The 72089-nt window shown below is 32.9% G+C and overlaps 2 protein-coding genes and 1 long non-coding RNA gene across 3 annotated transcripts; 1 reads left to right on the top strand and 2 right to left on the bottom strand.

Moving 5' to 3' along the window:
• Positions 1-29342: 29342 nt before the first annotated feature.
• On the bottom strand, positions 29343-30314 carry LOC131656271 (uncharacterized). Its single transcript, XR_009300046.1, has 3 exons — positions 30201-30314; positions 30052-30120; positions 29343-29952 (listed from the first exon to the last, which is right to left on the bottom strand). It is a non-coding gene; the product is annotated as an uncharacterized LOC131656271 (long non-coding RNA).
• Positions 30315-49216: 18902 nt separating this feature from the next.
• LOC131658471 (uncharacterized) lies at positions 49217-50244 on the bottom strand. Its single transcript, XM_058927760.1, has 3 exons — positions 49922-50244; positions 49420-49759; positions 49217-49336 (listed from the first exon to the last, which is right to left on the bottom strand). The coding sequence occupies exons 1-3, from the start codon at positions 50242-50244 to the stop codon at positions 49217-49219; spliced, it is 783 nt and encodes a 260-aa protein (XP_058783743.1).
• A 4614-nt stretch (positions 50245-54858) lies between these two features.
• Positions 54859-58406, top strand: LOC131662130 (cinnamoyl-CoA reductase 2-like). The gene is made up of 6 exons (XM_058931826.1): positions 54859-55038; positions 55181-55353; positions 55453-55638; positions 57473-57635; positions 57742-57928; positions 58017-58406. The coding sequence occupies exons 1-6, from the start codon at positions 54930-54932 to the stop codon at positions 58156-58158; spliced, it is 960 nt and encodes a 319-aa protein (XP_058787809.1). The 5' UTR covers positions 54859-54929; the 3' UTR covers positions 58159-58406.
• Positions 58407-72089: the final 13683 nt, after the last annotated feature.

Below are 72089 nucleotides of genomic sequence, written 5' to 3'. Positions count from 1 at the left end.
AGTTGAAGGATTTTCAACATTTGAGATAGTTTCAGTTTGAAGAGAGACTGGAGCTTGAGAGATGACAACCGTTTGTGGTGAGGATTCTACTGGGATTGGTGAGGTTGAAGTTAGGTCAATGCATTGTGTGGTTTCAGAAGATGGTTTAGCTATTTCCTTTGAGTTTGGAGACATGGATTCAGAGTTATGAGGAGAAACTGGTGATGACTTTTGTGGAGATTCTAGGTCAGCAGTGTTTGGAAGAGCCACAGATAGTGGAATGGGAGAGTTTGTCGTCAGGCTATTTGGAGAGTTAGAAGATTCGATACCTGTTGTTAATGGTTCAGTTGGAGCATATTGCTTAACAAGGCGTCTGCGTTTTGATTTGGTTTCAGGTTTAGGTGATGGTGCACGCTTGAGAGAAGGAGTTTTCATGCGCTTTAGCTTGGAGACATCCAGTATTTTGTTGATTTCGAAAGAGTCTTCATCATCCAGAGGAACATTAAAGTGCTTGAATATTTTGGTAAGAAGCATACCATAAGGGGCGCTTCTTGCTCTAAGACCAGTGTGTTTGATATAGTTGAGCACCAAATACCCTATATTAAGAGGAGTTTTCTTTGAGAAAAGATAGATGACAAGTAGGTCTTTATCAGTAACTCGTTCCATACTGCCTTTTCTTGGAAGGATAGTGTGAATACAGAAGTTATGAATGATATGGCTGAGGGGTTCAAGGTTGGCAGACACAAAACGTTCAGTTTGATGTTTGGTGATGGAAAGTCTGTAGGATTCAATATCAAAGTCATAAGATAAGGGCCAGTCATCATTGAAGAGATGAAGCCCATTGTTTGGAACATGCAGAATGTCGCAAAGGAGCTCTGGGGTTAGGGTTATTTGACGACCCTTAACAGACGAGATTAGCTGCGTATCACTGTTAGAGGTTTCAATAGCAGCAAAAAAACTTCTAACTAATCTAGGGTAGAAGACATCAGAGAGTTGGAGAAAGTTTGTCCAACCTGTGGCTATTGCGAGCTCGTTTATGTCGTAACCCCAGATTGAGTAACTATCCAAGTTAATGGTTTTGCCGACAACAATAGGGAGTGAACGCCATTTGTCGTTATAGAGAGAACGAACATCATCATCAGAGATGAATTCTTTGGTTGAGACTTCAGAGGGATGATCATAGGCTTGGAATGACGAAGAAACAAGGGAGGTTCCTTCGCTTGATTGAGTTGAAACGTGTGACGAGGATGGCTTCGTGGTTTGAGGAGCAGAGACGATCTGGGTTGAGGGAAGAGGAAGGTTAGGGTTTTGAGATTTTTCTGTAGGCTGTTCAGACGGAGTGGAATCATGAGAGGTGTTTGCATGTCGTGCTGAGCGACTGGTGGGAGTGGTGGGTGTTGGGCGAGAGTCAGTGGATTTCATGGTTGATCTTTGTCGAGTGGTGGTGGTGCGGCGCTTGGTGGGTGGTTTTTCCATGGAGATGTTTTTCTGTGTTTTGGAAGGAGACGTGAATATAGTATCAGCAAATGGAACAATAGTTGTGGTGACTTTGAATACCATTTGAAGGGTTTAAGAGAGATGAAGTTGAATAATTTGAAAACTTTGGGAAGATCACTGATTTGATGGGAAGTTGGTAGAAAGTGTGCTGATTTGATTGGTAAGGGAAGAGGCAGGATTTTTGTGTAATGATGAAGAAATATAGAGAAACGAGAAAGGCAAAGTGGAGACACGCGACTTTTATTTGGCAAACCCTTAATATAAGCATATTTTGATTAATTAAAATTCTAATATATATATATATTATTAATAGCAAAATTATTTATTTATAAATTTTTTTTTTGTTTAATTTATTATAGGTAAAGGAAAAATAAGAGAGTGCTATATTTACTTAGGTATTTTGATAATAGATAATTTTGACTTTAGAAAATTAAATCTATCTTCCACTAGAGGTTTGGTGAAAATATCTGCTAATTGATTGTTTGAATCTACAAAAATGAGTTCTATGTTTTCCTTCTGAACGTGATCTCTTATAAAATGATGTTTTATTTCAATGTGTTTAGATCTCGAGTGTTGAATAGGATTTTTTGACAAGTTTATAGCACTGGTATTATCACAAAAAATTGATACCTTGGAGTATTGAAGTGAGTAGTCTTCCAGTTGATTTTTTATCCATAAAATTTGTGAGCAGCAATTTTCTGCAGACACGTATTCTGCTTCAGTGGTTGATAGAGCAATTGTATTTTGCTTTCTCCAAGACCATGTAATAAGAGCTTGTCCTAGAAATTGACAGGCTCCACATGTACTTTTTCTTTCTATTTTGTCTCCAGCATAATCAGCATCACAGTAAGCTATTAAGTTGATGTGATTTCCTTTTTCATACCATAGACCAATGTCAGTGGTACCAACGAGATATCGAAAAATGCGTTTGACAGCAGTCAAATGTGATTCCTTAGGGTCAGTTTGAAAACGTGCACATAGACCTACTGAAAAGACAATGTCAAGCCTACTGGCAGTTAAATATAATAATGAACCAATCATACCTCGATATTCCTTTTCTGATACGGATAGTCCTTGTTCATCTTTATCAAGGTTTGAAGAGGGATGCATAGGTGTTACCATAATTTTTGCTTCATTCATTCCAAATTTTTTTAATAAATCTTTAATGTATTTTTCTTGACATATGAAAATTCCATTTTTGAGTTGTTTTATTTGTAAACCCAGAAAGAAGTTGAGTTCACCCATCATACTCATTTCAAATTCACTTTGCATCAGTTTTGAAAAATCATCACACATTTTTTCATTTGTTGAACCAAATATGATGTCATCAACATATACTTGAACTATTAGTAAGTCATTTTTGTGTGATTTTTTGAAAAGAGTTGTATCAATTTTTCCTCTGAGAAAATCATTTTTAATGAGAAAAATACTAAGTCTGTCATACCAAGCTCTAGGAGCTTGTTTAAGACCATATAATGCTTTTGTTAGTTTAAAGACATGATTGGGATGAGAATGTTTTTCAAAACCAGGTGGTTGATGAACATATACTTCCTCGTTTAGGAACCCATTTAAAAAAGCACTTTTTACATCCATTTGAAAAAGTTTAATATTCTTATGAGCAGCATATGCTAAGAGAATTCGAATAGCTTCTAACCTTCCACGGGTGCATATGTTTCATCATAGTCTATACCTTCTTGTTGATTGTAGCCTTGAGCTACAAGTCTAGCTTTGTTTCTGATTACTTTTCCATTTTCATCAAGTTTATTTCTGAACACCCATCTTGTACCAATAATAGTTTTATCTTGAGGGAAAGGAACCAGTTTCCAAACTTGGCTTTTCTCAAACTGAGATAATTCTTCTGTCATGGCTTCCATCCAAGATTCATCTTTTAATGCTTCATTGATATTCTTTGGTTCTACCTGAGATATCATTGCCATGTTATTAGAGTTATCTTTAAAGAAATTTCTAGTTCTTACCTGATCAGAGGTGTCTCCTATTATTTGTTCATGAGGATGATCAGTTACACTTTTCCATCCTTTTGGAGGATTTGCAGTAGGTTGTTCAGAGTTATTTTTGGCTTCTTGGGTGATGTTCATAGTGTTGCTTGTATCTGTCGATTGAGTGTTGGGAATTGCTTCTAGATCGGTTACTTCATCCTCGTGAGATTTTTCTAAAGCTGCAACATTCAGTTCATCAAACATAACATGCATGCTTTCTTCTACACATTTATTTTTCAAATTGTAAATTCGATAACCTTTTGAGGTTGAAGAATAACCAAGAAAGATGCCTTTGTCAGATTTTGAATCAAATTTTCCTAGAGAATCTTTGTTGTTAAGAATATAACAATAGCATCCAAAGATATGAAAATATGAAATATTTGGAGTTCTATTTTTCCATAGTTCATAAGGAGTTTTCTTCAAGATTTTCCTTATGGTTACTCTATTTAAAACATAGCAAGAAGTGTTGATAGCTTCAGCCCATACATATTTTTCAACATTTGATTCATTAATCATAGTTCTAGCCATTTCTTGCAGAGTTCTATTTTTTCTCTCTACAACACCATTTTGTTGAGGTGTTCTTGGACAGGAGAAATTGTGAGATATACCATTTTCATCAAAGAAAGTTTTAAAGGAAATATTTTCAAATTCTCCTCCATGATCACTTCTTACAGCAACAATATTTGAATCTCTTTCATTTTGAACTTTTTTGCAAAAGATTTTGAATGCTTCAAAAGATTCATCTTTATTTTTTAAGAAAAGTACCCATGTGTACCTTGAGAAATCATCTACAATAGAAAACCTATATCTTTTTCCACTCAGACTTGAAGTTTTTACAGGACCAAACAAATCAATATGAAGAAGTTCTAAAGGTTTGTGTGTTGACACAATATTTTTTGAATGAAAACTACTTTTGACTTGTTTGCCTTTTATGCAAGCTTCATAGATTGAGTCTTTTTCAAAATTTAGTTTGGGAAGACCTCTAACAAGATCTAATTTTGAAAGTGTTGAAATATTTTTCATACTTGTATGACCACATCTTCTATGCCATAGCCATTTATCCTTTTCCTTGGATAAAAAACAAGATTCAGATGAAAGATCATCTAAATAAAATGTATAAAGATTTTTGTGCCTTTTTCCTAGAAAAAGAATTTTGTCAGAAGATGGGATTTTTACAATACATGAATTTTGATTAAAATTAACTTCATAGCCATCATCACATAGTTGACTAATGCTAAGAAGGTTGTGTTTTAATCCTTCCACGTATTGCACATTGTTTATAAATATAGTACCCTTTTTACCTATGGAACCAATACCTTTGATTTTTGCTTTATCATTGTTTCCAAAGGTTACAGTTCCACCTTCTTTATTTTTGAAAGAGACAAAGCTTTCTCTATCTCCAGTCATATGTCTTGAGCAGCCACTGTCCAAGTACCAAGGCTTTTTCTGGAGGGTTAGAAGACATTCCTGCATGATGTGTTAGTAGCTTTTTAGGTACCCATATTTATTTGGGTCCTTTATTGTTAGAGACATGATTTGTTGATACATTGGTTTTCTTTTTGAAATAACAATGTTTTTCAAGATGATTTGTTTTTTTACAATAACAACATTTTGGTTTGGTAATGTCTTTTAAAGGAATTTTTTCTTTTATTTGGGTCTTAGTTCTATTTTTGTTTGGAAGAAAAAAATTCTCATAAATCATTTGATTTTCAGATTGCTTAAAACCTAAGCCAGCTTTATCAAAAACCCCTGATTGAGATCCCATGATTTTTTGAAAGGTTTCAATAGATTTTACAAATGAAGTCATGTCTTTAGTGAGAGTTTCTACTTGACTTTCAAGATTTTTAATTTTATCTTGATTGCTATAAGGTTTGAATTTTTCATTAATAACTTTCTGATGTAATGATAAACAAGAGTATGCCTTTTGTAACTCCTTAATGGTTTCTAAATGTTTTGAGTTCGATTTTATTAGATCTTCTTTTTCAGTTTTAAGAGTATGAATTTGTTCTCTTTGGAATAAGCATTTCTGAGTTAAGATATTTGAATCTTCTAACAGATTATCAGACATAATTCCTATCTCTTTGCAAGTATAACAGAAGTTTGGTGTACTTACCTCTTCAGAGTCAGAGTTGGTCATCAAGCATAGGTTAGCTTCCTCATCTTCAGCTTCAGAGTTAAAGTTTTCTGAATCATCCCATTGTGCGAGCATAGATTTCTTTTTAGAGGAGAAATTTCTTTGAGTTTTGTGTGGACATTCTGTTTTGAAGTGTCCAAGTTTGTTGCATCCATAGCATGTAATCTTGCTTTCGTCAATCTCTGGTTTCTGGTAATCTTTTTTGGGTTGAAATGCTCTTCTGTTCTGATTTCTTTTTAATATCATCTGTTGAATCCTTCTTGAGATTAAAGCCAAATCATTCTCATCTTTAGATAGGAATCCCGTTTCTTCTTCATTTGTTCCTTGTGAGGTGGAGATTTGAGATGCAGAATTTTGAGAAGTTTTAAGAGCTATCATTTTTCCTTTTCTTTGTGGTTTATCTTCATTGAGGATACCTTCATGAGCGCGAAGAGATCCTATAAGTTCTTCAACTTGTATAATCTTTAGATCTTTTGCTTGTGAGATAGCTGTTACCATAGGTCTCCAGAATTTTGGAAGACATCTCAAGATTTTTCTAATTCTTTCATGAGCAGTATAAGCCTTACCCAGTGATCTTAGTTCATTGACGATTACCGTGAATCTAGAGAACATTTCATCTATGGTTTCTTCTTCCTTCATTTTGAAGGTTTTAAATTTTCTAACTCCTAGATCAATCCGTTCTTCTTTAACATGACTTGTTCCTTCATGATGTATTTTGAGAGAATCCCAGATTTCTTTAGCAGTTGTGCATTCTTCTATCCAGTCGTATTCTTCCCTGCTAAGAGCACATGATAAAATAAATTGAGCTTTAGAGTTTAGTAGTACCTTGTCGTTTTCTTCTTTTGTCCATTATGACTGAATTTTTGGAACTGACGCAACTGTGTCTGTTGCAGTAGTCATTGGTGTGTAGTTTCCATTTTCAACCACAGACCACATGTTGTTATCTTGAGATAGTAGAAACAATCTCATATTACCTTTCCAGTAGTAGTAGTCAGAACCATTAAAGTAAGGAGGCCTATGTGATGATCCTCCTTCAGCTATAAACTTTGTATCAGCCATTTCCTGTTTGATCGATTAACTCTAACACGGTTAAGTGTTTTTGTATATTCAGAGCCCGGAGCTCTGATACCAATTGATGGAATAAGGTACGACACAACAAGGGGGGGTTGGATTGTGTCCCTTTTAAAATTTATATAAGTATTTAAAAAGGTTGTCTTTGATAAGAAGAAAGTGATTAGTAATAACTTTAGAAGTTTAAGTAATTAGTGTTATTGTGTGTGATAAAATATAGTTGTGAATAGTGTAAGAAAAAGACAGTAAATAAAGAACACAAGAAAACTTATCCTGGTTCACCAACTTGGTTAGTCCAGTCCCCACACCCTGTGAGATTATCCTTTATTGATACTTCTTACAATAGCTTTTTTTCTATGTATTCTTAGCCTCACCAGGCTTACACTTCTGAATGGTATAGCTTACAGATAGCTTACAAAATGATTGGTTTGTATATCTATGATATACTTTGTGATCTTATGAGGTTTACAATAAATTCCTAAATACTCTCCATATGGCAGTGAGTATTTTAAATATAGAATGTGTATGATGACTCTAATATATTTTGATCACTCTATGGTAGTGAGAGCTAAAGATAATATATATAGAGAGTATGATTGCTTTGTGAATAAAGACTTTGGCTTTCTTTGTATGCTTGTGGATATTTTCGGTACATGAGAATAAAGCATAAGTCTTGTATTTATAGAGCAAAGCAAAGTGAGAAGGAAGTGCCGAGAGTTTCATTTGAGAAGTGATGGCAGCTTTGTCTTTGTAGGACTTGGTCTTGACTTGACTTGGTCTTGGTTCAGAATAGTACTGACAAGCTGTAAATTCTGATATTTTGACTAATTCAACAAAGACTTATTCTTGGCAAAGTAATTCTGGAAGAGTAACTCTGGGACGAGTAACTCTGGGACAATACTTCTGGAGAGTAACTCTGGGACAGTACTTCTGGAGAGTAACTCTGGGGCCATAATTCTAGAGAGTAACTCTGGGGTCATACTTCTGAAGAGTAACTCTGGGACCATAATTCTGGAGAGTAACTCTGGGATGCAAAATCTGAAGGAGTAATTCTGGGACCATAATTCTGAGAATCCATATGTTCTTAAAGCTTTGTTCTTTGTTAGTACAGTCTTGAATCATCATTTTAAATCTTTGTTTGATATAGGCCATGAAGATAAATTGATGAAATCACTTTGGAGTTTCTTAGATAAAATAGTTTGTAATATTCAAAACATTAACAGAATATGTTTCAACAGCTTGTTCTTGAAGCTTTTTTGAATGGCACTAGGGTTCTTAAGGCAGAGAATTCGTGTGCTAGCGATCTGCAATGCTTATGTTTATATAGTGAAAGGATTTAGGTTAACTAATTTGAACAGAATCCAATCAAATCCTTGATTTGCAATCTTGGAAAATATGGTTCATGGATGTTTCTAATTTTATCCAAATTTCAATCCAATCTTCACAAATTTCATTTTCACGAATTTTTATTGATTGAGAGGTATAATTGAAGATTAGATATGATTCTTTTATGCCTTTGAATCAAATATTTGATTTTCTTTTGATTTACTTGATTTTAATTCTTTTTTAATTGAATAAAAAATCATAATAAATTAAATAAACCAAATAACTGTGTGAAAATAATATTTGTGGTCTTGGATATCATAAGGATGAGGATTGGATCATAAAGAATTAGGCCTTTTTGCAAAAAGATCTCATTTGAACCATTTTATTTCACATTTTTCTCCTTAAAATAGTCCAACTTTGACAAGGCATATCTCCCTCAATTTTAAAGATATGGAGGAGTTTTAGGACTTTTTGGAAACCTCAAGATGTCCTCTACAAGCCACTCTGGAAGCTTTTTTTCCATTTGAGGATTTAATCTTGATGATATGGGCTTTGACAAAAAACTGCTTTTGGTTGACTTTCAAAAAGGACCTATAATATTTTGATTCATATCTCTCAAATGAAGCATTTTTAGACTTGGCATGTGAGATACAAAGTTGTAGAGAATTCAATTTCCTTCAAAATGAGCTTTTGATGGGAAATTTATGATGTTCCATGTGAAAGTTATGGCTGGTCAAAGTTCAGTTGACTTTAGTTCAAATAAAACCCTAATTTAGAAACTTTAGGTTTTGTTGATTTCTGAACTTTCCTTGATGAATCATGATCAATCCTTGATCAAATGATGAATTATACTTCAAAATAAGGATGTTGACAAAAAATCAGGACTTTTGACTGTACTTTGACCACAGTTGACTTTTAGGTCAAACTAGTCGACTGTTGACTTTATGAGCAATTGACTAGGCAATCCTTGGAATTGGAGCCTGAAGTTTGTCATGGAGATAGTTTGAAACATCATAAGTCCTCTAAAATCCATTGGGGACCTTGATTTATTAATTTTCTTCAGAGAAATCAAAACCTAGTTTAGGAGGTCATTGTTTAGGAGAGTATGTCCTTAAATCTTGAACTTTGGTATGAGCTTTGAAAGATGAAGTGAGATGGACAAATTTTGGGGTATGACAACAACGTCTAGCGTTGCAGTGAAAGGTATGCCTAAGATGTAGATATATATGTTCTTGCACAGGCGAGTAATCATGTCATTAAAGGTTTCTAGGTTGGATCCCTCATACGGAGACAACCTTTTTCTCTTCATCTCGAGTTTCACGAAAAACTCTCCATACATGATGTCACATGAATTTCCTTCTTAGAAGAGGATCCTTGACATATCAAAATTGACCATAGTTTTTGTTATCAACAAAGGGAAGATTTCATTCAGATTCACATTCACCTTTTCACTATTGCAAAACTTGAGGATATGCCTTTTCAATCTTTCATCAAAGATCGTGCTCCCCCTCTTTACAGTCATCATCTCGTTAATTCTTCTCTTAAGTGTTCCCTTAGACAAGTTATTTGGTCTTAGAATACCTCCTATGATGGATGTGAGGTATTAGGGTTTTCCCCCTTCAGTATTCCTTCCCTTTGTCGTTGCTATCTTTCCTCCCTTTAACTTCGTTCACAGCCTCGATGGCCTTCTTGAGGGATTTTTTCCTCTGGAAGGGGATCACTTTTTCATTGGTGATTCATCCTGCCTTTTATATTCTTTCATCAGTCACCTTTCTAGCTATCCACCACAATGTATCGAGTAAGCCTCCCTTTCTTGATAAATTCTTCGATTGTATTCTTCAAGTATACACATTTGTTAGTGTTGTGACCATGGCTCTTGTTGAAACGACATAAATTTATTTTATCCGTCCTAGCTAATTGCTTCACTGGTTAATGGTTTATTATCTAACTTCCTTGAAGTTGGTACTCACATATTCTAGCAGGATCTTCTCTCTTGATATGTTCAAGGGAGTGTAGGAAAAAAGTCTGGACTCAGGACTTCAGTCTCCATCTTCCTGATGGAGATTATGGTCTATCTTTATTTCTTGACCATTTAAAGTGTTCCCCGACCCTTAGCCTTTCTGTATCTCTCTGCCCAGGAGTTCTTCTTCGTAATTGATGTAGGTTTGGGCCCTAGTTAGGAGATCATTTAGGTTTATGCTCCTCTCAGACCTAGCTTCTCGCAAAACATGCAATCCACCATCATCACTCTCTTGAACATCCAACACGTCATCCCATCATTCGTCCATTTGACTTCTACATTACTACAAAAAACACATTTTGAAATTCTGGAACTTGCAATACAAATGTCAAGACTGATGTCTCAACACAAACCACAATGTCAGGACAGATGTTATAACATCATCTGCTGACATAAAACACCATCTAAAACACGAGATTGTGCAGAAAGTAAACTGCAGGAAACTTAAACAACACAATCATTTGTTTATCTAGTTCGGTGCAACATCATCTATTCTATTCTGGGGGCTACCAATCAAGGAAGGGAGTCCACTACAATAGTATTAGTTTAAAGCCTAAATAGTCCCATTTTATAACTTATAACCTAATCACTACTTCCATAAAATTTCTACCTAGGAACCTCTTATATATGAGACTCCCCTTCTCGTTTCCCACAATCACCCCAGTGGTAAAACTAGTCACAGTCCCAGTAACTAGTACTAAAGAACCAAACAGAAGATTACATTTCCAATAAACAATACTTGATTTTTCTTATAGGATCCAACCAAGAACAATACTTAACTCTTTTGCTTAAAAGCTTCAAGAGTGAGAATAATCAGTCTACCTCAATGTATCAGAAGATACATGAGTGACATATAAACAAAAACCAGGAAAACCTTAAAAGACTCCCGAAACCTAAATCCTTATTTTGCACCCACTAGTTATTGTTGTGAATGCTTGCTATTTTAGGTTTAGCAAGTCCTTATTTATAGACTCTTGCAGTATGGGTTTGAACTCTTGAATCAAATTCTATCATCCCCTTTTTAATCAGTTGCATGATCTTCACACAAAATATGAACAAATCAACTCAAATCCAAGTTTCCTAAAAAAGTCTCAAATATCCTTTTTGTAAAACCAAATCAAATCTGCATTGTCCCTAAAATATTCTTAATTGGCAGCGCATGTATGAGCACTAGAATATTCCAGAATCTCATATTTCTTAATAAAATCTTCAAGGATTAAAACCAACAGTACTGTCAAGATGTTTTATTGTAACATGTCACAACATCTGGTAGAACATTTGTCAAAACACATGATAGCAGAACATATCACGACAGGTGGTCAAGATGTTACAACATTTTGCTCAACATCAGATAAGAACCATCTTTTAGAAAAATTTATGCCAACCATAAAACCATAGATCTAACACATTTCTCCTCGGATAAGAAGTGCATTTAGAAAAGCGAGGTAACGAAGGGCGACATTGAAAGCTGCCACTTTACCCCTTGGTTAACAAAAAACCTACGAGTTAAGTTATCTGCACATGATTTTGAACCCCAACATCTACATTTTTATTATTTTCAAAACTAGCGCATTATACCTCTCGATTTATCAATAAAACCGAGGGGTAAGATAGATTTTTTTTTTTTTAAAAATTGTTACAACGTTTACACAAAATATTAATAAATTAATTTGTTTACAAACTATATTATTTACCCAGAATATTACATTATTTACAAAAAATATTAAAGTAAAAATTAATTTGTCAGTGAAGATAAAATGTTGGATCTTCAAATTATTGAATTTTGGGGAAGATCAAATGTTGGGTGCTAGGATACTTTCAATTGCCTTTGTTTGCATTTGTTTCTGATATAAAACAAAAAGGGTTGGATATATAAATGATTTTTTGCTCAAATAAATACTTAATAACACAAAATTAAACCTAAATAATTTTCTGCTATTGCAATCTGTCATACCCCAAAATTTGCCCATCATATTTCAATATATCTTGACTCATATGATCTTCAGTTAATCAAGCATATGCAAGAATCGGGCACACTTACTTATCTCCTAAGTAATCAACCTACAACTAGGGTTTTGATTCTCTCGAGATCAAATCAAGTTCTAAGACCTCAAATGGATCCCATGGCCTATCATATGCTTCAAAGGGTCCTCATGCCAAGTTTCAAGCTCTGATTCATAGGATTGCTCAGTCAACTGCTCAAATGATCAATAGTCGACTTGTTTGACCTAAAAGTCAATTGTGGTCCAATTGCAGTCAAAATTCCCGATTCTTGGTCAACATCAACATTCTAATGTTATATTCATCATTTGATCAAAGGTTGATCATGATTCATCAAGAAAAGATCAAAAATCCACAAAAGTATAAAGTTGCTAAATTAGGGTTTCTAGGTAAAAGTCAACTGAACTTTGACCAGCCATATCTCTCTCATACTTTCTCAGAAATTCCTCAACCAAAGCTCATTCTCAAGGAAATTTGATTCTCTACAACTTTGATGTTGGGCCCAAGGTCAAGAAATTCTTCCGCATAAGAGATATGAGCCAATACATTATAGGTCCTTCTAGAAGATCGCAAAAAGCTGTTTTTTGTCAGGAGACATATCATTAAGATAAAATATCCAAATGCCAAAAAGGTTCCAAAGTGTCTTGTAGATGACATCTTGGGCTTTCTAAAAAGTCTTAGAACACTTCCATACAATAAAAAATGAGAGAGATATGCTTGGTACAAGTTGGTCGATTTTTGAGAAATGCTTGAAGCCATAATTGACAATTTGCATACTTTTGAGTATTGGGCTTATAAATTTGAATTTCCCACGTGGATACAAGATTATAAGAGGCCCATAAATCAATTTTATTTTATTTAATGATTTTGTTTCTTTTATTTTGATTTTATTCATTTAAAATCAAATTAAATCCAAATGAAATTATAATTAAATGAAAAAATATGCTATGAATCTTTCCCTTTCATTTTATTCAGATCAAACCATCATCTAAGGGTCAAGGAATCGTGGGAAATATGCACAAAATATGAGAGATCTCAAATTAGAAATATTTGATACAAAGACCATATCAAATTTTTTTACAATCATTGATTGAGTTTCTTTCAAAGATTTAACCCTAATTCCACACCATATATATATATATATATATATATATATATATATATATATATATATATATATATATATATATATATATATATATATATATATATATATATATATATATATATCATGCTGCAGCCTCCAAGGGGGTACGAAAACTCTGGCCTCAAGAGCATTCTCCAAGCTTCCAAAATTTCAAAGAAACTAGGGTTCACGAAATTTCCAATTGCAGCCGTGTTTAATCCAAACCAACACCATAGTTATATTCCTGAGGTAAATTAGAGTGAGCATGGATTAGTACATGACCCCATATCACGTAAAAAATCGTATCATATTTCGTCCATATTTTTTTTCAAAGTTGTGATTTTCGTTTGTTGCTATCTAATATGTTTAAATATGATTTGATTCTTCTAATGTGCTTACAAAGATGTTTAGAACAGGTTTGGTGGATGCCATGAGAGCTTCGAGCCCTAAATAAAGATACACCATTATGCTTTTGTATGTTTGTGGATAACCAAAATACCAAAAATATTGCCTTGTGCTTTTGTATGTTTGTGTTTTATAGGTACCAAGTCAAAGTATCCTTCAAAAAGGGCATTTTTCAACAATTTCACTGTGCAATAAGGTGTAAATCGATTTACACAACTGATTCTGCACCAGATTTTGCTTCTGCCATCAATGCAAATCGATTTGCATAAGACAACAATCGATTTACATAACTGTTTTTGCCCCAGATTTTGCCTTTTTCAGCAATGTAAATAGATTTGCATAAAGTGTAAATCGATTGCACCAGTGCGGATTTGGAAAAATGAAGGCAAATTTCAGCTTTTTGAAGTGTTGACATCATTTGCAAGCATGGGAAGCATGACTTAGCTCTTGTATTTGAATACCTACATCATTTAATCATAAACCCTCATGTGATTGCATCAAGACCATTGGATCTCTTTTTTGGCTCCAAATCCACCTCCCAAGCCTAATTCTATTTTCCAATCCTAACTCCAAACCACAAAAATTCCCAAGCCTAAGTGCTATAAATTGAGGCATTCCCCTCTTCATTTTTCAAGCTTTGATAGCCAAGAAAACTCTTGCTCTTTCTCTCCTCATCTCTTCCAAACCCCTCACTCAAAGCTCTCTTCTTCTTCCATAAAAATTAGTGAGTCACATCTTGAACCTCACTAATTTAGAGCTAAACCTCCATCTAAACATCACTTTCTTCATCAATTGTGAGAGATCAAGGCTTGTGGTTGTGTGTTCTTGAAGAAGATTCAAAGTTTGTGAAAGATTTGGTAAAATTCTAGATCCTTTCCATAATCCTAGATGTGATCCATTGTTGTTTATGTTTGATGCACCTTTGGTGCTACATTGTTGAGTTTTGCTTGCTTACTTGATACATTTTCATGCACAAATTGATCCAAGATCACAAGGTGTTTGGTTTTATGTTTAAACAAATTTTCTTCTCTTTATTTGCTGTTTTTTTGAAAACTGTATTGTGCAAATCGATTTACATCTGGTGCAAATCGATTTACATAACTAGAAAACTGCGCAAATTTGAAAACAGAGTTATGCAAATCGATTTACACTCTGTGCAAATCGATTTACATCTGAGCAGAATGTGTTTTTTGCCTTTTTTTAACTTGTTTTTGGTTCTAACTCATCTTCTACTCCATTCTTTTGATATTTTCTTTGAATCACAAGTTAGAGACCTAATTTCTCTCTAATTTCAATGGACTTAGGGCGTCGATAGGATGAGAATCCAAATACGCAAAATTAAGTGATTGAAATTATGGATGAAAGGAGCTTTTGAATGTGGTTCCATCTTTTACTTCTTTTTTATTTTGATCGATGAAAGTCTTAATGCCTTGAGAATTCTTATGGATTCTTGGTAAAGACTAGATCGCTCCCTATTTTTCTTTTCGTGCGGTATTGCTTTCGGAGAGTGATCTACATATCACTTCTCTCGCATGCATTAGCACATAAAGTTTTGACCGGCCTCGTTGTAGGGTGATTCCTACATAAATCACTTGGCGATCTTCTTAACATAGCGCAATATTTCGTGTCCCGAATAAAAAAAAGATCAAATATGGAAGAGAATTGTATGCGGTTGATTTAAGACTTATGGAAATTTATCGTGTAGTCGCTATGATTTTGTCAAGCTTATGATAAAGTTCCATTGAATTTAAATCCGAGAACATCCTTCACTCACCATCGATCTTTATTACTAACTTTGGTAACATACTTGACAAGTTTCAAGATGGTTATCTTTAACATCTAACAATTGACTTTAATTTCCGTACTTTATTATATTGCTCTTTATATTTTGCTTTATGCTTTATTTTTATCATTTCATCACGTTTATATTCCGCTATTTTTTCTTTGTTCATTTGGACGTATTGTTTATGCTTCCGCTATTTTCTTTTTGTCCACTTGGACCATACTTTATTTTTACGCTAAAACACTAATAATCAACAAAAATCTAAAAAACACACAAAGCTCTCTTTCGGACTATTGGTTACTATCCCGAGCATTTTGGAGATTCGGACTTATGGACTTAGTGCCTCTGGACCCTTATTCTGTTATTACTCTGTGGTTATTCTGTCTGTCTGGCATTGGATTGTTGTCTGTTCGTGTATGCAGGTACTTCCTTGAAAGTCCTTGATGGTTAATTCCAAGGCATTGAGATAAGGATTTTACTCGAAAACAGCCGTTACTCTGTCCGATTTTCGTCAGAATTTTAATGTGCTTAATACAAAGTGGTGCTAAGACAATAAGTTCATCTGGATCCCCAAGTTATAATGTGTTGGTTTGGTATTGATAAGTCCAAAGGATGGGAAATCTACCTTGACTCTTAATGTCAAGTGTTGGCTTCTTATTCGGTTAGACCGTTCTTTTCCCTAGCTTTTATTTTATGCACTAGGTTAGCCTCTTCATCTCCTCCCCTTCTTAGATTTTCAAAATCTTCTCCCTTTTTACAAAACCTTCTTATGTTTGCAACCTTTTCAAAACTTTTCTTTAAAATATCTTTTGCCCTTAGTGGCCTTTTTCTTCAAAAAGTTTAGACATGATTAATTGTTGAAACGAGTGGCGATACCCCACGATTTTGAAATTGATTGATATAATGAGATCTTTTCCGCGTGAGAGAGCTAGTGGCATACTCGTTGATTTCTATCCGAGTTGGAGCCCTTCTTTCATTTGCGATGCAAAGAACTCGTTTGTTCTCATGCTCAAGATCAATGGCTGAGTATTTCTCTCCGACGGCGATAAAGTGTTTATTCGTTTTTAAAATGTTTTCCCTTTTAGCGGAACTACATTAGCTCTGACTTCTCCATTGCACCGAGGAGGTATGTAGGCACAAGGCTTAACGTCTTGCCGAGCTTATTTTAAAAATAAAACAAACTCTTTTTTTAGCACACACGACACAGATTTTCAAAAAGGTTCCTGTGGAATACCACAGATATGAGGGGTGCTTAAAACCTTCCCCTTGTATAATCAACAACCGTACCTAAGATCTCTTTCTTTTTGTTTTTAAAAACAAACTTTGGGTTTTCTTCGTTCTTTTCCCTTTTCCTTTGGAAACAATAAAGCGCGGTGGCGACTTTCACTGAAATATTGAGTCGAGTCAATCCTATGGCTTCGTTCTCAGATTTTCCCCGCTACAACTGACACGATCGACCTTCAAAGATCTAATTCTATCATCACGAACGGTGTAGACACGATCATCTTTCCAAGGTCTAATTCAGTTACTACGAACGGTACTGACACGATAAACCTTCAAAGATCTAATTCCATCATCACGAACGGTGTGGACACGATCAACCTTCCGAGATTTAATTCAGTTACTACGAACGGTGCTGACACAATCGACCTTCAAAGATCTAATTCTATCATCACGAACGGTGTAGACACGATCAACCTTTCCAAAGTCTAATTCGGCTACTACGAACGATGCCGACACGACAAAGATCTAATTCAGTTACTATGAGCGGTGCTGACACGATCAACATTCAAAGATCTAATTCTATCATCACGAACGGTGTAGACACGATCCTTTTTCCAAGGTCTAATTCAGTTACTACGAACGGTACTGACACGATCAACATTCAAAGATCTAATTCTATCATCACGAACGGTGCTGACACGATCAATCTCCAAAAAATACTTCTCAATACATCGAGCTCAGATACAGCCTAACGTATGGCTCATTCTAGTACTTCTCAATACAAAGGATCCAGCCTAACGTACGACTCATCCTAGGATACAACTTGACGTATGGTGTATTCTGACAACTATCAACACAAGGAACCTGGTCTAACGTACGACCTATGTTACAGCCTAACGTACGGCTTTTCCAGACCCAGTCTAACATATGACTCGTCCTAAAGTTCAGCCTAGCGCACGGCTCTCCAGACATCTATCAATGCAATCGGACCCGGTCTAACGTATGACTCGTCCTAAAAAGTATAGTCTAACGTACGACTTACTTTGACATTTATCAATACGGTGGACTCAGCCTAACGCACGACTCATCCTAGGTATATCCTTCAGATACAGTCTAACGTACGACGTATTCTGATTCCCAAGTCTATCAAGCTGGATGGCATCTTTAAGCCTATCTCAATCAAGTCTCAATATCCTGGTGGCATCTTTAAGCCAATCCCTGACAACTTTCATCAAATTTCTAGATGGCATCTTCAAGCCCATCTCCGGCAAAAGTCCCTACTTCAGATAGGGCAATTTCCTGGGTATTCTAGTGTTCAATCCTCTTCTACCCTCAGATTCCGACTGGCATACAAACCAATCTACATCCTTAGGTATAAGAAGATTGAACAGGGGCAGTTGTCATACCCCAAAATTTTCCCATCATATTTCAATATATCTTGACTCATATGATCTTCATTTAATCAAGCATATGCAAGAATCGGGCACACTTACTTATCTCCTAAGTAATCAACCTACAACTAGGGTTTTGTTTCTCTCGAGATCAAATCAAGTTCTAAGACCTCAAATGGATCCCATGGCCTCTCATATGCTTCAAAGGGTCCTCATGCCAAGTTTCAAGTTCTGATTCATAGGATTGCTCGGTCAACTGCTCAAATGATCAATAGTCGACTTGTTTGACCTAAAAGTAAATTGTGGTCCAATTGTAGTCAAAATTCCCGATTCTTGGTCAACATCAACATTCTAATGTTATATTCATCATTTGATCAAAGGTTGATCTTGATTCATCAAGAAAAGATCAAAAATCCACAAAAGTACAAAGTTGCTAAATTAGGGTTTCTAGGTAAAAGTCAACTGAACTTTGACCAGCCATATCTCTCTCATACTTTCTCAGAAATTCCTCAACCAAAGCTCATTCTCAAGGAAATTTGATTATATACAACTTTGATGTTGGGCCCAAGGTCAAGAAATGCTTCCGCATAAGAGATATGAGCCAATACATTATAGGTCCTTCTAGAAGATCGCAAAAAGTTGTTTTTTGTCAGGAGCCATATCATTAAGATAAAATATCCAAATGCAAAAAAGGTTCCAAAGTGGCTTGTAGATGACATCTTAGGCTTTCCAAAAATTCTTAGAACACTTCCATACAATAAAAAATGAGAGAGATATGCTTGGTACAAGTTGGTCGATTTTTGAGAAATGGTTGAAGCCATAATTGACAATTTGCATACTTTTGAGTATTGGGCTTATAAATTTGAATTTCCCACGTGGATACAAGATTATAAGAGGCCCATAAATCAATTTTCTTTTATTTAATGATTTTTTTCTTTTATTTTGATTTTATTCATTTAAAATCAAATTAAATCCAAATGAAATTATAATTAAATGAAAAAATATGCTATAAATCTTTCCCTTTCATTTTATTCAGATCAAACCATCATCTAAGGGTCAAGGAATCGTGGGAAATATGCACAAAATATGAGAGATCTCAAATTAGAAATATTTGATACAAAGACCATATCAATTTTTTTTACAATCATTGATTGAGTTTCTTTCAAAGATTTAACCCTAATTCCACACCATATATATATCTCATGCTGCAGCCTCCAAGGGGGTACGAAAACTCTGGCCTCAAGAGCATTCTCCAAGCTTCCAAAATTTCATAGAAACTAGGGTTCACGAAATTTCCAATTGCAGTCGTGTTTAATCCAAACCAACACCATAGTTATATTCCTGAGGTAAATTAGAGTGAGCATGGATTAGTACATGACCCCATATCACGTAAAATCGTATCATATTTCGTCCATATTTTTTTCAAAGTTGTGATTTTCGTTTGTTGCTATCTAATATGTTTAAATATGATTTGATTATTCTAATGTGCTTACAAAGATGTTTAGAACAGGTTTGGTGGATGTCATGAGAGCTTCGAGCCCTAACCATTGTTAGGGCACTAAGTTTGAATGCTTTCGTATCTCATGTTCCAAGCCACCTTTGATCAAAAGGACTCCATATTTGAACTCAGGGCGGGATTTTATGTAGATCTGGGTTGGTTTTAGTTTCGTTCATCACGTTGTAGCAACCTGCCCTAAAATTAACTTTTTAGAGTCGCCACCTATTTTACCAAGGCGAATAGGTAACCTTACGCAGCTATAAAAATTCAGGGTAGGATACTATATTCAGATCGAGGGAAGGTATTAGGCACCCTCAACCCTTTCCTAAGGGTTGCATTATAAAGCAAAGATTTATGGTTAAACATAAAGAAAAGTGACAGAAAGTTAATAGGGTTAAAAGACTAATTATTGGAACATGATTAGATTTTGGAGGAAGGGGACTCGCCTTGTTGCCAAGTGCCTACGTATCTCCTTAGGGAGAATCAGAGTCAACGTAGTTCGGGATAAGGGTTGTACGCCTTTTGAATTTGATCTGATATGGTTTGAAGGCTTTTTGAGTTGCCTTATCGTAGTTATGATAAATCGCAGTTTTGAAAAGGTTTGGGAAGTGTTTTAAGGTTGGGTGTACAACCCTGATTTAATATGTTTTCGTTAGGTGCGATGATCAATAGATTTGATCATTATAATTAACGAATTCAATTGGGTATCACTGGTTACTCTGACCAATAGATTTGACCGTCGCGGACAGCAAATGGAATGTGTTTTAATAAGTTTATTTTTTACCATCAACTCTCATAACCAATACATTCAGTTATTACACGATGACGGATTCCGTTAATTTATATTTTTATTATCTCTTGCCTAATGCGACCAATAAATTCAGTCGGGTCGAGAAGAGAATTTAAACAAGGGTAAATATCAATTAATATTAATAAATTAAATTAATTAAATTAAATCAATTAAGTTCATCTCTCGTCAATGCGACTAATGATTATAATCAGATCGAGGAGAAAATAATATAAATAAACAATTAACAATTATTATTAATTCTTTTTATTATTTTTTCTATTTGACAAGGGGGTGTATATTACTTTTAACCAAAAAAACAAAGGGGTGCTAATAGCAAAAGTCTGGCCCATTTAGGGAGGCCAAGTGATTCAACGTGGCAGCCTTGAGGGCTCATGGTATGGGGATTAGGCCTAGGTGCGTTGGATCTATGTGACTGGTAATTGAATGGCTGGATCTTAGGGTACATGGTAGAACTTGGGGTTGTGTGTGCGTAGGATCAGGGATTGAAATTTCAGAAAAAATATGTGTTAGAGGGGAGGCTCGAACCTATGACCTCCCCCTCACCACCGCATGAACCAACCACCACACCAAACACAATTATTCATTCAGCATGCGCACTCAATACAACATATACAAAGTCAAGGAACACATATGAAAACGTGCGCGAATTTTCAAACTGACGAATCAGATGATGACAACTCATCATCTTCCCCAAAACACCTACAAAACCTCTATGATTTTAGCTACGATTTAGCTGCAAATACGCTCTTTTGATCTTCTTGTAATACTCTAATTCTCTCAAACCGAATTGGAGTTTTGGATGACTTTTTGTGTTCTTGCATATACTTTTTTGCCCAGAATTTTCGTCCCCTAGTCCGTTGCCTGGTGTTCAATACTTATAGGGAACGAATTAGGTCAATGAAAACAATCAAAAACCTTTTTGAATCCAATATTGCCAAGCTTGAAGATTTGATTTGAAACTTGAATGGAGACTTTCTATTTTGGCCAAATCTTCTATTAATCCTTTCCCAATCAATACACCACGAAAATATATTGTAATTTTGTCATAAATGAGATTGGAATATGTCAATATAATTTTTTTACACAATATTTGATCTTTCCTTTAATTATATTACTTTAAATCATGTTTAAATGAAATAAAATTATATAAAAGTAAATAAAATGATATAATTCGTGGCACATGGTTTGGATAACTTGTGGACCAAGATTGAGTCATGAAAAGCTAAGCCCATTTGCAAAAAATTCCAATCTGAACCTCTTTTATTTCACCTTTTGCCTCCAAAATTATCCAACTTTGACAAGGCGTATCTCTCTCAATTTTTAAGCTATGAAGGAGTTCTAGGACTTTTTGGAAACTTCAAGAGGTCCTTTATAATCCAATTTGGAACATATTTTTCATTTGGAGATTTTATCTTGATGATACGCCCTTTGACAAAAAACTGTCTTTGGTTGACTTTTGAAAAGGACCTATAATATTTTGTACTATATCTTCCAAATGAAGCATTTCTGGCCTTGGCTTGTGAGCGACAAAGTTGTAGAGGATCCAATTTCCTTCAGAATAGGCTTTGAGTGAGGAATTTTTGATGTTCCATGTGAAAGTTATGGCCAGTCAAAGTTGAGTTGACTTTCTCCTATAAAAACCCTAATTTGAACCTTTTTGCATTTGTTCATTTCTGAGTTTCTATTGATGAATCATGATCAACTTTTGATCAAATGATGGATATATTCTTCCATACTTGATGTTGACCAAGAGTCAGGAGCTTTGATTGTACTTTGACCATGGTTGACTTTTAGGCCAAACCAGTTGACTATGGATCATCTGAGCTTTTGAATGAGTAATCTTTGGAATTGGGCTTTGACTTTTGACATGGAGGTGTCTTGAGACATAATGGACCATGGAGAACTTCATTGGAGGCCTTATTTTGTTAATTTCTTCAGGGAGATACCAAACCCTAGTTTTAGGAGATTCTTGCTTAGGAGAATGTATTGATGAGACTCTTGAGCTTTGAATCATTGTGAATAAGATGTGGAAGGAAACTTTTGGGGTATGACACACGTATTTTTACAGGTACCATATTCGCAGAAATAGGCATGAGGAATTCACAGCAAAATCCGCAGCAATTCTCATGAGTAAATCCGCAGGTATCAAGGTTGAAGGAGATGAACAGTACCATGGACAAGTTGTCCCACGCGTACTCTCTCTCATTGGCCAGTCAGCACACCGAGTTCTCTCTCCATGCATCATTGGTTGGTCAAAAGGTCAGACATTCTTATTTGTTTCTGATTGGCTGCAGCGTAAAGCAGTGGGGCCCAGGTTTGATTCTTTCCATTTGATACTTGTTTTAACATATATTTATTCTCACTTATTGTATTATCAGCGAGTAAAATTGACACTGATGGTAAAAAGTACAGGCTGGGAACATTGAAGACCGGGGTTCGAACCAGGTGATTCACAATTATTTTTTTTTAGTTTTTCCCTTGCAGATCCCACGTTGCGCTCCCATACGTGGACTATGGTGCACCCTCGATTCCAGGCCCCTGGATGTCCAATATCACTATATCAGAAGGCTAGATGAACGCACACCCATGATAATCCCTCAGAAGCGCATCACACAAGATCATAGCCAGGTTCTGTTTATGTTTTTTTTTAAAATTATTTCTTTCATTTCTTTTTTCTCTTATTTCTCTTGTTTCTTTTATGATTTTCTTTTTTAATTGAATTAGTATATTTTCCCACAAGACTTATTTTATTATTATTTCACAAAATATTAAGAATGTTTTTTTAATTAATAATTAGTCTTTTATTAATTAGGTTAGTTTAATTAAATAATTAACATAAAAGGTTTAAAATTAACATTATCATTTAATTTTCTTAACTAATTTATTTTTTTTTAAAAGTTAAATAATTAAAATTATTTTTAATTTTAATTATAGGCTTACAAATTAGGTTTAGCCTTTAATTTCAACAACCATAGATAACCCTAGAAATCTTTAGGTAGGTGTTGTCCATTAACTTAGTGTGTCGAGTTTTCTCATAAAACCTTCATTCCCTAAAAATCAGGGTTCACCCTGGATATTTTCAAAACCTTTGCCTTTTTCAGAACCTCTTTTATTTCTTATCAATGCCTTTTATTTGCCACAAAAAGTTTTCTACCTTTCTTTTCTTCATTTTTCAGGGTTGGCCAAGATCCTTCAGCCACGCGCCACACCCAACCAAAAAGCTAAGTTTTCTAATTTCTTTGTTTAACATCATTTTATTTTTATTTCGCCTCTTGATTAAAATAGGGTTTACGTTAATAGTCAATGAATCTGTAACACACTCACCCTATTATTTTTCTTTTAATTTTCAGAGTCAATCGAGGGTTCAAGGAAGATCAAAGCGTTCAAAGATGTTTAAAACTAATTATTGATCCCTCTTATTTTTCCGCCTTTTAATTTCCGCATTCCCCTACAGGTTTTTATTGTAATCCCCATCCCCGCAGGTGTTTATTGTAATAGCGTAGGACTTTATATTTTTCTGCCTTTAATTTCTGCCATTTTAAACTGCGTGGATAGTAACCCTAGGGAGTGATAAACCATGAATTGAACATAGATGGCTAATTTACAAGATAAATATCATCGAAGTTAACCATGTGATTGTGCACCCACACACCTTTAGGGTAATCCCTTTGGTTGCCTTGTTGCCTGTTGCCTCTAATTGTACTAGATAGTTAAGTCCCTCGATTCCAAGGATACCTCAAGCAAGGTTGCCTTAAAGAATAAAAAATCATCTAGTCCCTCGATGCTGCCTCGGAAAAATAAGATGATTGTCCCAATTGCTAAGGTATCCTCGCATGATGCCTAAATAGAATGACTATTATATCCTTCCCTTAGACTACCTGCCCTCTTTATGGCAAGGGACAGTCTTATGGCGAAAGATTATTCTCGATGACCCTTAAACATCCAATTGAAAGACTTCCTGCCATCTCATGGTATGGATAGACCCTTTCGCCCGAAAAGCTAAAAGAACGATCTTTCAAAACTTAGGGTAGGTAACTTTTAATTGCTTGCTCAATTCAAATTCAAAACTCTTTCCACTCTTCTTCGAAATATTTTCTTATTCAAAATCTTTTCAAACATTTTCAAACAAAACAAGTGAGCTAAGCAATTAAGAGCCCATGGATAACCATGGATGCAAAGGGTGTTTACACCTTCCCTTTGTATAACTTACCCCCCGAACTCAAAATCTTTTTAAAAGGTTTTTTTCTATTCTTTTAGCCTTTCCAATTGGATAAAATAAAAGTCGGTGGCGACTCATGCTATCCGCAACATTTCAATAAAAGTCAGTTCACCGTATTACACAATCCCTCATAGAGAATTTTTCATGGCAAATTCCCTTGCAAATCTTAAAGTGGTGGATGTAGATAGTTTCAAGCGCTTCATGATGTTTCATTATCAGTTTTTGATATTCATCATACTTTTATAATGAAAGTTTTTTATGTTTCATGCGAATCACTAATTGTAGTATCTTGTATGTTGATACTCAACAAATGAACGTCGAAGATTTGTTTAAGGACGATGATCAATATCCTCAATAATCACGTTAAATTATCCATTAGGTTTTGACAAAACTGAGGTAAAGTATGTTTACCCCTCAGTTTCAATAGAAAACCGAGGTGAATAAGCTTTTTTTTTAAAAATAAATAAATATTATATTGTTTACACAAAATATTAAAATACAACATCTCAAGTTATTCTTGGAGAACAACAAATCTTTGTTGTAATCCAGACTTTGTTGCATACCTTTTGTGCGCATTATTTTTAAGTTCAATCATTTGAATGCATCCAACTTCTAATAAGTTATTCAAATGTTGATATCCCTTCTTTATTTAACTTGAATCAAGAATAATTTTCTGCACTTACAATCCATCATAGATAACTTTTCCAGCCTTCTTTAAGTTCCAAGATTTCATTATCTTGAGCAAATGTTTTTATGGAAAATGTTTTGCCAAGAAAGAGAACAAGATATATAGTGGTGGATGTAGATAGTTTGTTGTGAATTGATGTCTTGGCAATATCTTGAGCGTTGTTCCTTTACGGATGTAGGATAGTGATTCGTTGTTGTAGCCAAGTAACACAACCCCTCAGTTTTGTTAACCGAGGGAAGAATATTTTCTTTTTTAAATAGAAAAGTAAAATAAAATAAGTAAACCCCTCATTTTTAGAAAAAAACAGAGGTAATAAGTTTCAATAAAAAATGGTAAATAATAAAGAATTAAAAGTAACATGTCATGTTTCCATTTCAATTCTTTACTAGTCACTATTTTTTGTGTACAATTTACAATATGTTTATGAATAAATTTCTCAATGTTGTCAACCCAAGAAAGCAATGATGTTTTCTTTGATTGACAACATAGGAATGTTATTACAAAAATACAACAACAACATCAATACCATTATGTGACATAGATTACAAGGGTAGAAAAATATTTTGTTTAAGATAGAAGAACACTGCATTTTTTATTTATGTTTAATAAAGTAAAAAGAAAGGTTCCACTTATAAAGGAAAAACATAAACTGCATAATTTGGGATTCGAAGCATGTCCTGAATTGTTTTTTCCCTAACTTATATTAAAGAACTAGGGAACACGTGGTTTTTGTTAAAACAAATAAACCATGGTGCACTTTGATATTAAAGGAGTCATATAGCTCCTTCAAGGAATTTTTGCAACCCTCAAGAAAATAGCTTGAATTTCACAGCTCTACGGATGTGGTGGTAGTCAAGCATGGTGTCTATATGCTCAACATGTTCATATGGATCCCTTGTGCCATTATAGCTATCAAACTTCAGATTTTTCTTGAGAGATTTTAGGTTCCTACTATTGAGGATTTTACTTGATATATGGTTCCTCCGTTCATAATCCTACCATTCAATGTCGCACATTCCCTTTCATTGAGAATGGTGTGATGGAGACCAGTGAAGACGGAAAAACCTCTTATGGAGTGTGACTGTCGCCTTTTCCATCGGAATCACACGTAAGAGTTTGATGTCTTTGATGTTGGATATGGTCGTGTGAAATAGGATCCACTCTGCATGGAGAGATGATGTCGATGAAGATAGAATCCAATGTGAATATTTGGTTTCCACATGAAGTTGCTTCGCTTACAAAGTGGTATATAGAAGGAGGATACTGCAGATTCTCTTCGACTCGAAGTAGTCTTTTATCCAAGATGTGCTAGTTTAGTTGGTGTACCATGTTAAAAACAGTGTTGAGTAGATCATTTGTCCCCTGCATTCCTTAGCTGGCTTGTAACTATTGGAGGCTTTGAAGCATCTCTAGCCAGGGAACCAATGGTTGCGTTGAAGGTTTCTTTGAGGTTTGACATTGAAGTAGTTGTTGAGAAGGTTGAAAGGTCGTGAGAACTTGAAATATGCTCTAGTTGATTACTAAAGGAACTGAATTTCGAGAAGTACGAGTAGAAAGAGAAGTCACCAATATTGGACCGTCCTCGATCGCTAGTGACAGTCACGACAACAACGTTGTATTGGGTTGCTAATCAATATATTTGATGCTTCCATGGTTTTCACAAGATTTATCAATTGTTCGAACAAGAAGATCAATTATTTTTTGAATTTGGTCAAGAGACGACGATTTCTTGTGAAAATTCGGGTCAATAGATGTTGATTCTCACAAACGGTGCCACTGTTCTGTGGTGGAACCTTGAATAGGAAATGAGATAGGAAGAAGATCTTCCGATGCAGCGGTGAGTAATTATTGTATGATAAAGCGAGAATGAGCTGCAAAGTTAACACTCTAACATCCAAATCAATGAAATATTCGAAAAGTAGTTTAAAGTGAGAATGAAAAGATACCTAAACTGTCACATGTGAAGCTTATATCAGCGAGCAGTTGAAATCACTTCCGTTTAATCCGACGCATTATGCGGATCACAGTTTAATTAGATCTGACGATGAAAGATCCCTCAATTTAAAAATGATTGTTGTTTTAGTAAATAAAATTTGTCTTAAAATGAATGTCATTCTTATTTTTCAATGTAAAAATAATTGCTATTTTTTCTATTATTTCTAATTATTGTTATGTAGACTACTTTTAATACATTTATAAAAACTAATCATAAAAAAAAATTGATATAGTCCTCCACTAAATTTAAATTATTGCAGCAAATTAGTTAATTTTATTTAATTTTCCACATAAAAACAATCTGATGTTGAAAGTTGAAACAACCAAAAGCTGAATGTGGGGTGATGCCCAAAATGGACCTTCCTTTCCTGCGTTTGAAGCTTTTTTTCATGTGACTAGCTTTTATCACTCTTATCATTTTGCAACACGTGGTTTACCTTTTGTCATCATATATAAAGTGAAAGAGAGTGTCTTTAGTGATAAATAAATTATAAAATAATTATTTGATCATCTATATAGATAAATATATTTAATTTGATCGTATCCATAGATAAAAACATTTATATTATTATTAGTATATTAGAACAAAACCAGAACACATAATTAAAAATAGATCCTAGTGGTGGCCCCTATATAGGATGACCGACTTGAAAATGGCGATGTGATTAAAGACAATGATTGCATGAGCCTTTGCCTACATGTGAATCGTGACATTGTTCTATTTTTGGACAGGTTCCATTTTTCTGACCTACACTGCTTTGGTTTCTTCTTATACAGTTTGAAAATCTATATGAAATAAAATAAGAGAATCTGACCTACATCGCCTTGGTTTCTTCTTATACAGTTTGAAAATCTATATGAAATAAAATAAGAGAAAAAAGAAAAAGGAAAGGATGATTTCATAATCTTTTAAACTATAGTTTAATTTATCAATAGTTAGTTGGTTTAATGATAATTGACGCTAGATTTAGTAGGTAGAATCATGGTTCGATTCCCCTGCGATCGGGAGAGAACTAGAACCACTTAATGTCAGAACTATCCCCTATACCGGTGGTGATAAACTAAAAAAAACTATAGTTTATTTTTAAAACCAAAATTCAAAATAACATAAAGTTGTGAAAAGGTAGAAATTTTTTATAATTTGAACTTGTTAATTATTACTATTATAAATATAAATATAAAAAAAACTTTGAAAATATAGTACTAATTAGATAACATAATTAAAAAATATATAATTTTATATTAAAAAGTGATAACTATATTTATTTCAAATTTGTTTTTTAGAGTGATATACATTTTAAAAAGGAGATTAATAATTTATCCTATTATATTTTTACTTTTTGCTATGAATAGTGCTATTTAGTAGGTATTAATTTGAAGAAGAAATGTAAGAATGAATACGTGTGACTATTTTAGAGGTGAATTTTAAATTAATTTTAAATTTAACTAGTAATAAATCCGTGCGTTTGCACGGGTTCTGGTACGGGACGCGTATTTGTTTCAGATGTATATTTTTTTAATAGAAAAAATGTATATTAAAAGTAATTAACATTTTGATCACTAACTTCATGTTTCCGTTAATATTCAATATTTTAATAAGTAATTTTATGTTTTCGTTAATATTCAATATTTCAATCAGTAACTTCAGGTTCCCGTTAATATTTAATATTGCGATCATAACTTCATGTTCCCGTTAATATTTACTATTTGAGTCAGTAACTTCAAGTTCCTGTTAATATTCAATATTGTGTGATCAGTAATTTGTTCCCGTTAATATTCAATATTTTAATCAGTAATTTCAGGTTTCCTTTAATATTCAATATTGTGATCTGTAACTTCATGTTTCCGTTAATATTCACTATTTTGATCAGTAACTTCATGTTCCCATTAATATTCAATATTTTAATCACTAACTTCAAGTTTCACGTTAATATTCAATATTGTGATAAGTAACTTCATGTTCCCGTTAATATTCAATATTTTAATCAGTAACTTCAGGTTCCCATTAATATTCAATATTGTGATCAATAATCACATGTTCTCGTTAATATTCAATATTTTGATCAGTAATTTCATGTTCCCGTTAATATTCAATGTTTTAATCAATAACCCCAATAAAATAATAAAATAATATGAATGTAAATGTTATATTTCTTAATATATTTTATTCACATGTCTAATAAAATAATATTTTGTATGATGGTCAACCACAGTAAAACCTCATATCTCTAATGTATGATAAATTATTTCTCTTCTTATGAAAAATGGATTAAAAGGATGATTATACTAATATTACATCATCATGCTTTTAATTTTCAATCTCTTCTTTATGGACCATTACATATAAAAATCATTCAAATAAATGAAATCATAACTAAAATTTACAAAATCATTAAGTTTTTCCGTACAAAACAAAAAAATTGATAAGAAAAAGTAAAATTTATAAATTAAAAAAAAAATTGAATCATTCCCTCATAATATCATCACCATTTTCTTCCATCTTCCATAATAGTTTAGATGTTGAATGTTGTTATAGATCCATCATCCCCTTTGCAATATTATTCTAAGTCACATTTCATAGTTTCCATAGCCTTCAATCCTCTTGGCCTCTACATCAAAAACTCAAAATTCAAATTAAAAAAACAAATAAAAAAGGATTTTAACCTTTAAAACACAAAAACACAACACCATTAACCATTTGCCTTGTTGTTACTTTTCTTCTCCCTAACTTCATATCTTTCTTGACACATTAGTCATATTCTCGGTCGCACGAGACAAAACCACCGCCTCAGAATTTTTATACACAAAGTTTTTCATCAAAATTAGAAATAACAGATCTAAAAATAACATAAATAAAGATAATATTTATGATCTAAAATGACTAACCACAATTTATGTTTTCACAAACATTGTTGACGTTTTTTACTATCCGTTTTCGTGTTCTTATCGATAGATCTACAATTGAAAAAATAAAATAAGTGAAAAAGATGTTAAAATATGAAGAAGAGAAAATAAAAATTTATGTTCAAACTTACATAATTGAAGAAGAAAGAAAGAAAGAAATAGAAATGAAAGAGAAGCAGCAAGTAAAGAGAGAAAATAATGAAAGAAAAGTAGTTGGAAAACAGGGAGAGAGAGAGAGATAGATAGAGAGAGAGAGAGAGAATGAGTAGTAGGTAGAGTAGAAAAATAAAAAACGTTGAGATAATAAACAAATGGAAAGGAGGAAAGTTAAGCCAGCCACGTGGCAGGCTGTGTGACCAGTAAGGGTAAGTTAGGAATTTCCACAGCCTATTCTTTTCTTATATGATAGATTTCCTTTTTAACAGGTATCATAATGTTGTGGTGATAATGAATGGTTGAAATTTATTCTTGCATTTCTTGTTTTTCTATTTTCTTAATAATAAGTATTTTCCTTTTATTTTGCTATTATTTCTTCTTTTTAATTCTATTAATTTCTTCTCAAGTAATTAATTAAAGATGATTTATTTTAAGGCCATTCATAGTCTCTATTTTACATGCATGTTAGATAAAATACATTGATGATCTATTTTTATGATTTGTATTATCTTGATGTTTATGTTGATAATTTTTGTATATGGTATAATGATTAATTGATGATTTATGTGCTCTTACTTATTTTATAGTGTTAATTTTTTTTTTAAAACTCACTCTTTCATGATTGTGTTAGTCTTTGTTTGACCTACATTTGCATAATTGCAATATATTTAAAATTTGTTAAGGGATTACAAAATTTTGTGCAAATATATCATCAAATTTAATGTTATATAAGGTTTTGATCACTAAAATATTAGTAGTTAATGGAGTCGACATGGGCATGGTTTTAAATTGTAGTTGTGGTTGCGATTGTGGCTGTTGCGATGCGGATTGCGGTCGTTGCAGCGTGAATTTTTTTTATCAACAAAAGATAATATACTTTATTATTTATTTTATGTTTCACAATGTCTTCCATTTCCTCTCTAAATTTCTCATATATCTCTAGAACAATTCGCTATCATTTCAAATCTTTCGAATCTTTTTAAAACAAATCTTAAATTTATAATATAAATAGGAAGGAAGGTAGACCAAGTAATTTTTTCAAACAATGCACAAACTATTGCATGCTGATGCGGTCCAATGCGAGCTGATGCGGTCGTTGTAATGTTATGATGCGGCCGTTGCGACATTATGATGCGGATTTTTGTGTGATTTGCAATCACATCGCAATTGCGGCCTGATACGGATGCGAACATTACCGCAACCGCAATAATGCGTCTGTATCACGTGATGTGGTCCGCAATTTAAAACCATGACCATGGGAGATCAATGGATACAATCCATTTGATGATCAACTATTCCTCACTCAATAGCAGGAGGGTTTGCATATTTCAGGGTCAACTAATGAAAAATGGATGAAAATGAAGTTGAAGTCCAACCAGCTGCGTCAAATGACACAACCTTAAACACCCTTTTGGAATCAGTCAATAAAATACTGTAATCATTCACAATTTAGCAAAGGACATGATAAAGAGAAATACCTCGATATATGATGATATAAATGACAACAAGTAGTCTCACTTATGTGTTCTTTCGGTATTGAAGTATGTTTAAGTTTATATCTTTCCTGTTTTCTAGAAACATTTCCATTCCCATATTTTTCTGCTTTTTGTAATTCGAATTACAAATTTTGAATTAATAAAATAATGACCATTTCTTTTTTTAGTAAAATATGTTTGACCTATTTGAACTATGTACTTGAATATTTAAATTTCTTTCTGCATCTTTATCCGTCTTTTTTATTATACCAAGAAGGAAGAAGTATACTCTCAAGGGAAGTAGAGTATACTTTTTACTCATTTGAGGGGGAGTTTAAATACTTCAATTTATATTTATCTAGTTTTCTTTTATCACCTCCTTAAGAGATGACTTGTCATCATAAAAAAGAGTGGCGGAATGTGGATCTATATACTTGCAGGTATAATCATGATGTGATTCAAGATGTGGAAGCTTATGGATAGAAAGATACTTAAGTCAATTAGTAGCTGCTTAGGTTTGACAATGATATGGTTTTGATGATGACAATACTTGAAGTTGACTCAAGTGGTAAAAAAAAGCACAAGACGATTGATCAAGTTATCCTCTTGAATCATATATGTTTAAATTCAACATTGTAGTCGAACAACTCTCCAGTGCGGACTTGGGTTCATGATCGCCGATTGATAACTTGAAAACATATCACGTTTTACGACTCGATTCACATGCTATCATTGTTTTATTTCTCGTATTTATCATGTTTTATTGATGTTTTTATTGTGTTTCAGATACTTTGCTTGTTCGAGAAAAAATGTGCGTCGAAAATGGAAAGGAGCAGAAAGAGCAAAAAAAATGCAGAAAAGTGAAGTTCTGCAGAGACGGAGGTCACCGTCTGCTAGTGGAGGTCGCAATTTCCTTCGAGTGCAGAATGTTCAAAACAGAACACTGACTCGTTATGTCCCACTTTCCTTCTTTTTCTCAACTATAATGCACACGATTTTTTGTAATGGGTCTTGACCGTAACACTATATATAGGACTAGGATTTTAGTTAGAAATATCTTGGAACGTATTTAGGGAACCTCTGACGAATTTCATACGCGAATTGTACACCGAGATTAAGTCTTTACATCAATTCAATTTTATTTCGGGTTCTTTAATTGTATGCTTTTTAATTAGTATTTGTATGCTCTTTATCTTAATTGGCATGTTATCTTCCTTAGCTATATTCATGTTTAAAATCAATTTGACTAAAACCATGTCCAGTTAAATAGGTTAGAGTCCACTACGTGAGGATCGTCGTTTTGACGGGACTCGGTAATTATGTTGGCTTGACTATGGTTATTAAATTCTGTTTTGGATTTAGTTTTTAATTAAATTAGGTAACCTTGTCACGAGAGTGAGAGGTTACTTACCACGATTTCGTCAAGAGAGTGAGAAATTTATTAAGGTTCGAACCGGGACTGCGAGAGCGTGGGGGACGAGCCAGATAATAAAAACTAGGCATCGATCCTAAAGAGAGCGAGAGCGCTTTAGGTATCGATTATGACTTAATTAGTTTTCAAAACGCGATCCTTAACTAGAATGGGCGAGCGAGAGCAAAATCTCATGGTTAGGGAACGTGGCTTTATTCAAGACCATGAGAGTGTGAGGTTTAGTCTTTAAACTATTATTTCCTACGGAACACCCCAGAAGTCCAGTCGAATCAACGAGTTATAGAGTCCCAGAGATGTACAATACACATTCCGGTCTCTTCTTAATCTCTTAATTTATAAACTATTCTTTCTCAAAAGCTTTATTTTCTCCCTTTGATAAAAAGTATTCACCTTAGCTAAACATAGTAACAATACGATAGCATTAGTTTGACTATTAGTCCTTGTGGGTTCGATATCTTTTAAAACTACACGATAGGTTGTGCACTTGCAGTCAGTGAAAGTCGCAATCAAGTTAAATTCGCGATCAAGTCTTTGGCGCTGTTGCTGGGGACTAATTTAGTTAATCTTGTGAATCTTTTGTTGCACATTATAGACTAAGGCAACAATTTTACTTCCTAATTTTCCGGTTGTATGCCAAGCACTCGCTCAAAAAGCAAAGACTTAGAACAACCGACCGACGAACCTGAGCGTTTTCTTAACGTAAGATTACAAATAAAAGAATACTGTTTAAAACACGATATTCCTTTTCCCGAATCAGAACTTGAACCTAAACTAGAACTTGAACCAGAACCAGACATGGCCAAAGGACCACGTAATCTTCCTCTTAAGTTCTATGCTACCCCGTCACAGCAAGAACCACATAATAGTATTGCTGCCCATGCTATATACCTAAACGATTTCGAGTAGAAACCTTCATTGTTGTCCGTCGTACAACAAAATCAATTTTCCAGTAATCCTACGGACGATCCTAATTAAAATTTGTCCAAGTTTATGCAGTACGCAGACACAGTGAAAGCAAATGGTGTCAGTCCTGAAGCGATAAGACTATGTCTTTTCCCTTTCTCATTGAGAGATAAAGCCCGGGCTTGTCTAGAATCCTTGCCATCCAACTCTTTCATCACATGAGAAGGGTTGAAGTAAGTCTTCTTAGCACGATATTTCCCACCAAGCAAAACAGCTATGCTAAGAGCCAAATTTAATGGATTTTGACAAAAAGATACTGAATCTCTTTTCGATGCATGGGAAAGATACAAGGACATGATGTGGATCTATTGTAAAATACAAGATTGACAATAGATGCTGCCGTTGGCGGCACACAAATGGACAAACCTTATGACGAAACCTATCAACTCATCAAAAGTATGACTCAAAACAATTACCAATGGGGAAGCAAAAGAACTTAGAAAAGTCTCAAACGAAAGGAGGAATGTACAAAATTAGCAGCCTTGAATATGTCAATGCCAAGGTAGATGCTCTTACTCAAAAGATAGAGAACTTAACCATAACCCCTGTAGCCACTGTGGCTGCAGTAGCTCCAAACTACGAATTATGCGGAGTTCCTGGGCATGCTGCCTTGAATGTCAAATTTAAAAGGAATAAGTCCTTCTATATTTATGCATCGCATCATGGTAGAAGAAGACGGTAAAACATCTAGAGAACACCAAAGAAGAATTAATCACGTCCTAAGTGATGTAGTAAAGTGGGAAGTTCAAAAGCTCATAGAAGCAAGAATTATCTACCCGATATCTGACAATAAATGGGTAAGCCCAATGCATGTCGTACCTAAGAAAGGAGCTGTCGCTGTTGTCAGTAATGAAAAAGGCGAATTTGTTGTCAAACATACTCAAATTGGATGAAGAATGTGCATTGACTATAGGAAACTGAACAAAGCCATTCGTAAGGATCATTTTCCGTTACCCTTTATTGATCAAATGCTTGAAAGATTAGCCAAGCACTCTCATTTTTGTTATTTAGATGGTTACTCAGGATTCTTCCAAATTCCTATTCATTCAGATGACCAAGAGAAGACAACCTTCACTTGTCCTTATGGTGCATTTTCCTATCGACGAATGCCATTCAGACTATGTAACGCTCCCGCAACATTCCAAAGATGCAAGATATCAATTTTTACTGATTTCATAGATGACATCATGGAAGTATTTATGGATGACTTTTCCATTTGTGGGCTAAGTTTTGAAGGATGTTTATCGAACTTAGAGATGGTACTAGAAAGGTGCACAAAAGTGAACCTGGTTCTCAACTGGGAAAACTGTCATTTCATGGTCCGACAAAGAATAGTACTTGGACATATAGGGTCCGATAGAGGAATTGAAGTTGATCGAGCAAAAGTAGATATTATAGAAAACCTTCAAACTTCAAAAACCATTAGAGAAACCCATAGTTTCCTAAGACACGCCAATTTTTATCGATGATTCATTAAAGATTTCTCTAAAATCACAAAACCATTAACAAACCTTCTAATGAAAGAAGCTGAATTCATTTTTGACAAAAACTGCTTAAAAGCGTTCGAACATTTAAAAAATGCTCTCATCACAACACCTATTATGCAACCATTCGACTGGCGGATTCCGTTTGAAATAATGTGTGACGCTAGTGATTATGCTGTAGGTGCAGTCTTAGGACAAAGAAAAGACAAAAAGCTTCATGCAATTTATTATGTGAGTAGAACCTTAGACCCCACACAAATGAATTACGCCACTACAGAAAAAGAAATTCTCGCTGTCGTGTTCGCTAGATAAATTCCATTCTTATTTAGTAGGAGCAAAAATAATCGTCTACAGAGATCACGCTACAATTAGAAACCTTTTTAAAAAAAGACGCAAAACCAAGACTATTAAGATCTATTCTACTCTTACAAGAGTTCGATCTCGAAATCAAAGATAAGAAAGGCACCAAGAATGTAGTAGTTGATCACCTTTCACGAATAGAGGACATAAAGTATGAACCCGTGCTTATAAACGATGATTTCCCTTATGATCGACTAATAGCCCATATAACTAGTACGACAAATGAATGCTATTCGGACATTAACAATTTAGAACCCAAAGTAATTATGGAAGCGATTTGCACCCAAACTGCAGTGCCATGGTATGCTGACTTTGTCAAATACTTAGCCGCCATAGTACTTCCACCTGATCTGAATTACCAACAAATGAAGAAATTATTCCATGATCTTAAACATTACTACTGGGATGAGCCTTTTCTTTTTAAGAGAGGCGCCGATGGTATCTTCCGTCGATGCGTCTCTGAACAAGCAATTGAAAGCATAATATCTCATTGTCATTTTGCCCCATATAGAGGAAATGCAAGTACCCCAAAGACTTGTGCAAAGATCTAACAAGCTGGCCTTTTTTGGTCAACTATGTGGAAAGATGTCCATTTCGCAATTAAAAACTGTGATCGGTGTCAACAGACCGACAATATATCCCGACGTGACGAGATGCCCTTTAAAGGTATTATGGAAGTAGAGGTCTTTGATTGTAGGGAGAATATATTTTATGGGTCCTTTCCCATCTTCATGTGGTAATAAATACATACTCGTTGCTGTAGACTACGTTTCAAAATGGATTGAGGTTGTAGCCTCTCCTACGAATGACACACAAGTAGTTATTAGACTTTTTAAGAACGTAACCTTTCCTAGATTTGGTGTGCCGAGGCCCGTTATTAGAACTAGAGGTTCCCATTTCATTTTAAACATTTTTGAAAAACTGTTGCTAAAATATGGAGTTCGAGACCGAGTCGCAACACCGTACCACCCCTAAACGAGTTAACAGATCGAGCTTTCAAATAGAAAAATTAAGAAAATACTCGAGAAAGCCGTGGCCATTTCTAGGAAAGACCGGTATTTAAAGCTAAATGAAGCATTGTGGGCATATAGAACAACCTACAAAACCCCGATAGGAACCACACCATTCAAACTAGTTTTTGGTAAATCATGTCATCTGCCGGTAGAACTGGAAAATAAAGCTTATTGGGCCATTAAGACCCTTAACCTAAATTACACTGCCGCAGGCGAGAAACGAATTCTTGATATCCATGAATTAGAAGAACTTAGATTAGATGCTTACGAGAATGCTCGAATCTATAAAGAGAGAACTAAGCGATGGCACGATAAATGCATATCACGAAAAGAATTTAACGAAGGCAACATAGTAATCCTTTTTTAATTCTCGCTTAAAACTCTTCCTAGGCAAACTTCGTTCGTGATGGTCTAGACCTTTTGAGGTCAAAAAAGTATTTCAGAGCGGAGCCGTTGAAATTAAAAGTAAGTCACGAGAGACATTCATAGTGAACAGGAAGCGACTTAAGCACTATCACAATATAGGAAATAGAGATTACTATGTTGGCTTCAAATTAGCAGAGCTGCCCACTCAAGTGAACAAATAGTTCCTGAAATTAATGTCGAACTCCAGACATTAAATGAAGCGTTTTGTGGGAGGCAACCCACACGTTTATCCTTGTGTAATGATTTTTCTGTTATGATGTATGATAAATTTGAAATGTCTATGATAGTAAAGTTTAGTATTTTCTTGGGTTTTAAATTCACCAATCAGTGAAATACTTTTTTAAATAGATCAACTTAAGAAAACTGAAATGCAAAAATAAATTTAAAGCTCTAAATCAACAAAGATGACAGAGGCCATCAAAGAATCTCGTTCATTAAAATGGTCCCAAAGTTGGATGTCTCCCATTGTGGGGAGAAAAATGGTCTTATGACTTTCTTAAATATGCTTCTATTTGCATATTTTTCTGTCTTTATTAAAATCATCCCTTTTTATATGATCTATCATTGGATTCTATATGTTTTTTTATCTTTTCCTTTTCCTTTTATGTTTCTCTCCTTTTTTGATAATGCTAAACAGGGGAGAAGTATACTCTCAAGAGGGTAGAGTGTACTCTCTTCATTAATAAGGGGGAGTCAACCAGTCCAACTATTTTATCTATATCTTCAGTTATACCACCTATTTGAGAGATACATTTTCATCATTAAAAACGGGGAGAATATGGTTCTTTGTGATGTGTAGGTACTATCGTCAAATAACTTTTAGGATGACAATTGTTAAATATTGGTGACAATTATCAAATGACTTTGATCACGACAACTCTTTCAAAGTTTTTTAACGATGGCATCTGAACCAGAAATAGGTAACACAAACCACATTAGCCAAATGGTTCCTGTGCAAAAGCTCAAGTTGTTGTATAAGGTTGTTTGGATTGATCCTATGAAAAGCTCAAGATTGTTTTAGTGGAAATCTCAGGGGAAAACTCTTAGGGATTGAAGTAAGACAGGTGGTTTAGGTTGAACCAAAACAAATCTCTAGTGTGATATTTATATCCATTATCTCTTTCATTTTTATGTTATTTAATTTAGTTTGTCGCTCCTTCTCGACTTTCTTCTATCTTCTAAAAAAAACATTTTTAAAATCAAAGTCTTTATAAATCATTTTTTTAATTCAAATATCAAAACAACCCCAACTCTTATGTTTGAACTCACTTGGTCAACAAGATTCAGGGTATATTTCTTAAATGATTTCAACATGGTAGATCGATCGACCCTTCTGCGTAAGATAAAGTTGAATTTCTCATTCATTTCTTTATGGATTGAGTTTCTTTATGGTAAGGCAGTAGGGTTGTACCTCTACGGATGTATACAATATGTTAATAACTATAGTGAAAAAAAGGTGACCCATTAGGCAGCTCCTTTTTGCTTTTATGTTACACCCTCTTATTCATAAGATTTGATATAATTGCAAGATTCTTCGTCATGTATAATATATTTATGATGAGGCTATTGTAGGAGATTTGAAGGTGGTGAATAAACTCTTTGACGTCATTCAGGAGACAATTGCAGGATTCTGCCTTGAATTAAATACTTGTAAGATTGAGATTTTTTTGGCCTTTATGTGATGAAAGTATGTGGAACCTTGTTTTAAAGGTAATAGACCTTTAACCAAGACATATTCTTTTGATGATGACAACTGTAAGGATAACTATACGGATAACTATGAGAACAACTGATGACACTGAGGGCAAGTCAAACATAGTTCTTAAGCAGTTAAAAATGCAACCTCAAGTGATACACACTACAAGAAAATTGAGTTTTTGCAGCGACAAAATTCGTTGAGAAAGATACAAACTTGTTGCAAAATGTATTTTTCGTAGCAAAAAAATTATCGTTGCATGTCGTTGGTATAAATGCTGTTGCGAAAAGTTTTGCAACGATATTTGATGTCGCTGTCATAACTATTTTTTTTGCAACAAAAAATATTGTTGCCTTAGTAAACATATAGCGATGACTATAGTTGTTGCAAAAAATGTTTTTTTTTTATATTTAAAGTGGTTATAATAAATTATTTTTATTGATAATACAACTTGTTGCTATATCATTTATTTCTCAAAAATTAAAATAATTGATTTGATTTATATTTTTGACTAATTAATTGTATTCATTATATATATATATATATATATATATATATATATATATATATATATATATATATATATATATATATATATATATATATATATATATATATATATATATATATTAGTATGAATCACATTTTTTATTTTTTATTTGTTGTAACTATTAAAAATAAATTATTTTTAAGTATAAATCATAATACTATTAATGTAATTTTTTAACAAAAAACATAAAAAAAAATTAATATAACATTATTAACAAGAAACATAAAAAATAATTAATAGAAATTTATATTAATGTATCATAACTTATCTTATTCAACATCCAAATTAAAAAATAATAAATAATTTAATTCTTACAAAAATAAAACCTAAAAAATACATAATTAACAAATAAAATTGACTCTATCGGACAAGAGTATTACTTCTTCTACATAACAATATTACTTTATCTTCATACAACTTTGCTTTTGAACCTTTCTTTATGGAGTATTTGAAAGATCTGCAATTCAAACACAATGAAGAGTTAAGACTTAATAATATGTATACTTTTAATAAAAAATTTACACAATCAATGTCATTGATAACATTCTTAAGAGAATCAAAAGTAAAAAATTCATTAATTATGAGAACTTGAATCTACTAAACAAACCAACACTCAAATTGAATCTCACTCAATCAATACATTATTCTTTTGCACTCAAGACTTTATTGAATTTTATAATGAATAATTGTAGGAAGATAATTTACAACAAAAACACAAAGACGATAACATAAATGTTTGAATTGGAAATAGAGAACGCTGATGACTAGAAGAATGATAACATAAGTACGGGGAGAAAAAAAAGAATGAAAAAAATAACCTCTATAGATTTGTTGATGAAAAGGTAGAAACAAATAGCCTCTTTGATGTAACATTTGACATATTTACAAGAACAATGAAAAAACAATCAAATAAAAAATATGTCAAAAGAGATGGAGAAAAAAACTATAGAAAATGGTGAACGGTTTCATAACTACAACCACTTTTTTTTCCATTTGTAATTGAGAATGAGTTAGTGGAGACGGTTTAAAAAATTATAGTGTTTAAGAAAGAGAAAAAAGAGAATGAGTTAGTGGAGGGTTTCCATTTTTTTCTCCTTATTTTATATTTTTCATTAAATTAAAAAAAATTGTTTCTAATTCATAAACTCATTCGGTTAATCATAGACTTTCATGGGCAAATTTTTTCCAATAATAACTACTGATTTAATGCATAAAAAATAGGTGGTTGAACGTAAAAAGCTGATTTTTTTGGTCTCTAAATAAAAACAAACATTAAATAGCTTCAATCACATTAAAATTAATTTTATAAATTCATAAACATTTATAGTAATTTATAGTTATAGTGGCCATAATTTTAATGAAAATCATAGGCATAGAATAAATTAATTTCATAACTATAAATTAATTATGTTTGCACGAGCTGCACCTATCAAATTAATTACATGGGGCACCAATAATATTTAAATTTATTAATTAAAAATTGTAATTTAAAAAGTTTTATTATACTTATGTTTAAAAAATTTTTTTTGGGTACAACATGTTTGATAAAATTATATAACTTAAATGTAATGAAATACATTTTTTTATTTAATATGTAATACTTGATAAGCTTTATTTATAATTTATTTCAACGAAGTAAGAATTTCCCCTTTTAAAAGTTTGAAGAAAATGTCGAGTTGATCTTTTTTATTTAAAATCTAATTTTTTTATTTTATTTAAAGAGAAAACGAGTATATATATATATATATATATATATATATATATATATATATATAAAATAATAATAATAATTTTTAAAGTCACATTCTTATTTTTTTGATATATAGTTTATTATCCTTGCAACAAATGTTTTTATGTATAAAATAAAAATACCCTTAAAAATAAATTAATTAATAAATTTTTAACCTAGCGTTAATTTTATAAATAGTTTTTTTCAACAAGATTTTTGCAAAAATTAACTTATTATAACGATTTATATTAGTCGTCGCAATATGTATATGAAAAAGTTGTATTCTTTTCAACAAAAATATTTACTGTTGCGATAGGCCATTTTTCCAAACAATAATGAAATTGTTGAGAAAATAATAACTTATTACAATGACTAAAATTAGTCGTTGCTATATGTATGTTATTGCCAACAAATTTAAAGTCGCTGAGAAAAAGTCGTTGCCAAATATCTTATTTCTTGTAGTGACAGTTTAATGAATTTGACTATTCAAGAAAGGAAAACCAAGTGTATTTATCTAAAGCCTCAAGTGATCTCAAGCAATGTCAACAAAGAAGGTAAAATCTGAAAAAATGGCTTGTAGAAAAGGAGTCAATCTCCTAGCTTAATAACTGAGTGAACTTATGTAAAAGCGAAAGGGTTTTTCCATAAAAGCATATGGCTATAAGCACACACAAACACTAAAATCTTTCTCAAACATATTTTATAAAGATAAAACATTTTCAAAAATGCCTTGGAGTTGTGCTAGATGACTTAGGAGTTATGGAAATGGCTAGATGGAAAATTTTTGCTTATCTAATCGAATTGGACTTTGGTCTAATCGATTAGATCAATTCAAGTTTATGTCCCAAGTCATTCAGACAATGCCTTAATGATGTGAAACGACCATATATCTTAAAATTCCATTTTGGGAACTTATAATCAATTGTTTTTTGAAATCTAATTGATTAGCACTTTTTTCTAATCGATTAGCTAACAATAAAAATCATTTAATGCAAATTCTGTTTTGGGCACACCTCTTGCCTATAAATAAAGGCTCATTTTCTCATTTCAAACCATCTAAAATTGTATTTTAACACTACATTCTCTCACTCACTCTCTCTCCCTCTTTAAGTTTTTATTTTAACTTTCTCTCAATAGATGTTATAGCCAAATGCTTTTGTGAGGAAAGTCTCTTTGTGAGTGAGGTTATTTGTGTAGTTCTGAAAATGGTATAATTGTAAAAGTTCACCAAGGATATCGTTTATGCGTACTTTGGTTGAATACTCTCCAATTATGGATTATTTGTGGTGAGAGTTAAACTAGATACAAGCTTTGGTTGGGGATTGTGTGATTAGTCCTAGGTTGAAGATTAGCCATTATTAAATTCTTCCTAGGTTCTTGGTTATCCTGGTTAAAACCAAGATAGGTTGAATATTAAGAATGTTATCAAAATCTTCCTAGGTTCAGAGATCAGCCCGGTTAAAATTTCAAAGGTTGTTTGGTTATCATGTTAAACCAGAGGAATTGAGCTTAGATATTTTGGAACTTGAAGACTCACCGCTCTAAGGTCCGTGTTCAAGGAAAGGAGACTAAACGATTCCGTCCATAGTTAGGAAGGAAGATTGGCCACTTCACTCTCCATATTATATTGAAGAAAAGACACAAACGCCCATATCTATCATCTTCTAACTTTTTGTTGAAGTTCAACCATCATTTCCTTGTATAAGGGGGTTCGTGAGATTTTCCTACTAAAAGCTCTCAAGTATTATTGGAAACTCTTAAGACCAAGTCTTGGGGAGATGTGTAGGTCCTTTGATTTGACCGAACCCCATTAATTCTTTGTGTTCTTCTTCTTCTTCCCTTAACTATTTATTTTCTGCTATTTATTTTCCGCAGCTTATTCTTTTAAAATGTTTTAAAACTCTGATTCAACTTGCAGAAAGTTTTCAAAATCAAGTTTTTCCAAACTACACAACTCACTCCCTCTTGTGTGTGAAGTCTTAAGTCCAATAAATCAAACTTTGTGGGGGGGGGGGGGGGGGAAGGGGTTATCCCCTTCAAACTTTGAAAGACTCGCATTAAGGATGGAATTTCTTGGAGGGTTGAAAGTGGAGTAATAGGTTTTATCGAGGAATTTTCTAAGAAGAGAGTTGATAGGTATGTTGAGTTGATGTATCGTGTCCCACAATTAAAAGAGCCATATAGTGAGCTTCTTTTACTTCGATGTTGCATGGGTGTTACCCATTTTTTTACCTAAGAATGAGCAAATCGATTCACATGATGGAGGAAACTATTTACTTTTATAAGGGGTTGCGAATGGTGGTTAATGACCTTGTGGTTGGTGGAGGTCCTTTCTTTAGGGACCTTCAATCTATGGCGGCTTCTTTACCTACAAGATCATATATTGAGAGACAATAAGATATATAATATTATTTAATTTTGATAGAGCTTTATATGGTCTTAGTGGTACGATTTCATATTTTTACTTTAGAAGTTTTACTAGAAAAGTCATCATCTCCCCTAAAACCCAACATGTTTTGCCGAGTTCCCTATTTAGTAAAAGTGTTCAAGACATGGAAGTAAAGTTTGACATGACCACAAGACATAAACAAGTTTTTAGTTGTTTGCAAGCATCACATGCTTATGACTTTCTCCTTGTTATTTTCATTGATCGGCTAGGTTAACATATGTCATCCATTAAGTATCGTACTACTATTAGATATAGCCTTAGGGTTCACTTATTTTCCATGGATGAAGTTTGCCCCATTTGTCGTATGGCGTGCTTAGATACTTTTGGAAAACACACAACTTACAGTATGAAGCTTTCAGGCTTCAAATACTGACATGAATTTGATTTATTATCGGTGGGCGAGAGTATCTGTGAAGAAAGAGGTGTCTGTGAATTTTTTGACCGACCCACAAGAGAAAAAATTTATACTCAGACTCGCAAATGTTCTAGTGTACAGATGATTAAGAGAAAAAAATGCATCTATTAACTTGACTAGAGTTTCCCCACTTGTGAGGCATATGAGTAAATGTTTTACTATGCGACAAACATCTTTCAAAGTTTCTTCAAGTAAAGTAGTCTAACATGAAAAATTGTATTTTGACAATCAACATTCTTTTATACTATATTTGACACTTTTGACTTCCTAACATTAAAGAGTGAATATTTTTTTAAAAAATTCAGAAACTCATGTATATGGACATTATACTTAAAAGAAGTTTGGTTTTATAATCGAAAAAGGAAAAGTTACACTTCTTATTGCCTAGTAGCTGTCAATTCCTATATAATTCTTATTAATTCCTATATTATTCTAGTGATAAAAGTAAATAAATTTTAGGGCTAAATACCTTTTACCCTGCAATATGAGTGTGTTTTGATTTGCCTCCCTTTAAATTTTTTCGCAACCCTCACCAAATAAAAATTTCATCAAATTTGACCTTGGATCAAGATTTCAACAGAATATGTATACGTGGCAAGCGAGGTGACATTTTTTTTTAATTTCCACGTGGAAATTCGCTTTTTTTTTTAATTTTTTTTCAAGCGAGGTGACACTTTAGGTTTCAAAAATAATTAATTTTTTTTATATATACTTTTTAAGTTGTTTTTTTTTAAATTTTTCCATGAATTAAGATCCACATGCAGGAACATGTAAACATTAGATTTTATAAAAATGTAATAAGAAAAGAAAAAAAGTTTAATGTAATTATTTAATTATATATACATAGTTACAGTAATATAATTATACAGTATATGTTATACATAATTATAATTAGTTACATAGTTACAATATAATTAGTTACAATATAATTATACATTATATATTATACATAATTATAATTAGTTATATAATTACATATTTTTTTATATGATTAAAAAAATAACGTTAATATATAATTTAATAAAAATAATTTAATAACATTAATATATTAATTATGTTTTAAATAAATTTGTTAAATAAAATTAATGTTAAATAGAAAAATTTATGAACTATAAATATTATTTCATATTCAAATAAATTTATAAAATAAATAATTTAGAAAATAACAGTAAATAAATAGATATTTTAAATAATAGCAGTAAACAAATAAATAATTTATGAAATTATGCATATATAAAAATAGCAGTAAACAAATAAAATATTATAAAATAGTTTATGAAATATAGAATGCAATATATAATTTATACTCTTTGTTCAAAAACTAAAGAAACAAAATTTGTTTAGTCTAATGGTAGCGCCTCTTCTCTTTAATGTAAAGGACATGAGTTTAAGTCTCATTATGTGCAAAATTTTAGAATAATTAAATTATTAATTTTTCAAATATTAAAATAATACTCACTCTGTTCCTTTTTAAGTGTCATTTTAGCATAAAGCTCATCAACCAAGATAGTAGATTGTTAGAGTTATTTTTTCTATTATACCCTTATTTATTTTTCTCTTTCCAAATAAATTCAATCATACACTCTCTTTTTTCCATAATTAATTAAAAAAAATGAGGTAGAGTTATTGAGAAAATAAGGGTATAATTGACAAATTATAACATTAAATCATAAAACGACACTTAAATAGGAACAACAAAAATTCTTCTAAAATCACACTTAAAAAGGAACGGAGGGAGTAATTAATAGCATGTTAATGTGACATTTAAAATCACCCATAAATAAATTAAAAAATTTTAAAAAAATCAATCGGACTAAAAAAAATTAAAATCTAAAATATCATTTTAAAGGTCAAATTTGGGTCCAATGTTTTTTTTTAATAATAGGCAAAGGGCCGATACACAAAACAACAAAATAACGGGAAAAACGCCTTAAAAAGGCGATGATAAAGGCACATTATACCAATCGTAATAACTACTGCAATAATACATACTTTGTTTCAAAAAGGTTAAATTTGGGTCCAATGCCTCTTTTAAAACACCACGATAATACATGACACTCTTCACTTGTTCTAGAGAGAAGGAGGTCTCTCTCTCTCTCTCTCTCTCTCTCTCTCTCTCTCTCTGTCTCTAAGAACTCAAAGTGTGTGTTTCCACTCTTTCCCCTAGGGTTTGTGGTGGCTGCTTTCTCCAGATCCTTCTGGCTATCTTCTTCACTTCGTATGACTATTCACAGTTTTCTATCCTCGGTGTTTGAAGGCTACGGCGGTGAGTTTCGGTTGCTGACACCATGGCAACTCTCTCCCAACTCTTTCTTCCTCCAACCTCCACCAAGTTTGTCCTCTTCTACACCATCAACCACCAAAAGTTTGCAATTTCAGAATCAGCCCCGTCACACCGTGGTCCAAGGTGTTTCGTTCATGGAAAGCGGCCTCCACCAAAGCCTCCACCACCGGTAGTATTGGATCTCCTGATTTCATGTGTGTTTTTTCCTGTTTTGTGTTCTATTATTATGTTTTTGTTGTTGTGGTTGTTATTGTCCCTTGTTTGGTTTGTACCAGTGTGGTTTTTGTTCTTAGATTTAGGTTGCAGTAAGTTAGTGTTCAAGGTGTTTGTGGTTTTGCCTCAAAGAAGCTTGGATGTAGGAGTTTTGCTTTTGGGGAAGATTTTGTTTAGGAATGGTGCAAACCAACCTCATCCTTTCGGTCAACATTTGATTCCACCACAAATCATGAGTTTTTTCAAGATTGGAAGCCCGTATAATCGATTTGCACGTGATAAAGCTAAAGATATGATCCTTAATTGGATAGATTCAAAGATTGTGGCTCCACAACTCATTTGGCGGAAGAACTTTGCTTGGTTGCTTGGATCTGGATTTTGGATTGGTACCTCTCCCTTAATTTCTAATCTCTTAAAGGTGTTTGAAGTCCATAGCTTATTTGGTTTAATTATTAGTATTAGTGTTATCTTGTGGTTGGGGAATGTCCTAACACAATTTCTTTATCTATGGTTGTATTATCCTTTCTTTATCTATAAAAAAAGAAACACCACGATAATACATACTTTGTTTCCAAAAAGACTAAGTTCAAACTCTCTCCAAATATAATTGTAAATTAAATAATTATTAGTGTTAATTATTTATTAATATATAATTTTCCCTTCATACTTTTAAGGGTTAATAATTCTTGTGGTCCCTGTAATATTGAAAGAGTCTGGTTTTAGTCCCTGTAATATTATAAGTTTAGATTACATCCTTGTAATATAATATTATTTACTTTTAATCCCTCATTAAACATTTTCTCATTTAAATTAGCTGATTTGACATGATGATGTGGCATTACCTATTGTTTTGATAACAAGTGGAAAATTATATTTAATTTTTTTTATTTGTGACCAATCTTTCTTTAACGATATACAATATATCTTTTTTTTCATTTGTTGAGAATATCAAAATCCCTAAATTGAAGAGCTAGTTCCGCGACGACTGAGTACCATTTGCTGGTAAAATCGTGGTTTTTTCATCACTATTTCTTCTTTCACTTCGTTTTCTACTCCCTTCAATCTCATTTTCGTTATTGTTTATACCAGATTTCGTCTTTATTAGGTTTCTCCTTTGGATATGGATTTGTTTCTCTTTCAATTTATCAAACTCCTTTTGATCTTAAATTTTGCTAAATTTCATGTATGATTTGTTTTGTATATGCAGAAAAATGAGGCTTATGGTTTGTTTATTTGGGAAGAGAAATTACTCATTGTTAATGAAAGAAAATCAACTCACGATGATTGCAACATGTGAAGTGAAGAAGCTTATTTTGAAGAAATTTGGGACTATATTTGGAAAAGAATATATGGGTCAAAGAAGATTAACAAAATAAAGAAGTTGACAAGTGAAAATAATTTGGGAATGATTTTGGAAAAAAAGAAATGGGTCAGAGATTGAAGAAATTTGGGATTATTTTTAGTGTAGTTTACAAGCCAATGTAACTTGTTACTTATTCAATGAATATTATGAATTCTTTTCAATCCAATTTAAGTTGTTGACACTGCTTATGCTTATTCCTTCATTCCTAAATCACATTGTATATGCAGTGATACAATGATTAATACTGTAACTGATGTATAAAAATGAAGGCACCAATGTGTAAAAATTATGCAATGTGAGTGTAAAAATTCTGCAACTAATGTGTAAAAATTCTGCATTGTATGCATAAAAATTATGCAATGTGAGTGTAAAAATTCTGCAATAGTGTAAAAATTCTGCATTGTATGCATAAAAATTCTGCAATGTGAGTGTAAAAATTCTGTAATAATGTAAAAATTCTGCAATGTGAGTGTAAAAATTCTGCAATAGTGTAAAAATTCTGCAATGTGAGTGTAAAAATTCTGCAACTAATGCATAAAAATTCTGCATTGTATGCATAAAAATTCTGCAATGTGAGTGTAAAAATTCTGCAATAATGTAAAAATTCTGCAACTAATGTGTAAAAATTCAGCAACTAATGTATGTGAAAATGATTTATATTGGATTTGTTATGCACTGTTACTAGAAAATACTTGTTTTCATTACAATTCTAATTTTTAAGACTTGTTGTCATAGACTAATAAGACTTATACCAAAACATTTATATATTGATACTAATTTATAACATAACTTTTCAAGAAGTATATGTTGGTCTTATTATTTTTCCATTACAATTCCAAATATAATTACTACAGTTCCAAAAAAATGTGTCCTTTCCATAATATATTCAATTCTAAAATATAGAGCAAATATCCATGTCTAAAATACATAACAACAATTCTAGTTCTTATTCCAATTCTAAAACAATTTCAAAACAAATGAGCATTAATTCCAACAATTCCAAAACATAAAGTAATCTCTAATCTCTAAATTTCAGCAACTATATGAGCAGCAGTCGATTCTGTTTCTGTTATAATTTCTCCTCTACTTTCAGCAGCTAAGTGGGCAGCCATAAATTCATTTTCAGCTGCAATTTCTTCTTAAATATCAGTAACAACTTCTTCTTCAATTACAGCAGTAACGTGAGCAACTACAGGTTCAGTTTCAGCAACAGTTTCACCTTCCATGTCAGATTTTTGTTGTTTATTTGTTAGCTTTCTCTGTATAAACAAAATGTATAATATTTATTAGTTTTCAATAAATCCATATATTGAACATTGAAATACATAACAAACAATTTTACCTTTCGTATCAAAGCATCTTGGTTATTTTTGGCACTTTTACACTTTCTTGAATTGTGACCAAATTTATCACAATTGGTGCACCTATAAGCAACACCGGGCCTCCTCATCCTTGCACCACCCTCATCATGTTCTCTAAATCTTAGTTTCTTAGGCCTACCGGGACCTTTCTTATAGGATGGTGGTAGCATTTCGTCAGCCTCAACATTAGGCCACATATCCATACCATTTATAGGGCTTACACTAAAGCTATAACAAAGCTTATAAGCCTCCCTCTTATAGTAGTTATCTACATAAGATTCTGGTGATTTTTTCTCGTAACTCATTGCAGCCACAACATGCCTACAAGGAATTCCAACTAGGTCCCAAAAACAACAAGTACATGTCTTTTTGGCAAGATCAACAATGAATTGATGTCCATTGTAAGCGTGGTTGATTTGCCAACATTGCTCTCCACTCTAAGTTGGAACCCATTGACCACTTAAAAGAACTTCATGGTCCAACCTCTTCCTAGGGATAGGCATCACATTGTGTTGCCACTTATCAAGCTTAGAGACACTAATTGCCATCCTGTTCATTAAATAGTTTCTAATCCACTCACACATTGTTAGAATTGGCTTATCCCTAGCAACTAGTATTGTGCTATTAAATGACTCACTTATATTATTCATCAAGACATCACATTTTGGATAAAAGCTAAATGCATGCTTACACCATCCTCTAGTAGGCACACCCATCAACCACTCCCAAGCTTTTTGGTCCAGCTGCTTCAATTCACTCATTTTCTTTTCCCAAGCTTTATAATATGTTGCCTTTGCTGCCCCCATCATAAGGTCTCTAATTAAGGTTCCTCCACCAAACTTCTTCTTAAAGTTTGCATATAGGTGTCTAAGACATACCCTATGCTCAATTCTGTCAAACATCTCCTCAACCACGGGAATTAGTCCCTGTATACATTAAATAATTGGCTTAGACTATCATTACATTTATACAAACAATAAACAAAAAATGATATGAGTTTTTACCTTTTGTTGATCTGAAATGAAAACATATCTTCTATCTTGGCCAATGTCTTCAAGTAGTAATTGGAGAAATCATCTCCACGAATCTTTTGTTTCTGTTTCAACAACTCCAAAAGCTAATGGAAAGTATTGATCATTAGGGTCCCTTCCTACTGCAACTAAAAGTTGTCCCCCATACTTTGTCTTAAGGTGACAACCATCCACCCCTATAAAAGGCCTACATGCCATTGAGAACCCTTTTTTACATCCATCAAAACAAAAGTAAAATTTTCCAAACCGAGGTTGGAGGGTAGGGCTTGGTCTCTCCACATTTATCTTACAGGTATTCCCAACACTAACTCTCCTGAGCTCAGCAGCATAGCTCCATAACATAGCATATTGTCTAGCTGCATCTCCTTCAATTATCTGCTCTGCAATTTCTTTTGCCTTCCAAGCTTTTCCTTTAGTAATGCCAACAGAGTGGTTCCTTCTCATGTCACTCATGATTTCAGACACTCTCACCTTTTCAACTGAATGAAGTTTCTCAACCACAGCCTTAGCCACCCACTGCGAATTTGCAGATTTGTTATTTAACACCCTAGCACATGTATGCGTACCCACCCAAGTCTTCAATTGATAAGTGTGCCTGTCACCAACTTTACTCACATGGGCTAAAAAACCACATTTGCTCCTACACTCCACCCTAACCCTAACTTTATCATTTTTCACAAACTTGATTTCTCTACCATTCAAAACTGACCACTCTCTAATTGCATTTTTAAATTCAACTAATGCATTAAATTCCATGCCTAATTTAAATTCATAATCTTTAGTCAACTGCTCTTTCCTAAACTTCTCATATTTAGGCCCTGTCTCCTTATCAGAGTCATCTGGGTCTGAACTTCCCAACTCATCACTAACATAATCGTCATCATTAACTTTTTCAAAATCAGCTTTTCTTTTATAACCACCAACAACTTTTGTAGGAGCTAATGCACTTGATTTAGTTCCAAATTTTTTCCGATTAATTATGGTTCTTGAAGAACCTTCCAAAGCTTTTTCCACTTCCACAAACCCCTCATCAAGTGCCTTTGTTCTCTCTTCTTCACTATCTTCAAAAATAATTCCATTAACCTCTTCATCACTATTGTAACAACTTTCTTCATCACCAACTTCTTTTTGTACATTAATACATTGAGGTATTGTTACCTTCTTTAAAACATCTATCACATTATGCTCAACATAAATGTGTCCATCAACTTTATTATCAAGAGAATGAATACCAATTTCCATGGCATGTGAATCCTCCAACATTAGCTTAAAATATTCATCAACTCTGTCAATTTTTCTCCATAACCTAAAATTTACTTCATTATAGCCCCAATCCTTCACCAAACTAACAGCTTCACAAAAACTCCATTTATCATAGTCTTGATCAGATATAATTGTTTCAACTCCTCCTCTGTAAAACAAATGGCCGTCTCTTACAAACTCCCCGCCATGGTGAAATATCACATTGAAGAAGCTCATTTCCTAAAATAAAATAGGTTTGGTAAAGGTTTTTCGGTACAAAGATGAAAAAATACGAGATAAAGAGAGAAAAATAAGACTAACCTGATGATATAGATTCCAAACTGAAGAAAGATGAACTTGATGAAGAAAATCCCGAAACAAACTTGGCGACGTAACGATCACGGTGTACGTAATGGATGACAGTGAAAAACAAATTTAGTGCTTCCTCATTTGAATATCTAAATTGGTCGATGGTTCGATTTTGATGATGAAAGAAATTGGAGATGGTTAGATTAGGGCAAACACTAAGTTGCAAGTTTTTTATAATTGATGAATATGAAGAAACGTTAAGAAATAAGAAGAAATATGTGATTAATATATAAGTGGAGTCTGAAGGTTAATTTATCAAAATAAATAAAATAGTAATAATTAAATATAATGAAAATTTCTTTACCCACCTCCCTATGGGGGTCACCCCCAGCGAAAAACCCATTTTACCCCGCTTCGGAAATGCATTTCCGAAATATTTTTTTTTTCAAAATTTTTCCAGACTTCGGAAGTGCATTTCCGAAAAAATCCCAAAAATTGGGATTTTGACTAATTCGGAGATGCATCTCCGAAACAACAAAAAAAAATCTTAAAAAATCCCAAAAATTAATTTTAGGATATTAATTAATTCACATATCATAAATTTGATATAATTTATGAGTAATAAATAATAATAATTATATATTTTGATATAATTTATGAGTTATGAATAATAGTTATTATATATTTCTATCCTAATTCAAATTTTAAAATTTAAAATAATTTTAATTATCAAAATTAAAATAATTTCACTTACAAAATAAGTTATAATTTTTTATTTATATATTTATAATAATTGTTAATCTTTATAAAAAATAACATATTTTTATTTTAAAACAAAACTCACGTTTTTATTTTCTTTAAAAAAATCATATTCAATTAATTAAAGTAAATAATAAATTGTTTCAATTTTAAATAGAATAAAAAATAATGCTCAAAATGTGCATAAATAATGAATAATAAGCACACAAATATGTAAAAATAAAAAATATATATAATATTTTTTAAAATGTTTAAAAATAATTACAAAATATTATCAATTTCATTGTTCACTTTATATAATATTTTTGGATTAATCATTAATCCTTGTTTGTTTTTATATTTACTATTTATATAGTTTTTATATTTTAACGCACTATTTAAAAATATAACAATTTTTATAGTGTATATAAAGTATATATAATATAAGTTTATTTAAATAAAAATAACAAAACTTGATTGAAGGTCAGATTTTTTTTTATTTCAATATAACGTTTATTATTTATTAATATTAAAAAATTTATAATTTAAAAATTAAAAATTAAAATAAGTTTGTAGAATATAATTTTTCTTAATTATCAAAATTGTCATTTGTTTAAAATTGAGATAAATCATTATTTAATAAAAAATAACATTTCCTACAAATAAATATTAAAAATCACGTATTTTTAAGAAAAATTAATATAAATTACGTGATTATTATTATTATTATTATTAATTATAATACATTATTTTTATTATTTATTAAGAAAAAAATGTGATTTTTTAATTAAAAAAACGTGTATTCATTATTTGAAACAAATTTCACAATTATTTAAAATACAATTATATTTTTTTTTCACAATAAAATTATTATGCTAATTATTATTTAGTTTTTGTATATTTTTTATAGACACTTTGTGAATTTGTATATATTATATTTAAAAATGAAACAACTTTATTATTTATATTAAGTGAATTCAATATGATTAAATTTAAATAAAATTAAAAAAAATTCAAAAATATTTAGCATTATGATTTTTTTTATATGAAGTATAATTAGATAGTTATACAAAAATATGAAAAATGTATTTTATGTATGAGAATAGGGAATTATGATTTATTAGAGAGGAAATTATTTATTACTAAAAATAGGAGAAAATTATTTTAAGTAAGAATCTTGAGAAAATTATTGATTCACTTTCATTTTATACCTATTAATTGTATTGATTCACCTTGATTTTAATTTTTTAATAATTATTCAATTATTTCGGAAGTGTATATCCGAAACATTCCAAGACCAATTTGGTCTTGGCATATTTCGGATATGCATCTCCGAAAACACCTCCCTCTCCCAAGGGGGTGAGTTCGGAGATGAACTTCCGAAACACCACATTTTCTGAAAATGTAACTTTATTTCGGAGATGCATCTCCGAAATCAATATTTTATATTAAAAAAAATACGTTTTCGGAAGTTTATTTCCGAAAACACATTTTTTTCAAAAAAAGTACCTTTTCGAAAATGAACTTCCGAAACAAGGGGTAGTGTTGTAAATTCACCAGGGGTGAGCAAGAAGGTTAGGAGGTGGGTGAAGAAATTCTCAATATAATTTTCCACTTGTTATTAAAACAATAAGTAATACCACATCATCATGCCAAATCAGCAAATTTAAATGAGAAAATGTTTAATGAGGGATTAAAAGTAAATAATATTATATTACAAGGATGTAATCTAAACTTATAATATTACAGGGACTAAAACCAGACTCTTTCAATATTACAGGGACCACAAGAATTATTAACCCTACTTTTAAAAAAAATAATTTACATTTAAAATTATTCTACAGAAGTTAGAGATTAATCTAACGGTTTAATCTTACTTTGTTAGTTAAGGTGTGTTATTTTTATGCATTTTATCCTCATTAAGTAAAAGTATATCCAGTGAACGAAGAACTTTCCACTCATTTATCTTTAAGGTATCAAATCCAACAACAAAATTCAAAAGGAATAATAGAAATTCTCAACCAACAAAAAAAAGAAAAAGAAATGAAGAACTTCCCACTATCTATCGTTTTCACAGTTTCCCAGTCCTATAAATACCAGGAACTCCAATACATTTCAATACCACATCTTGAATCATTTTCAGATACACAATTCAGGTATATATATAAGCCATGTCAAAGACAGTTTGCGTGACGGGAGCCAGCGGAGCCATCGGATCATGGGTTGTCCGCCTCCTCCTCGAACGCGGCCACACCGTCCACGCCACCATCCAAGATCTCGGTTAGCCTCTCTACATAAATACTGCACAAGTTAACGTATAAACATTACTAAACTAAACAAAAATAATTAAAATTCACAATCACAATTTTTGTACTAATTAACTTAAATTGTTGCTGGAAAATACTGCTATTTAAATTTACAGAGGATGAGAACGAGACGAAACATTTGGAAGCCATGGAAGGAGCAGAAAGTCGTCTCCGATTCTTCGAAATGGATCTTCTAAACAGCGATTCCATCGCCGCTGCCGTGAAAGGTTGTGCCGGAGTTATTCATCTTGCATGTCCAAACATTATTGGTGAAGTCAAAGATCCGGAGGTTCAAAATAAATACAAGATTTTAATTAATATAGTTCAATTTAATATATATCTTCTATATTAATTAATGTTAGTATTTGTATTGTTGCTAAAAATGCAGAAGCAGATTTTGGAACCGGCAATTCAGGGAACGGTGAACGTGTTGAAGGTGGCCAAGGAAGCTGGAGTGGAGCGTGTGGTGGCGACGTCGTCGATCTCCGCCATCATACCGAGTCCTAATTGGCCGGCAGATAAGGTTAAGGGAGAGGACTGTTGGACTGATCTTGACTATTGTAAGGAAAAGAAGGTGAGTTTTGCTTTTTAAAAAATTTCACTAATTATTTATTATAAACAACTCAGTTTAGTAATCTAATTATAATTAATATGTATATAAATATTTATTATCAAATTTTTGCTATCAGACTCTCTATAATTTATTTTTATATTTTTAATACCCATTTATAAATGTGAGTGAGTGTTTTAAAAGTCCAAGATAAAACAATATAGAAAGGTGATTATCACCTACAAAACGATTTTGCAGATTAAGTTAGGGCTTAAAATTCATTTTCTTCAAATATTAAGAGCAACCCAAACCGCTAAAAAGTATAATGGGCAAAGCAGCTTACTTCTGTGTAAGGTTGGACAATCGATTGATTTGGATTGGTTTCAAACTTAAAATTTAAATCCGATGCAAATCGCTGTTACATTTATAAGGTTGAATTTTAACGAATTAAATCTTGATTTTCGACAGAATTAGTTAAATCGATTTGACAAATAAATCGGAATTGTTTTAGCCAATTTATCGACTAAATTTATAAAATTGATTCATCTTTTATAAAATTCACAAACACTTTTTTTAATTTAAAAGAAAATTATCAAAATTTTAGAATAATTTAAAAGAAAATTATTTTCTATTTATGAAAAAAATTATTATTGCACCATAATATTTCAAATATTATTTGATCATTCATTATCTTACTTTAAAATTGAAACAAAATAATACTCAAAATATCATATTTGTATATGTATTCTTGTCAGTACACCATACCACAATAAAATTAAATTATAAAAATAATGATGAATTTCATTTTTATGCTGAGTCATATAATAATAAACATAAATATTAATTAATTTCTATACGGTTTTCGACGTCTAAAAATAATCATTTAAATATAATTAAAATAATCATATACTATTTAAATTAAACAACCGAATCAACTCGATAGACAACCACCGAATCCAATCTATTTATATAAAAAAAGACAATAGACCAATCGATTTCAATGGCAGGGTTTTAAATCTAGTCCCTACGCGTGTGAATGATGTTACAATGGAGAATCTTTGAGCTAAAACAAAAACAATACTAGTACTAAAGTGATGGACAAATTTGGAAATATGAATTTTTATTTTATGATTTCTACGAACAGTTTAAAAGGAGTATCATTAGCTCTACAAACCACGTGTCTTCTATTTGGACGTATAAACGAAAAAAATGAAAGGGACTTTAGTTGTCCAATGACTCTACGTGGTGCGTGAGAAATAAATTACTATTTTGAGATATTGATAGCTTAATAGTTAATAATACCATCCGAGTCCAATTTTTTTTTTTTTTTTGGTTTTTAGCCAATAAATTCTTATCAATATAGTAAATCTGATTTCGTGGTTGAGAGTAAAGATTCACTGGTCAAGTCTGTTTTCATAAAAAACAAACTCGGATAATATTCACACATTTCGTTCTTAATAATTTTTTTTCTTACTAGAACCCAAATACTTAGTTACAGTTTGAGTGACTTTATTTACAGTGTATTCGACTTTAAATATGAAATAAGCTAAGCTAAAATGTTAACTATTAATTCACTCTATTTATTTGTCTCTTATAAACCGTTATTTTTTGGTGTGGATCTATCAACCATTAGATTAAAAAATAAAATGGCTAAACCATAAAAATTGAAGAGATCCAAATCTTTTTTTAATCGGCAGAGAAAGTGATATTTAACCAAAGTTTTAAAATTGGTGTTTAGAAAATAAAAAAAATTTCAGCCATTCAGTGATGAATTAATTGATAAGATGTGTTTGGTTGATATTGTTTTGTTTTTTTGATGGGACAACTTTATTTAAGCTATTATTACATTGTGGACCAGTTATACTACCCCATAGCAAAGACATTAGCAGAAAAAGCTGGTTGGGATTTTGCTAAGGAGACAGGTTTCGATGTGGTAATGATTAATCCTGGGACAGCTTTGGGCCCTTTGATTCCACCAAGAATTAATTCAAGCATGGCTGTTCTTGCTGGTGTTCTCAAAGGTAAATTAATCACAAATAGTAAAATTTTTAATCAGGATCCGTTAACACCAGATGTCTTCGAAGTTATGTAACTAAAATGTGTGATCGGATGTTATTGTTATTAAAGGTGACAAAGAAACATATGAGGACTTCTTCATGGGAATGGCCCATTTTAAAGACATAGCATTGGCACATATTTTGGCATTTGAACAAAAGAAAGCCTCTGGAAGACATTTGTGTGTGGAAGCTATTCGTCATTATGGTGATTTTGTGGCATTGGTTGCGGAGTTATACCCTGAATACAATGTAGCAACGTGAGTAACTTTCGGTTTCGAGTTTGAGTCTTGTAGATGAAATTGATTTGATTAATGAGTATATTGTATAATTGGTTAATTTTTATAGGTTGCCAAAGGATACAAACCCTGGATTGTTGAGAGCAAAGAATGCATCAAAGAAGTTGATTGATTTAGGTTTAGAGTTCACTCCAGCTGAACAAATTATCAAGGATGCTGTTGAGTCTTTGAAGAGTAGAGGTTTTGTATAACTTCTCCAACGTTGTACAAACCTATCGTGACTGAATAAGTTGTGGCATGTCATGGTGCTTTTCTTATTGATCATGTGATTCCTTTTTCTGTTTTTAAGTTTATGTTGTGTGCTTATAAGTATCATGTTTAATAAGTGTACACATGTATCTAGTCAATATAGTTATCAAAATTGACTAGAATTGTTGTATGTGAATTCTTGAGGTTTTGTAAGATTTGAAGATTTAATCTCCAATTAATAAATGGAAAATGCATTGTGTCTATTTGTTGCCTTCATATTGCTTAGCTAGGCACCTAATCTATAATTAATATATAAAAGTAAAAAGTACATGGAAATTCCACTCAAAGCCCTTTGATAAAATATTAAAACCAACTTCTCTTATTTTATGTGTAGAAAAGACTTTTAGCAAAAATAACTCAATATTGATTTGATATTTATTACTCTGATGTGTCACTCTCTTAATTTTTGGTATTTTATATTTATTTTTATTTATTTACCCAAATATACACATTACAAAACTCTAATAGTCCTATTAAATGTTAATGTTGAATACATATACTTATTCCATAATTTGGATCGATAGGTTTTAGGTTTAGTTCAATCTTTTGTTGGAGGATTATATGATATTACTATTTTTGTTACAGTGTTTTAGTTTAATCTTGGTTTTGCGGGTTATGTGATATTTGCAATATTGTTATAGCTTATAAAAGAATCAACGGCTCGCTGCTATTGCAAATGATGAATATACTTGAACCGACAATGACCATGGTTTGGACAACCTTGCTAAGAATGCTTTCCTTAGCTTATTCCACGTCGTTAAGGAATTTGATGGTAGGGATTGTAGCCATGCTCAGGCGCAATTATATGGCTTCGGGGTCGATGCCATTACCTTTCACATGTCATCGTACTGCACAAACACAGAGATGTGCAAGTTTGGATCCTCCGTAGGGTTACCAAAGAACTGTTATGTTGCATGATTTGCAACCAAGAATGTTTCAACTCAAAGTTATTATCCTGGATTGCAGGATTAACAATGCTTGAGTAAGGCTCGTCTTGAGATGGGACGACAAAGTCCATTAGAGGACGATTATCATTTTCATCCATTTTAAGTCGAAGCTGCTAAAGCTGGGGCCTAACACGTAGGTAGCGCTCAATTTTGTTGATCCCTTCGACTAAGATCCTGGTACTATGAGTTCTTTGCATACAACCGATACGAGGGGAAATTAATTAAAACTGAAAAATAAATGCCTTTAGTCTAAATTGTGTAACAACAAAGTACGATATTGATTCTCAACAAAGACCAATTGACAAGTACAGTTCTTTAACTATTACGATGTTTATCTAAGGTGATGCGAAAGGGTTGTTCGCGTGAATGGGAAAATAAACTGATTTGAATTAATTATCATAACGAGAAACCAGAATGTAGTTCTCGTCGACTTTTTTGTACGCGCTAAGTTGTATTTTATAATTATAACAGGAAATTATTTTGTGTAAAATAATTAAATTAAAGACACCACCCGTTTTCACGTGTACGACATCAGATTTCGTCTCTGTAATCTATTCGATCGCTTTCGCGCGTGCGAATTACATCTTTGAAATCCTATTTTGAAAATTAACTAACTTTTATTTGAAAATTTATTTTTAGTAGAAATTTAATTTAAAGGTTTTATCCGCTTTTGTGTGCCCGAAAACGTATTTTAACTCACAAACGTCCGCTTTCGCATGTCTGGCTATAAGTTAAAAAATATTTTGAAAATTGACAATTTTTAAATTCATTGAAAAAGTGCTTTCGCGGTATTTTATAATCAATTCTTGAATTTTCTACAGACAAATACAGTTTTTCCTCTTTCAGAGAGGAATTGGTATCATGTTATTTTATCTTTCGCTGTAAATTTTTATCGTTAAAACCAAAAATTTTAGAATAAAAAATAATTCATGTTACATTTATTAATTATACAACTTAAGAGAGTACCGCCGCTACGACGATCCTCGCATTTCGGTCGAACTCATCTAATTTAGGCTAACATGTTAAAAACGATAACATTAAAACATATATTATTCATATTCATTTTGAAAATAATAAACATTATAAAAATCATGCAAGGTTATAGTAAGGTAAAGGTGAGAGAATATGGAGTTTGAAATTAATAAAACTTGAATATAGTAATAAAATGCTTCGAAGGGAGATTTTAATCTAGTACAAAAATTTGAAAATAGAAGAAACATTTTTGTTCCAAACTTATTTCTAATGTTGCAATATTACTCGAGAAAAGAATTTCTTTTACAACGTAATTCTCTGGCTAGTACAAAGCTTGTATGCCAAATTTGGATCCTAAAAGCTCTATTTATAAGTAACCCTTCGTACTAGAAGTTACAAAATCATGTATAAGGTAGTGGAGAAAAATTAGGAAAATGGAAAAGTTGATTCATGATTTTGGGCAAAAAACTGAACTGATGTGCCATGACGGGCGTCACGCTAGTGACATTCTTTCCGTCATGCTGATGATGGCCGACTTAAAACTGGCGAGCTGATCATCGTCTGGTTTTGGAAACTCTTCTTTATTTTGTTGACTTTTGGTGGCAGGTTGACCTTTTTGGGCTGGTGACGACCGTCATGACAACATAGTGACCGTCGTGATAGCAAAAACCTTGCAATTTCTTTATGTTTTTGTTGTATTTCACTATTTTGTCGTGGAGTAGCCTCCAACCACTAAGTTCACGAAAAAAACACATAATACCCGTATAATACTACAAAAGTTTTAATCTAAAAAATAAAATCTTGAAAAATAAAATTTTAACAAAGCAACAACAACAAAATAAATTTTGATCCAAACTTAATTCTAATTTTGCAATATTATTCGATATGAGAAAAGAATTGCTTTTACAACGTAATTCTCTGGCTAGTATAAAGCTTGGATGCCAAATTTGGATCCTAAAAGGTCAATTTATAAGTAACAATTCGTACGGGAAGTTACAAAATCATGTCTAAGGTAGTGGAGAAAAATTAAGAAAGTGGAAAAATTGATTCATGATTTTGGGCAAAAAAATGAACTCATGTGCCATGACGGGCGTCACGCTGGTGACGTTCTTTCCTTCATGCTGATGACGACCGACTTAAAACTGGCGAAGTGCATGACAACATAGTGACCATCAGGATAGTAAAAACCTTGCAATTTCTTCATGTTTTTGCTTTATTTCAGTATTTTGTTGTGCAGGAGCCTCCATTCACTAAGTTCCTGAAATAAACACATAGTACTAGCATAATACTACAAAATGACATAAAAATAATATCAAAATGCATGCGAACCGAGTCAAAATATACTATGCGTTTCCGAGTAATCAATCACATGTATTTCTTGGTTGGCCATCATATAAACCCGTCATCAAATTCATTCACCCTCTCTTTTTCACTATCATTAAAATGTATACCATTGACATATTCATCACTAGATTCAATAGATTTTTCAACATCGTCTTCACTTAGTGTCTATTACAAAACAACCCTTGGTGTAGAATACTACCTTAAATAAACTCATGTCCTATACATCATACATATGGTAAAATTGAGTCAAATACAATCAAAATACTAGACTAATACTACATAATGTATAACATCAAAATCTAAATATAGTCTAACATGGGAAAGATAAAAGTCTTCCTTTATAGTATATGAAACAAATTATGATATAATGTGATGGAATGAAATACCTTAAATTAATATCCAAATAAAATGTTTAGAATTTGAAGGGAAACATGTGGACCCACCCGAGATGCAAAGTTGAGAGGCCACAAATTATGGTTTGGACCACAATCTGCTTTTCATACACTCAGTTTGAGACCTGCAAACATTGATTGCTTTCAATACAAGCTTTTTTTAATTCTTACTCAAATACAATCATTGATTTCGTGACACAAACCTGCAAACACGACTACTAATAATAAACAATGCGACATAAATGAAGTAACAAGACTGAAGACAAAGTTCAATGACAATGGCATTGAGAGAGAAAAGCTTCAGAGTGGAGAGAGAGAGAGAGAGTGAAAGGGAATAAGTTAGCGTTATATGTGTGAATGCATTTTCCTTTTAAATGTTTTGTATGATGTTAAAAGTAGGATTGATTTAGTTTTTATGTGCATTAAACGGTATCTGAGAGTATATGTGTACACCCTTGCATTAGAAGTCATTAGGAATCTTAGAAAGCATCTAGAACAAGTTTGGAATGGTTGTCATTTGGTACAATGCACGAAAAATCACATTTCGAACAAAAATCACTTGCATGTGTCAACACATAAGTGTTTCGTGTCAGCACATGTACTGTTATTTTAAAGAAAAACTCTTGATTTCTTTCTGTTAACTAATTCCTCTTTATGTGTTGACACATGCTGAATAAATCACTTTATGTGTCGTCACATACGTGTTAGGTGTCAGCTCATGTGCTACCACTTTAAAGCAAAAACTCTATGTTTCTTTGTGTCGACTCAAAAACCTTATATAGGTCGACCTATGTAATTACATGAGTCGACTCATGACATACTATAGGTCGACACATGCATCAATGTTTACCATCACGTGTCGACACATACTGAAGCCAATTCCAAATATTAGTTTCATATTGAATTCTAGGTCTTTCTTTTGTCTCCAAGTCAAACACACACACACACACATATATATATATATATATATATATATATATATATATATATATATATATATATATATATATATATATGTATATGTATATATATATATATATCGTACATGCATCCTTTTTTGAATTAATTAAACTATAAACACATACTAATATTTCTTATCATCTTCAACCTCTCTTATATGCATACCCACAACCAATGTACACATAATCATTCATTGTTTGAGTGTCATCTAGACTTGGTTGATAACGTTTAATTTAAGTTGTTGTAACCTAAGGTTAGGTTAAGAATCATAAGGGGTTTCATCAGAAAAACTTTGAGGGTTTTTACTCCAAGATTAAAGTGTGAATTTGGAGGTTTTCGATAAGATTTACGCAATTGGATTAAATCAAGTGAAGAGCTTTGAAGAATGAGTGGTTCTTGCAAAGCAGTAGCGTGAGACGGTGAATCAATTGGTAATCTTGGGTGACAACAACTTGCAATTTAGATCCGGCCGAATGAAAGCTTTGAAGAACAGTGGTTTCTTGCAAAGGAGTAGCATGAGACGATGAATCAATTGGTGTTTGTTGGGTGACTTGATCAAACTCAGATCAAGGGAAGATAAGTGCAAGAATCAACACCAAATATAGGGTTTGTAGGGTTGGATTACCTGAAATCCCTTGTGTCGTGCGCTCGGTTTTTTACTACCTCTCGTGTGAGAGATACGAACTGACTCTTCTTTTGCTTTTGAGTTTTGAAAATCAGAGAGTCGCCACCGACTTTTATTTTATCCAATTAAGGAAAGCTTTATAAAAGAAACAGAAAAAGACCTTTAAGAGATTTTGGGTAAGGGGGTAGGTTATACAAAGGGAAGGTGTTAGCACCCTTTGTATCCATGGTTATCCATGGGCTCTTAATTGCTTAGCTCACTTGTTTTGAATCATTTGTCTTGCCTTGAAATGCTTGTATGTGGTCTTAAAATTCATTTTGTAAATTGACTTTATAATGATCCTTGTGTGGATGTATACAAAGTGTTTTACCTTTCGAAGGATGTTTTGAAAAAAAAGAACGTTAACTTCGTAATTATCCTTGTTTGGATATATACCAAGTATTGTCTTTTTTTGAAAGTTTTATTTTGAAAAACAATGATATATGAGACATTTGTTTATTTTGATTTGAGCAATCAATTAGGAGATCTACCCTAAGTTTATAAGGTCTTTTCCCATTTCTTTTAGAAAATTCTCCTTTACCGGATGTAAACAAAAGTTTGATTTTGTGTTTGAAACAGTAGAATTTGGATTTTGAAAAGAGTAACAGAGGGATTACCCTAAGAGGTGCAAGTGTGATTGTGTTTTGATTCAGATATTTTTTGTCTTTGAAGTTAGTGATCTAACGCTTCAGTTTTTATCTTTGACTTACACGCAGTTTTATATGTACAGAAATTAAAGTGCGGGAATGTAAAATGCGGAAAGTAAATCTACGCTATTACATCGATTGTGCGGGAAATATAAACTACGCTATTTACATGAATTTGACAACCTATACACTTATCTAGGAATTTAAATTGCAATAAGATAAAAGAAATATTTTTGGTTTTTTTTTTTAGATGGTTGATTTTAATTAGAATTAATGCATGATTAATTTAATTAAAATGAGAAAAAGGTAAAAATAAAATTTAAACCTAAAAATTAAGTTTAAAATATGTTCATATTGCTTGTTGATTAATTTTAAAGTAAAACTAATTTTTTTGGATTTTTTGAAGTTGTTTTGAAAATTATTAAGTTAAATTAACATATAATTATACATATAATTACACAAATAATTAAAACTTAAGGAGAAAGATATTCTAAATATGTACAAAATTAGTCTATAATATGTAAACTAAATTTAATATAAAGAACAATTTTTTTCTGATTTTTTGATTGGTTGAAATAATTAAAAAGCAAATATATAAATATATACTAATTAATTAAACAAAATATTTTAATTATTAAGAAAAATAAAATATTTTTGTGTCAAAAATTAATAGATTATTTTATAAACCTAAAAATATTTTTATTATATTTTTTTTATTTTTAAAACTATTTTAAATTAATTTTATAAGTTATATTAAAAAAGAAATTAAAAATATTGAAGAAAAAAATCCTGTGTGATGAGGAGCTGAGGCTCAAGGGTGTACATGCGTGTTTGTGAACCTTGGATCAGATTACTAGGAGATCTGATGGCTTTGATTGGAGAGAGCATGGTAAACTTGCATTGACTTGTCACGTGGGATTACAAAGACTTTTAATAAGTCAGGTGGGTCCCACTATGCATGCGTGGACGAATAGAAAAAAGGGAGGGAACGCTGAATGTTGACGAGCCAATCAGGAACGCACGCGTGGAGGTCAACAAGTCCTAGTTACTGTTCATCATCTTCTACACAGCCATGGCAACGTTTTTTTCAGGTTTTTGGCAACGGTTTTGGTTTCCGATTTTCTTCTTCTTTAAACCTGCAAAAACAAGAAAATAAATTGTTGCAAACAACCCAGATAGCCTAATCAAGACCCCCTGAGTTCATTAGTGGCATTAGTTTTTATTAAAAGTGCCTGGAAGATGCGACTCGAAGCCTTTCAAGTTTGGACAACCAACAATGGTGGATTGTGTTAGAGGGGTGAAACCTTGCATGAGCTACATTGGATTTACTCTAAATGATGTCAGAAACTTAAACCAAAGATTAGATTAAGTTATTTCACGTGAAAATTTGGAAAACGAAAACTATGTAGTTATGAACATGAAGATAATGATACACGTATTTAGAGTATTATGGGACTTGTTTAGTGCATCAATCTTACTCTATGTGATCCCAGAGGATGATTTGAATGATTATTTTTTATTGAGGTAAGCTAGAAATTGCAAAACGAAAATTACAAAGTGTTTGATATTTTGTGAGAATTTTGTGGTTTCTTGGCTATTCTTTGTGGATTCTTTCGTGTGTCTCCTTGCTGAAGTATTCCTCTTCACTTATAGGCTATGGAGGGACTTAAAAGCTAAGCTAACATGCATTAAGTGCTTTGTTGAATTTTTGACTTTTTAAATAATATGTAGCTTTGAATTCAAGCAACCATGGCTCAATTTTCTTCAACCTTCTGCTGTACCATCTCTTTGGGGCCGAGCTTTGAATGATTCTTGATGACTCATGCTTAAGATCAAAGCTACATGACATTATCTTGCACCATTTCTTTTCAATTTAATCTTAAATGTAATAAAATTAAACCAAAAAGAAATAAAATGTTATGGGCCTTAGGTTGGTCGTGGTAGGCCCTTAGCATTGTTAGAAGCATGTTTGGATCATGGAAACTTGGTCTCTTTTGGAAAAAAAACACTTTTGATCAATGTTGATTTCATGTATTTTCCCAAAAAATAGCCAACTTCAACAAGGCATAAATCCCTCAATTTTTATCATATGAAGGAGTTCTTGTACTTTTTAGAAACCTCAAGATGTCCTCTACAAGCCACTTTGGAAACTTTTTTCATTTGGAGAAGTTATCTTGATGTTATGGCCTTTGACAAAAAACCACTTTTTGTTGACTTTGAAAATGACCTGTAATGTCTTGGTTCATATTTTCCAAATGGTGAATTTAATGACCATGGGACCAATTGAATTTGAAAGATAATTGAATTTCCTTCAAAACAAGCTTTGGTTGGAATTTTTTGAATGAACGAGGAGAGAGTTATGGCCGGTCAAAGTTCAGTTGACTTTTTAGGAGAAAACCCTAATTTTAAAACTTAGGGTTTTGCTGATTTTTGATCTTTCCTTGATGAATTATGATCAACCAATGATCAAATGATGAATCTTTTGACAAAATATGGATGTTGACAAAAAACTTCATTTTTGACTGTCTGTTGACTTTTCGGTCAAACTGGTCGTCTGTTGACTGTTTGAGCTGCTGACTGTGCGTCTGAGCGAATTGAAGTTTGAAAATTTTTATGGTGGTATTTTGAGATATATGGAGGTCCATGAAATCCATTTGAGGTCTCAAAAAACTTGTTCTCCTGAAAAAAACAAAAACCCTAGTTAGGGACTGTTCACGTAGGAGACAGTTAAGCGTACCTGATTTTTATGCAGTGCTGAGTCTCTGCTAATCATGTGATATTCAGAAGACTTATAGAACAAAAATCTTGGAATTTTGAAATGCAAAAGATTGATTTGATTGATGGTACAAAACACGGAGAATTGCACTGTCAGCGGGTTTGACTGTCAACTGACTGTTCAGGCATTAACGTAGCAGTTAAAGTGAAAATTCAACAGTCAAAGTTAATTTTTTTCTTTTTTTTTGTTGTGTTAATGGTGAAAATTTATTTACATGATTTGTTAGAAAAACACAGACATAATAAATAAATAATATATACTGTATGCGAACGAAATTACCGATAATAACCCTGAAAAATATTTAATGCACAGAAAAATAAATATTTAACTGGCAGAAAACACACGAAATATTATCTAGATAATTAAAATACAGTACGACAGATAGTACGACATTTAATACTGACGGTACAAATATTACATAATATAATGAACAGTACGACAAATAAACGGTACATTATTTGAAAACAAAAGATACCACAATCTTTAAGAATGACGATTAATAACCCACGCTATAAATAATAATATATAGATGATTGGGAGTATAAACATGGCAGGTCCGCATTTTTCAGGACTATGCAGACAGAAGAAAGACATGATCACCGTAGAAAGAGTGATGACTATAAGAAACAGTGTATCCACCCACTTTGCCATTTTGCCTGGGAAGAAGAGAAAATAAATAGATGGTAGAAATTTGAGGGATGAGTTGAAATTTGATGTGAGATTTTATAAAAAAATGAGAGGTATTTATAGAGTGAAAAGAAGGATAGAGACGTTGGGGAATGAAGTGATTCCGTACAAAAAAAGGAAAATTTGAGTGGTAGTAGGATTTGAAAGAAAGTGTATGTTAGGGTTTGAAAAAGAGAGATGTGTAGAATAAAGTTAAGATTTGATTTTGAAAGAAAGAGATTTGAAAAGAAAGGAAAAGATTTTGAAAATAATGGAATATAGTACAAAAATTAGTGGGAAACCAAAATTAATAATAATTTACTCGTTACCAGTACAGTCTGAATCCCCGGACTTTGCGCCTGCAAAAAGATTTAATTCTGTACCAATTGCGTCAGTGCTATTTATCTGCAAATAAAGCGTGTGTGAAGTGATAAATAGTAATTGGCGTTTGCGTAAGAATAAATTCAACAGCGAATCAAAATACCGTATAAGAAAAATTCTAAAAATCGAGTATTCATGAAATCAGGACATTTATGAAATAAAATCCAAGATTATATAAAACTCCCCATTTTTAGACAGAAGTCTGTTGCCTTCTTTCTGAAAAAGATGCGGGCAAATTTTGGGGTGTAACAGTTGCCCCTATTCAATCTTCTTAAACCTGAAGAGACTGTTTGGAATCCGAAGGTAGAAGATGATTGAATATTTTAGATGCCCTGAAAATTTGCACTTACCTCCATTCGGAGTGATGTTGGAAATTGCATTTGAGTATCGTCTGAGAGAGGTTGCTGGCAGATCATAACATTACCTGAGATGGGCTTTCAGATGCCATCCATTGAATGTATCGCTGGTTTGTTCATCAGAATGAATCCTTTGATTATATCTTGATGAAGGATTTGAAAACCTCTGCGTTGACCGTTTCGGAACCGTCCAAGGTTACCGCTTTAAGTCTGGGAGGCTGATCGTTACGGAACTGTCCAAAGTTTCCGTTTTAGATTTTGAAAGTTGATCTATGAGGAACCGTCTGAGGTATCAGCTTTAGATCTTTGAAGGTTGATCGTAGTGGAACCGTCTAAGGTATCGACTTCGATCTGAAGATTGATCGTCTTAAGGAACAGTCCAAGGTATCGACTTAGATCTGTAGGTAGATCATTAAGGAACCGTCCAAGGTATCGACTTAGATCTGAGGGTAGATCGTTGTGGAACCGTCTGAGGTTTCCGCTTTAGATCTTTGATGGTAGATCATTAAGTAACCGTCCAAGGTATCGACTAAGATCTATGTTGCTTGTTTTTTGAGTTGATAGGTGTTTTGAAAAGAAAGATCTCTTCAGAATGAATCTTTGTCTTGATTATATCTGAAAGGAACGTTCGTCTGAATAGAATTCAAGGGAACACTGCATGTGATTAAGAACAACTTTTCTGAGGATATTCGTCCACCTGAAAAAGATCAAGTTAGTGATATGCAATGTCATGATGCATGTAATGTATATGTTAAGATTCTCAAACTAAGTGAGAAATGTGCATGTTATGTATGCGTTTGTCATGAAACATTATATGCTGTGTATGAATATGCGTATAATGTATGATGTATGATTTATGCAATTTAGAGCGTATCAAACTTCTGGTTGGGAAAATAAATCCCTGCTTGTTATTTTAGAAATGAAGGCATTGATGATTGTTGATGATTTTTGCTATCTTGTTCGAGTGTACCCGGCTGGGGAAATTCCTCACGGACCAGATTACTCTGTTGAGGGATCTTTGACTATCGCTTGGGGATGAAGGTAATTTTGAAAGTTCTGATTTTGATGCCCCTTGAATGGGAATGAGAAAGATGCATAATCCTCCGATGCACTATTTGACCAAGCCTTGGTGTGGAGACCACACCTTCTGGGGATAGTGATCTTGAACAGCCCTGCTGGGGAATAAGATTTCTCAAATCATTTTGTTAGAGAGAAAAATCTCATTGAGGAATTTGCTGAGAAATACGTCTCTGTTGGGGAATTTTCCTCTGAAACTGGTTTCGGGATGATGCCCAGATGATTGGGACACTACCTGAATGCTATTCCTGTTTTTCATCAGTCATATTCAAATGCATATGTTCATTCAAATTTTATCATTGGGACATTTACGTATTCAAAACAGAAAAAGTGAAAACGTTGATTTTGAGCATGAGCTGCATTGATTTTTGAAAAAGAGCCATAATAGGCGGATTAGTACAAGGAGACAAAAATCCTAGTAGTAGGAAATTGTCATAAAACTTTGAAAAGTACTTATAAAGAGAAATAGCTATGTGAAAAAAATTCAGTCAAGTTTCAACTCTGCTATTGCCAATCTGTCTTTGAGTATCTCATCCCTCATTTGTTGGAAGAAAGTGATTGGACTGATCGGTGCCTTTGATGTGTTGAACCTCAAAGGTGAGTAGGTAACTAAACGGGACATAGTCGTACGCTTTATTCCCTAACTTTTGCCTAGGCTGCCTTTTCAGGTTTTCAGCCTACCGGGATAATTATTTTTTTAGTCTCTAACTTTTGCCTGGATCGCCTTTTCAGGTTTTCAATCCACCGAGACGCTCATTTTTTGCCTAAGTCGCCCTTTCAGGTTTTCAACTTAGCGAGCTTTTCTTTAAGCGAAGTACTTTTTGACTATGTCCGCATTTACAGGGTGTGGGAAATCCTCGCCTTCCATAGTGGTAAGCAACATGGCTCCGCCGGAGAATACTTTCTTGATCACAAACGGTCCCTCGTAAGTGGGAGTCCACTTGCCCCTGGGATCACCTTGTGGTAGGATGATGCGTTTTACAACCAAATCACCGGTTTGATATGCCTGACTTTTGACTTTCTTGTTGAAGGCTTTGATCATACGTTTCTGGTACAACTGACCATGACAAATAGCTGCGAGCCTCTTTTCATCAATCAAGTTTATCTGGTCCAACCGAGTCTGAATCCAATCGTCTTCGTCTAGATCAGCTTCTTTCATAATCCTTAGGGAAGGAATATGAATTTCAATTGGAAGAACTGCCTCTATACCATAGACTAAGGAAAATGGAGTTGCCCCTGTTGAAGTACGCGCTGATGTGCGATAACCATGAAGAGCAAAAGGTAACATCTCATGCCAGTCTTTGTAGGTTACTGTCATCTTTTGTATGATCTTCTTGATGTTCTTGTTGGCAGCTTCCACCGCGCCATTCATCTTTGGTCGATATGGAGATGAATTATGATCTTTGATCTTGAATTGTGTGCAGAGTTCAGTGATCATTCTGTTGTTTAAATTTGTGCCATTGTCTGTGATGATCCTTTCAGGGATGCCATACCGAAAAATGAGATTGTGCTTGATAAATCGGGCCACCACGTTCTTGGTGACAGAAGCAAATGAAGCTGCTTCTACCCATTTGGTGAAGTAATCGATAGCGACCAGGATAAAACGATGTCCGTTGGAGGCAGTAGGCTTGATTTCTCCAATCATATCAATACCCCACATTGCAAAAGGCCAAGGAGCCATCAGGACGTTTAACGGGACTGGAGGTACATGTACTTTGTAGACATATATCTGGCATTTGTGACAAGTTCTGGAGTGATGATGGCAGTCTGTCTCCATGGTAGACCAGTAATAACCTGCTCTCAGAATCTTTTTAGCCATTGTATGTCCACTTGAATGAGTACCGAAAGCACCATCGTGTATGTCTTCCATAATCTGTTCTGCTTCCTTCTTGTTTACACAACGAAGCAAAGTCGAGTCATGGTTGCGTTTGTACAGGATTCCATTACTTAGAAAGAATTTAGCACCAAATCTTCTTAGAAACTTTCTATCGTTAATGGATGCCCCTTCAGGGTACTCCTGAGCTTCGAGATATATTTTTACTTCATGGAACCATGGTTTTTCTTCCACTACTTCGGTATCAATCTCATTGCAATAGGCTGGTTCATCTTGTCTGTAAATGGTGATCATTGGCGCCTCATTGTCCCACCTGACTTTGAACATAGATGACATGGTAGCTAGGGCATCAGCTAGTTGATTTTCTTCGCGCGGGATATGTTCAAAAGTGATTTCTTCAAAGTAGGGAATCAAACTCAGCACATATTCTTTGTAAGGCATTAGATTCGGGTGCTTCGTGTCCCATTCCTCTTTGACTTGATAAATTACAAGCGCCGAGTCTCCGTAGACCTCCAGGAACTTGATTCTTAGATCGATTGCAGCTTTGAGACCCAAAATACATGCTTCATATTCGGCTATATTGTTAGTGCAGTTGAAGCATAATCTGGCAGTGAATGGTGTATGTCCTCCTGTAGGAGAAATGATCACAGCTCCGATGCCATTGCCAAGTGCATTAGAAGCTCCATCAAAAACCATAGTCCATCGGGATCCTGGCTCGGGTCCTTCCTCTGGTCCTAGTTTTTTGTAGTCAGTAACTAGCATAATGTCTTCATCTGGGAAGTCAAAGTTCAACGCTTGATAATCATCCACTGCTTGATGAGCCAGATGATCAGCTACCACACTTCCTTTGACCGCCT

This window comes from Vicia villosa, linkage group LG3 (genome assembly GCF_029867415.1).
Source record: "Vicia villosa cultivar HV-30 ecotype Madison, WI linkage group LG3, Vvil1.0, whole genome shotgun sequence".
NCBI lineage: Eukaryota > Viridiplantae > Streptophyta > Magnoliopsida > Fabales > Fabaceae > Vicia > Vicia villosa.
This window is presented reverse-complemented; position numbering and strand designations above follow the sequence as displayed.

Bases quoted from the DNA above. Each gene is read 5' to 3' on its own strand.
- LOC131658471 (XM_058927760.1), bottom strand. From the start codon at position 50,244: ATGGGGGCAGCAAAGGCAACATATTATAAAGCTTGGGAAAAGAAAATG. The intron at 49,760-49,921 runs GTTGGACCATGA...AATTCCTTGTAG, and splicing joins ATGCCTATCCCTAGGAAGAG to GCATGTTGTGGCTGCAATGA. The intron at 49,337-49,419 runs GTAAAATTGTTT...TTGTTTATACAG, and splicing joins AAGATGCTTTGATACGAAAG to AGAAAGCTAACAAATAAACA.
- LOC131662130 (XM_058931826.1), top strand. From the start codon at position 54,930: ATGTCAAAGACAGTTTGCGTGACGGGAGCCAGCGGAGCCATCGGATCA. The intron at 55,039-55,180 runs GTTAGCCTCTCT...TTAAATTTACAG, and splicing joins CGCCACCATCCAAGATCTCG to AGGATGAGAACGAGACGAAA. The intron at 57,929-58,016 runs GTGAGTAACTTT...TAATTTTTATAG, and splicing joins CCTGAATACAATGTAGCAAC to GTTGCCAAAGGATACAAACC.